The sequence below is a fragment of the Saccopteryx bilineata genome, chromosome 5 (genome assembly GCF_036850765.1).
Source record: "Saccopteryx bilineata isolate mSacBil1 chromosome 5, mSacBil1_pri_phased_curated, whole genome shotgun sequence".
Taxonomy (NCBI): Eukaryota; Metazoa; Chordata; class Mammalia; order Chiroptera; family Emballonuridae; genus Saccopteryx; species Saccopteryx bilineata.
In genome coordinates this window covers 31,674,978-31,743,704 of record NC_089494.1, presented here as the reverse complement: position 1 = coordinate 31,743,704, position 68,727 = coordinate 31,674,978, and the positions used below count along the sequence as shown (strand labels likewise).

At 41.4% G+C, this 68,727-nt stretch overlaps 1 long non-coding RNA gene across 1 annotated transcript; it reads left to right on the top strand.

Moving 5' to 3' along the window:
• The first annotated feature begins 32,090 nt into the window (after positions 1-32,090).
• Positions 32,091-63,041, top strand: LOC136306407 (uncharacterized). The gene is made up of 4 exons (XR_010725649.1): positions 32,091-32,207; positions 59,135-59,312; positions 61,618-61,800; positions 62,724-63,041. It is a non-coding gene; the product is annotated as an uncharacterized lncRNA (long non-coding RNA).
• The last annotated feature ends 5,686 nt before the right edge of the window (positions 63,042-68,727 follow it).

Below are 68,727 nucleotides of genomic sequence, written 5' to 3'. Positions count from 1 at the left end.
AAGATAATCTCTTTTTGCCTCAGTTTCCTTATCTGTAAAATAGGAATAATAATAGAACCTGCTTCATAGGGTTGCTGTGAGGAAGAATAAACTCAATATGTACAAGTGCTTAGAATGGTGCTTGGTATATAACATAATAAAAAGGGTGTGTTATTATGTAGCTATAGTATCAAATGAAAGACAGGGAGGGGCCAAAGAAAACTCTTGTGGGCCATGGTAAGAAGTTTGGACTTTAAAACCATTCACTGCATCCCTATTGCCTTCAGATTAAACAGGGAAATTATGTATCAGGTTGCTGCTTTGAACAGAATCCCCTTGCTGGAGTGTAGACATCTGCTCGGAGGGGTCAAGGTGGGAGGAAATTCTGCTCTGCCTACAGTCCTTGCTGGGAAGGTGACGAGCTTTTGGCTCCACCCCCTCCTCCACTGAGTGACTACTGGGAACGGTGATAACTAGGGGCGCAGGATGGGCTGGGTGGGAGAATGATCAGTTTATTAAAGGCCTTTGAATTGCTTTGTGGAAGCAAGTGTAAATGTATCTTAAAGAGCTGGATATTCAGTCCTGAAGACAAGATTTGAAAGTAGTCAGCATTAAGAGGATACTTGAAGATCTAGAATTAGAGTGGATGGAGAAAAAGAGAGGTTCCAAACCCTGAGAAAGACCATCATTGAAAAGATATGAAGAAAAAGAGCCCTTGAGGATACTGAGAAGTAGCTGGAGAGGCAGGAGAAAATCCAGGAGTCATAGTCTCACGGAAGCCCAAGGAAAATCACTTTAAAAGGCAGGAGTGATCAACAGTGTCAAATGCTGCTAAGAAAATGCATAAGGTAGCGATGGAAAACAGTCCATTTCTGATAGGGAGGACTTGGGCAGCAGAGTTTCTGTGGAATGCTTGCCAGAAACCATGTTGTAATAGGCTGCTGCATGAATGGGAGGTGAGGACTGAAGGAGTGTGAACAGAATTCAGGAGGGAAAGTTCAAGAAGACAGTGAGTTTGGGAGGCTAGTGAATTCAAGAAATTTAGAGGTGAAAAGGAAGAAATGGGGTGTGGTAGGTAGAGGCACCCGTGGAGTTCAAGTGCGAAGTGGTTAAATGCTGGTGGTAAAGAGTCAGTAGAGAAAGAAGACAAAAAGCGTGGTAACTGGAAAGAAAATGTCTCTAAAGTGGGTCAGGGAGAGAGGAAGGCTGTTAACCTTGAATAGGAGGAGGGACCCTTCTTGCATTGGATGGCAGAGAAAGAAACAGATGGGTATAAATTCAGGAAAATAGGGGGACTGAAGCTGAAGGAATTCTCTTCTGATGGTCACCGCTCTCGTCGGAGCCTCAGTCTTCTGTTCCAAGGGAGAGGACCAGGGACACAGCAGGAGGTTTGAGGAGAGTGGGGAAACGTGAGTGAGAGGGAGTCCTGGGAGACACTGTCGGCATGGTTGATGTCCCAGTTTTTATCTGTAGACCGAGTTATTTTCCCAGCAGTTTAACACAACAGAAATGTTTCTGAAGGGGTGAGCAGGTGGAGCCCGTCCATTTTAACAACACCCAGTAGGCATGGCCCTGTCTTCTCCTTTCCCTCCAGCAATCTTCAGTAACTTGAATAGGAGGAGAGAAACACAGGACTGGGGTTTTGTTACACAGGTGAAATGAAAAGGCAGCTGAGCGGGAGACTGGAGGGACTGGCTGAAGCGATGAAGGAGGGATGAGAGTATGAAGGAGTGACTGAAGAAGAGATTCACACAGGCAGGGAGGGGACGTGTAACCAAACAAAGATGCCAGGGTCCAATCTGCACAGCCTTCTGTGGCCACCCTGCCCTAGACGTGGGGAGGTCAGCTATTCGCAAGATCTCCAAAACAAGGGAAGGAGGCAAGAGGGGAAGAGGAACTTAGATTTATAGGAAGGGGCTAATCATGACCGAGACTGATTTTCTGTTATGGGACCCAAGCTCAGTTAATATAGATTAATTATTCAATAGTTCCCAAGTCTTTATTGCATGTTGGAAGTAGCAGTGGTTCTGGGCACCCTAGGCCATGGGAGTAGGGTGAGGTAAAGGTAAAGGTGAACCCTCCAAATTTTGTCCTAGCAGCAGGGCTGCCCCCTGGTTAATTGTGTTCTACTTATGGTATAATATCACCTAATATCATACATGATACTTATTGTCATTAGACCCCTGACTTGTTGCCTTTTGTCCAAGTTTTTTTTTTTTCTTTCATTTTTTCTGAAGCTGGAAATGGGGAGAGACAGTCAGACAGACTCCCGCATGCGCCCGACCAGGATCCACCCGGCACGCCCACCAGGGGCGACGCTCTGCCCACCAGGGGGCGATAATCTGCCCATCCTGGGCGTCGCCATGTTGCGACCAGAGCCACTCTAGCGCCTGGGGCAGAGGCCACAGAGCCATCCCCAGCGCCCGGGCCATCTTTGCTCCAATGGAGCCTTGGCTGCGGGAGGGGAAGAGACAGACAGAGAGGAAAGCGCGGCGGAGGGGTGGAGAAGCAAATGGGCGCTTCTCCTGTGTGCCCTGGCCGGGAATCGAACCCGGGTCCTCCGCACGCTAGGCCGACGCTCTACCGCTGAGCCAACCGGCCAGGGCCTTGTCCAAGTTTTTGACGTGGGACTTGACCTTGTCTGAGGTTAGAGTTCTACCTTACTCACTAGGGATTTCAGGCCTGAATTCTTGGCCCTCAACTCCAGCCACATAGCAGAGATTGGTATCCGCTGAGCCCTCTCTGACGGTCATCTACCTCCATCTCTGCTTCCAGCCAGCTCCTGAATTCCTCAGATACTTGGGTCCTTATTTTCTGACCCTCACCTGCACCTACATGGAACATTCCAGACATTGATCCTTTCCTTGCCTGGGCTTCCATCCAATGTGGATCAGTCTTTGAGCTCCTGGTCCAAAAGGATGTGTCTGATGGGTCATGCATTCTAGCTTCTCTGGCTCTTCTGGGTCTGGTCCGCCTCATACCAACGGACTGTCAGTTATATTGCTTTGCTCCTCTCTTTTCATTTTTTAAAAAGTATTGCCATTGTGCCAAGAGTACCTTTTTCCTCATTTGTGATATCTTTCTGCCACTATTCTTTTTTTATTTTTTATTTCTTTTATAAATTTTGTTTAGAAAATTAAATTTAATGGAGTGACATTGATCAATAACAGTACATAGGTTTCAGGTACACATTTCTCTATACTATTCCCTTTTAGGTTTTTATTTTAAAGGATTCTTTCTGAAGCCGTATTCCATGGAACACTGGATGTAAAAGGAAGTTTAAAAATTCTGTAAAAAGAAAGAAGGGTGATTTCTTTTTTTTTCTTTGTGCCCCTCCCCTTCCCCAACCCCCTCCTTCCCTCCCCCCCCCAACCACCACACTCTTGTCCATGTCTCTGAATCTCATTTTTATGTTCCACCTCTGTATGGAATCATATAGTTCTTAGTTTTTTCTGATTTACTTATTTCGCTCAGTATAATGTTATCAGGGTCCATCCATATTGTTGTAAATGATCTGATGTCATCATTTCTTCTGGCTGAGTAGTATTCCATAATATATATGTCCCAAAGCTTTTTAATCCACTCGTCCACTGACGGACACTTGGGCTGTTTCCAGATCTTCGCTATTGTGAATAATGCTGCCATAAACATGGGGGTGCATTTCTCCTTTTGAAACAGTGCCATGGTGTTCTTCGGGTATATTCCTAAAAGGAAGGGTGATTTCTGCAGATACATGTATGGTTAAATAAATGTAAACAATATCTTTACCATAGCACTTTTCGGAACATCTAGTAAGCCAATATGCATTGTAAATTCTCTAGAAGGGTCTATAATAAATAATAATTCCCAAATCTACTTACCAGTAAAACCTACTTTTATGGTATACTTCTTAATATTTTTTTTTAAATAAATTTTTATTAATGGTAATGGGATGACATTAATAAATCAGGGTACATATATTCAAAGAAAACATGTCTAGGTTATTTTGTCATCAAATTATGTTGCAAACCCCTCGCCCAAAGTCAGATTGTCCTCCGTCACCCTCTATCTAGTTCTCTGTGCCCCTCCCCCTCCCCCTAACTCTCTCCCTCCCTCCCTCCCATGTCCTCCCTCCCCCTCCACCCTTGCTAACCACCACACTCTTGTCCATGTCTCTTAGTCTCATTTTTATGTTCCACCAATGTATGGAATCATGTAGTTCTTGTTTTTTTCTGATTTACTTATTTCACTCCTTATAATGTTATCAAGATCCCACCATTTTGCTGTAAATGATCTGATGTCATCATTTCTTATGGCTGAGTAGTATTCCATAGTGTATATGTGCCACATCTTCTTTATCCAGTCTTCTATTGAAGGGCTTTTTGGTTGTTTCCATGTCTTGGCCACTGTGAACAGTGCTGCAATGAACATGGGGCTACATGTGTCTTCACGTATCAATGTTTCTGAGGTTTTGGGGTATATACCCAGTAGAGGGATTGCTGGGTCATAAGGTAGTTCTATTTGCAGTTTTTTGAGGAACCACCATACTTTCCTCCATAATGGTTGTACTACTTTACAGTCCCACCAACAGTGAATGAGGGTTCCTTTTTCTCCACAGCCTCTCCAACATTTGCTATTACCCGTCTTGTTGATAATAGCTAATCTAACAGGAGTGAGGTGGTATCTCATTGTAGTTTTGATTTGCATTTCTCTAATAACTAATGAAGCTGAGCATCTTTTCATATATCTGTTGGCCATTTGTATCTCTTCCTGGGAGAAGTGTCTGTTCATGTCCTCTTCCCATTTTTTTATTGGATTGTTTGTTTGTTTGTTGTTGAGTTTTATGAGTTCTTTGTAAATTTTGGATATTAGGCCCTTATCTGAGCTGTCGTTTGAAAATATCAGTTCCCATATAGTTGGCTGTCTGTTTATTTTGATATCAGTTTCTCTTGCTGAGCAAAAACTTTTAATTCTGATGTAGTCCCATTCATTTATCTTTGCCTTCACTTCTCTTGCCATTGGAGTCAAGTTCATAAAATGTTCTTTAAAACCCAGGTCCATGATTTTAGTACCTATGTCTTCTTCTATGTACTTTATTGTTTCAGGTCTTATATTTAGGTCTTTGATCCATTTTGAATTAATTTTAGTACACAGGGACAGGCTGTAGTCGAGTTTCATTCTTTTGCATGTGGCTTTCCAGTTTTCCCAACACCATTTGTTGAAGAGGCTTTCTTTTCTCCATTGTGTGTTGTTGGCCCCTTTATCAAAGATTATTTGACCATATATATGTGGTTTTATTTCTGGGCTTTCTATTCTGTTCCATTGGTCTGAGTGTCTATTTTTCTGCCAATACCATGGTGTTTTGATTATCGTGGCCCTATAATATAGTTTAAAGTCAGGTATTGTAATGCCCCCAGCTTCATTCTTTTTCCTTAGGATTGTTTTGGCTATTCGGGGTTTTTTATAGTTCCATATAAATCTGATGATTTTTTGTTCCATTTCTTTAAAAAATCTCATAGGGATTTTGATGGGAATTGCATTAAATTTGTATATTGCTTTGGGTAATATGGCCATTTTGATTATATTTATTCTTCCTATCCAAGAACAAGGAATATTTTTCCATCTCATTGTATCTTTTTCGATTTCCCTTAACAATGCTTTGTAATTTTCATTATATAGGTCCTTTACGTTCTTTGTTATGTTTATTCCTAGGTATTTTATTTTTTTTGTTGCAATCGTGAAGGGGATTATTTTTTTGAGTTCGTTTTCTAATATTTCATTGTTGGCATATAGAAAGGCTATGGACTTTTGTATGTTAATTTTGTATCCTGCGACCTTACTGTATTGGTTTATTGTTTCTAATAATCTTTTTGTGGAGTCCTTCGGGTTTTCGATGTATAGGATCATATCATCAGCAAAAAGTGATAGCTTTACTTCTTCTTTTCCGATATGGATGCCTTTTATTTCTTTGTCTTGTCTGATTGCTCTGGCCAGAAGTTCTAGCACCACGTTGAATAAGAGTGGAGAGAGTGGACAACCCTGTCTTGTTCCTGATTTAAGGTAGAAAGTCCTCAGTTTTATGCCGTTTAATAGGATGTTGGCTGATGGTTTATCATATATGGCCTTTATCATGTTGAGATATTTTCCTTCTATACCCATTTTGTTGAGAGTCTTAAACATAAAATTGTGTTGTATTTTATCAAAAGCCTTTTCTGCATCTATTGATAAGATCATGTGGTTTTTGTTCTTTGTTTTGTTGATATGGTGTATTACGTTAACCGTTTTGCGTATGTTGAACCATCCTTGAGATTCTGGGATGAATCCCACTTGATCATGATGTATTATTTTTTTAATATGTTGTTGTATTCGGTTTGCCAGTATTTTGTTTAGTATTTTAGCATCTGTATTCATTAGAGATATTGGTCTGTAGTTTTCTTTCTTTGTGCCATCCTTGCCAGGTTTTGGTATGAGGGTTATGTTGGCCTCATAAAATGTGTTTGGAAGTATTGCTTCTTGTTCAATTTTTTGGAAGACTTTGAGTAGAATAGGAACCAAGTCTTCTTTGAATGTTTGATAGAATTCACTAGTATAACCATCTGGGCCTGGACTTTTATTTTTGGGGAGATTTTTAATAGTTTTTTCTATTTCCTCCCTGCTGATTGGTCTGTTTAGGCTTTCTGCTTCTTCATGACTCAGTCTAGGAAGGTTGTATTGTTCTAGGAATTTATCCATTTCTTCTAGATTGTTGTATTTGGTGGCATATAATTTTTCATAGTATTCTACAATAATTCTTTGTATTTCTATGATGTCTGTGGTGATCTCTCCTTTTTCATTTTGAATTTTATTTATTTGAGTCCTGTGTCTTTTTTCCTTGGTGAGTCTTGCCAAGGGTTTGTCAATTTTGTTGATCTTTTCAAAGAACCAGCTCCTTGTTTTATTGATTTTTTCTATAGTTTTTCTGTTCTCTATTTCATTTATTTCTGCTCTGATTTTTATTATCTCCTTTCTTCGGCTGGTTTTGGGTTGTCTTTGTTCTTCTTTTTCTAGTTCCTTAAGGTGTGAAGTTAAGTGGTTTACTTCGGCTCTCTCTTGTTTGTTCATATAGGCCTGAAGTGATATGAACTTTCCTCTTATTACTGCTTTTGCTGCATCCCAGAGATTCTGATATGTCGTATTTTCATTTTCATTTGTCTGTATATATCTTTTGATTTCTGCGCTTATTTCTTCTTTGACCCATTCATTTTTTAGAAGTATGTTGTTTAGGTTCCACATTTTTGTGGGTTTTTCCCCCTCTTTTTTGCAGTTGAATTCTAGTTTCAAGGCTTTATGATCAGAAAATATGCTTGGTACAATTTCAATTTTTCTAAATTTGCTGATATTGTCTTTGTGGCCCAACATATGGTCAATTCTTGAGAATGTTCCATGTACACTAGAGAAAAATGTATACTCTGTCGCTTTGGGATGAAGTGTCCTGTAGATGTCTACCATATCCAGGTGTTCTAGTATTTCGTTTAAGGCCACTATATCTTTATTGATTCTCTGTTTGGATGACCGATCTAGAGCCGTCAGCGGTGTATTGAGGTCTCCAAGTATGATTGTATTTTTGTTAGTTTTTGTTTTAAGGTCAATAAGTAGCTGTCTTATATATTTTGGTGCTCCTTGGTTTGGTGCATATATATTAAGGATTGTTATGTCTTCTTGATTCAACTTCCCCTTAATCATTATGAAATGACCATTTTTGTCTCTGAGTACTTTTTCTGTCTTGTAGTCAGCATTATTAGATATGAGTATTGCTACGCCTGCTTTTTTTTGGGTGTTGTTTGCTTGGAGTATTGTTTTCCAGCCTTTCACTTTGAATTTGTTTTTATCCTTGTTGCTTAGATGTGTTTCTTGTAGGCAGCATATAGTTGGATTTTCTTTTTTAATCCATTCTGCTACTCTGTGTCTTTTTATTGGTAAGTTTAATCCATTTACATTTAGTGTAATTATTGACACTTGTGGGTTCCCTACTGCCATTTTATAAATTGCTTTCTGTTAGTTTTGTATCTAGTTTGATTCTTCTCTTTTGTTTTTCTATCATTTGTTTTTGTTTGTTTGTGTTCCATACTTCTTTCCTCTGTTGCTACCTTTTTTAAGTCAAGTGTTTTTGTGGTGGTTTTTTTAAGGGTGGTTACCATTAAGTAATGAAAAGGGTACCTACCATATTCATTGTAGTACCCTATCTTATAAGTATTTCTGCACTTCATCATCCTTTGCTACTGTTAATCTCCATCCTCTCCCCCCTTTTTTTCCTTTGTTGTCACAGTTTAAGTTTGGTTTTATTGCGTTCTTGGTGGAGCTGTTACTTGTGGTGGTGTTTTCTTTTGTTCTTTGAATCTGGTTGGAAAACCCCCTTTAGTATTTCCTGGAGTGGGGGCTTTCTGTTGATAAATTCTCTCATCTTTTCTGTATTTGTGAATGTTTTTATATCTCCTTCATACTTGAAGGATAGCTTTGATGGGTATAGTATTCTTGGCTGAAAGTTTCTCTCTTTCAGGGCTTTAAATATTGGGGTCCACTCTCTTCTAGCTTGTAGAGTTTCTGCTGAGAAATCTGATGATAATCTAATAGGCCTTCCTTTATATGTTGTACTCTTCTTTTCCCTGGCTGCCTTGAGAATTTTTTCTTTGTCATTGGTTTGTGTCATCTTTATTATGATGTGCCTTGGAGTGGGTTTGTTGGGGTTAAGAAAACTTGGTGTTCTGTTTGCTTCTTGAATTTGAGGCTTTAGTTCCTTCCACAGGCTTGGGAAGTTCTCGTCTATTATTTGTTTGAGTATATTCTCCATTCCATTTTCTTTCTCTTCTCCCTCTGATATACCTATTATTCTTATGTTATTCTTTCTGATGGAGTCAGACAATTCCTATAGGGCTTTCTCGTTTTTTATTATTTTTGAGTCTCTTTCTTCTTCTCTCTGTTGTGCCTCAAGTTGTTTGTCTTCTATTTCACTAATCCTATCTTCAATCTGGGCTGTTCTGTTAGCTAAGCTTGTTACTTCGTTTTTCAGCTCGTGAATTGAGTTTTTCATTTCTGTTTGATTTGTTTTTATAGTTTCAATTTCCTTGGTAATATATTCTTTGTGTTCATTGAGTTGTTTTCTGATCTCCCTATATTGCCTTTCTGTGTTTTCTTGTATCTCTCTGAGTATTTTTAAGATTTCTATTTTAAATTCTCTGTCATTTAGCTCCAAGGCTTCCAATATGTTAAGTCTTTTCTCCATAGATTTTTCCACATCTATTTGTGTTACCTCTCTTTCTTTTGTATCCATAATATTCGATTTCCTCTTTCTTATCGGCATCTGAGGGTGGTCTTATTGATAGCACTAATTAGAATTAATAAAGAGTAAAAAGTAAAAAAAAAAAAAAAAAAAAAAAAGGTAAAACATCCCACAAAAAAAACCCAGTAATAATTTATTATTTCCCCCTTTTTTTCTCTCTTCTCTTTCCCTCCTCTCCCCTCCTCAGGGAAATATCGTGCCTATAATGGAGGGCCTGATTTGGGGTGAAGAGTTCAAGGGGCAAAAAAAAGGAAGTAGGGGCCTACTAAATGCAAAAAAAAAAAAAAAAAAAAAGGAAGAAAATCTTAGACAAGCATAAGATGATTTGCTTGTAAGTGATAGTCAACTAAGAGATATAATGAGAGGGATAAGAGGGAACCAGAAAAAAGGACCAAAAAAGAATAATAAAGAAGAAAAAATAAAAATAATAAGTAAAAATCTGTTGTATTAAGTGGAGCGAAGACTAAATACAATGGAGACCTTGGGTTGGGAGGACCCAAAATGCCACAAAAATAAACAAACAAGAAAAAATAAAAAAAAATAAAAACAAAAGCAAAAAAGAGAAATAAAGCCAAAAAAAAGCCTTGAGTCCCAAATTAACTTATTTGTTCGTGATTGAGGATTATATGGGATGAAAGTAAAATGAGAAAAGAAAAAACGAATAGAAAGGAAAAAATAAGAAAAAGAGAACAACGAAGGAAGAAATAAAATAGGAAGAGAAAAAAACAAAATAAAGCAAGACAAAAAAAAAAACAAAAGAGGAGAGAGTGAGAGTTAAGTGTTTTGGAGTATAACCTTAAAGGAGGGTGAGGATGAAGAAGAAAAATAAAATGCAACACTCATGGGTAGTGTAGTTCAAGAAAGGGGAAGCATGAGATGGGCAGAGAATAGAAGGACCGAGGTGGAGGATATAAAGGCAAAAAGATAGAAGAAACAAACAACAACAACAACAACAAAAAATTAGTGGATCAAGTTGTAAAGTCTGTGGGTTTTTCTTGATTTTGAGAGGTTAACTTCTTCCTTTTTCTTTTCTCTCCCTCTTCCTGGTTGGTGACTCTGTACCCCAGGCTCTGCCCCTGTGTCACTCTTAGGTAGGGATTTGCAGTTGATGGGATTCTATGGCAATGTCATATAATTGGCTTTAGTCTTGCTGGAAGTAAAGGCTTGTTGGCGTTTGCAGGGTCCAACGATGAGAGAGTATGCTTTCCTGGATTCTCTCTCCTAGTCCCCCCTTTCTGAATTAGCAGCCTGGTGATCCAGCTATAAGGCTGCAACTGCTTCTGCCTGGGGAGTAAGAGGCTCAAAGAGCTGGGAAATCCCCACTCTATCCCCACTCAGTGCAAGGCTTTGGGAAAGGCTCTGAGAGTCAGGGCCTCCAGTGTAATCAGGCGGGGGTGGGAGTCAATTGTTGTCAAGGTGACTGTTCAGCGCCTAGCATTTAGTTGGACCTCTCAACCCAGGCTTTCCACACTTTGTAGCCTGTTTTTGCAGGGAAGAAGAGGCACTAGTCTCTGCTTACGACTAGTGTAGTATAGACCTTATTATCTGCCAAGTCCTTCTTGTTAGCGTTTATCCCTGAATATGGAGGCTCTATCAATCAGAAGTTGCCCCCGCCCCTTTAGCGAGAGGCACTAAAAAATATCATGCCTCTTGTCTTGGATCGCTGAACTGAGAGAGATCTTATCAAATAGAACCGAGGGTGCGCAGATTTCATGGGTTAAGCTAATTTCAGTGATTGGGACGCAGCTGTGCTTCCGAAGGTATTTTAGGCTGCCTGCGCGCGCCCCTCCCCCAACGCTTGATTGTTAGCTTGAATGGCTGGGTGAGGTGCCCCGCCCACGGAGAGAATCTCCCAAGCCTCTCCCGCTCGCCCCGCCGCTGGCGGCTGGACCGCACCAGGCGCAGGATAATGGAGCCCCCTGGGTGTGCGGGCCAGCAGGGCGCCCTGGGCGCGTGGAATGCCCCAGGCACGCGCGCGAATGGGGCGCTCCGGGCACCCGTGGCTGGCGACCCCCACTCGCAGTGTGCGGGCTGCTGGGAACGTCAGCGGTGCTCAACCGGACTGGGCGTGCACGCGGCTGCTCGCGGTGGCGGTTCGCGGGGGCTCGCGGCGGCGGCTCGCGGTTCCCAAGTATATGGGCTGACTCACCACAGGCGCACTTCCTTGCGGTTTGAAAGAACGTCCCTGTGGTCGATTCCTCCACACCCTCGTCTCTCAGATTCAAGTGATAACAGTCCTTTCGCTATCAGTTTGTGTGGAACTCCGGAATGCTCCGAGGATAAATTTTTCTGTTTCTAGTTGATAAATTTGTTGTGATTTAGGGGAGAGCTGTCGGACACGCTGCTCACGGCGCCATTTCCGTGACGTCTCTTAATATTTTTGAAGCAGCTTGGAAAACACTGTTTTAGAGGGATTTTTTTAAAAAGGCACTGTTTATAAATCATGTATTTATTAAATTGCATTTCATTAAATCCAATCAAAATTTATAAGGAGCCTTCTATCTCAGGCATGGTGTTACATAATAGAGACACTATGATGATTAACTTTTGAGGACCCTACAAGCAGATATAAGCATAGCCATGTCCTCAGGAGCTTATACCCCACATTGATAACTGACCTTAGACAGGTCTCACTGCTATCCAAAAAAGACAACCCAAAACGTAGTCACTTATGCTAAGCCCCAAATCACCAAACCAAGACAATTACAGTGGCGGCTGTCTGAGAAACAGAATCTTAGACTGGTCATTTAGGAATCTCCTGACCAAAACGACTTGGAAAATCTGTCTGATGGGCCCCTTTTATTCCCTTAGAAAAGAGCAAACCTGCAATGACCAATCTGCTTTTTTGTAACTATAATTGCCTTGCTTCTGATCCCTTCTGCCTATAAAAGTTTTCCATTTTGTACAGTTCCTTTCTATCTTCTAGATTGGATGATGCCTGATTTGAATTAATTTTTGCTCAAAGAGACTCTTAAAAAATTTTTAATATGCCCCAGTTTATCCTTTAATACTGACTGAACTCATGCAAAATTTGATATTTCTAGCTATTTGCAGCCGTTGGTGTAGTGGAAAGAACAATGAATTTAGAGTGAGAAGGTCTGCTTTAAGCAATACCCTCTTGGGTTTGGTTTTCTCATTTGTAAACTGGGGATAATCACCTATTTGGTGGCGATGTGGTTAGAATTAAATGAGATAATATATATGAAAGTTATTTCCAGATGTAATTTATTTTTCAGACAGGATAGTTTACTGAGTGGAGGAAAATCGTAATGGCATGATTAAATAAGTACTTGCATTATGTCAGAGGTCAGGTTTATTTTTCATTTTTTAGACAACACTCCTTCTTAGGCAAGAAGCAATAATGTTGATGTAAGTTCAGGTAATAAAGCAATCTCACATGTTTCAGACTTAACTTTTCAGGAAGCTGTAGAGTACTCTTGAGTTTCTGATCTCCCTCCAAAATAGAATTATAATTACATTTGCAATCCAGACTTTGGGGTGGTGGTAGTTAGTTTCACTCCGACTAAGATATGCATTTAGGCCCTGGCCAGTTGGCTCAGCGGTAGAGCGTCGGCCTAGCGTGCGGAGGACCCGGGTTCGATTCCCGGCCAGGGCACACAGGAGAAGCGCCCATTTGCTTCTCCACTCCTCTGCCGCGCTTTCCCTCTCTGTCTCTCTCTTCCCCTCCCGCAGCCGAGGCTCCATTGGAGCAAAGATGGCCCGGGCGCTGGGGATGGCTCTGTGGCCTCTGCCCCAGGCGCTGGAGTGGCTCTGGTCGCAACATGGTGACGCCCAGGATGGGCAGAGCATCGCCCCCTGGTGGGCAGAGCCTCGCCCCTGGTGGGCAGAGCCTCACCCCTGGTGGGCGTGCCGGGTGGATCCCGGTCGGGCGCATGCGGGAGTCTGTCTGACTGTCTCTCCCTATTTCCAGCTTCAGAAAAATGAAGAAAAAAAAAAAATTAAAAAAAAAAAAGATATGCATTTAATTGTGTAGGAAGTATATTAAAGAAGTGAAAAATCTTTAATGCTTATTTTGAGAAAATGCTATTTGTAAAAGCAGATCTTTTTTTTATATATGTATGGTACACTGAAATGTATACTAGAAGCAACTGCCCCATGATAATCCTAATTTGAAGCTCAAGTGTGATAGGAGGAGTAAGAGGAAAATGGTCAGAAGCATGTAAACCTCTGTATTGATGAACCTGTGTTTCATGGGAAGGGAGTTCACACTTTGCTCTAGGAAGGTAGTATTCTCAGTTGTTCTCTGTGTGGTTTTTTTGTTAGTCTGATTTTAAGTGAGAGAAGAGGAGATAGAGTGACAGACTCCCATATGCGCCCCGACTGAGATCTATCTGGCAACCCTTATCTGGAGCTGATGCTCGAATAAAGTGAGCTATCCTTAGCACCTGAGGCCTACGCTCTATCGAGCCACTGGCTGTGAGAGGGAAAGAAAGAGAGAAGGGGGAGGGGAAGAGAAGCTGATGGCTGCGTCTCATGTGTGCTTTGACTGGTGATCTAACTCAGGATGTCTGCACTCCTGACCAATGCTCTATCCACTAAACCAACCAGTCAGGGCCTATTCTGTGTTTCTTAAACCCAGGGGATCTAGCAGCGGTTGGAAAACTTATTAGTCAACAGAGCCAAATATCAACAGTACTGAAAAATTTTTTGAGAGCCAAAATTTTTAAACATAAACTATATAGGTAAGTACATTCCTTATTGAGGTAGTGCCTGCACGTGGTATTTTGTGGAAGAGCCACACTCAAGGGGCCAAAGAGCTGCATATGAGCTGCAGTTTGCTGACCAGGGTTAGGGGATCTACCCAGTGACAGTGCTCTATTTAAATCATTAGTAAACAAATTTCAACACAATGAAACTGTGAAAACAGTATAAAAAGACCTACAAAGGTTCTCAGCTATTCTGCCTTCTGAAGGAAATGGCTTGTTATAAGAAAAAAATATCTGTGTCCTATTTCTTAAGTTGCACATTAAACCATGTGGGTTTTCATTTAAGTCCAGAGACTTTATTAACATGGAGAGTCATGAAAGAGTTGTCCAAGGTAAAAGTCATATTGCCACTGATTTGTTGCAATTAATTAATTTGATGAACTCTTTCTTCATTGGCTCCCTGTGAACTGGAAAGGAGTTAGTCATTTTTTTTTTTTTTTGTATTTTTCTGAAGTTGGAAACGGGGAGGCAGTCAGACAGACTCCCGCGTGCGCCTGACTGGGATTCACCCAGCATGCCCACCAGGGGGAGATACTCTGCCCATCTGGGGCATTGCTCTGTTGCAACCAGAGCCATTCTAGTGCCTGAGGCAGAGGCCATGGAGCCATCCTCAGTGCCCGGGCCAACTTTGCTCCAATGGAGCCTCCACTGTGGGAAGGGAAGAGAGAGTCAGAGAGGAAGGAGAAGGGGAGGGGTGGAGAAGCAGATGGGCGCTTCTCCTGTGTGCCCTGGCTGGGAATTGAACCCGGGACTCCTGCACTCCAGGCCGATGCTCTACCACTGAGCCAACTGGCCAGGGTGCTAGTCATTTTTTTTTAACAGATGTAGAATCTTGAGTAATTGTTACTAATTCAGATGATGGTGATTGCATATTTATACTGCTCACAAAAATTAGGGGATCAGGGAATGTGCAGATACTCCAGTACAGTACTTTCAGCCTTTTGTATGGTGCATTTTCAACAAAGAAATAAAAGTTGGTTTTGCATCTCATTTGCATAACTGAACAACTTTCTTTGAATTGTCATTTGCTTTTCTGATGTTCTTGTTTAATAAAAAAAATAAAATGCTTTTTTTTATCGCTTCATATTCATTTTGAAACATTCCCTAATCTTTGTGAGCAGTATATAATACCTCACTTGGGGAATCATTACTTATTGTACACATGGAAAGAGAATTGCTTTAGGTATGCTTTTGTGTGACTTATTGAGAGTCAAACATATATATTTTTTTATTTAGAAAATTAAATTTAATAGGGTGACACTGATCGATAAGAGTACATAGCTTTCAGGTGAACATCTCTATAGCATTTGAACTGTTGATTGTGTTGGGTGCCCATCACCCAAAGTCAAATCACTCTCCGTCACTGCCTACTCGTCCCTCTTTGCTCCCCTCCCCCAGTATATCTTGTATATATAATTTTAATTACAGCAAAGAACAATGTCAATATTTAGTCATCTTTCCTATTTGCAAGTAAAAGAACTAATGATTTATTTGAAAAAAATTGCTTTTCTTGGCTCTGCTAAAAAATGCCAATATCCAATGCCTGTTTCTTTTTGGCAGTTCCTTCTTGCAACATTTTTCTAATCCTCTGAATATAAAATTCAATCTTTGGGGATAAAAATACTACTTTTATTTACTTTCCAAACAATCAAACTGATTCGGAAAAAAATAGCATTGGCACTGGCTGGAAACCCCACTAGTTATGAAATCCTACATAATTTTTACGACCTTGAAGATTGGAACTGCTTATGGAAACTCATGCCATCAAACCCTCCAGCTCAATTAAATATGGTTTGTTAACATCATGGCTGGCCATGTAACCTCAGTGTATGCAAGCAAAGAAATAAAGGAAACACTGGTAATAAGCAGCAGTGCTACTTATAATTTTCATTATTCGAGATTCACTCCTTTGAAGTAAAACATTTTATTCTGGGAGCAGAGGATTAAAACTCAAAAGACTCTGCTTGGCCTGTGGTGGCGCAGTGGATAGAGCATAGACCTGGAACACTGAGGTCGCTGTTTTGAAACCTTGGGCTTGCCTGGTCAAGACACATATGACAAATAATCAATGAACAATTAAAATGAAGCAACTATGAGTTGATACTTTTCATCCCCCCTCTCCCAAAAAATCAATTAATAAAATCTTACAAAAAAAATTCACAAGCCTCTGGGTGAAATGCAACATTGGACCATTGCTTGTGATTAGCACCTTGAGGATAAGCAATATATTCATTTTGGAAAGAGAAGCTGGGAGGAGGAGTGATTTGCTCAAAGTCACATAGGTAGTTATGAGCAGAGTGGTAGGTAAAGTTTTGATGCCCTTAGACCCCTGGCCAGTGTTCTACTGTAACAGTGGCCTCCTGTTTTTAGGTCTCTATTCACTTTGGTAGAATAAATAAATTGTTCAACTCTCCAATTTTTATCAGCTCTACAAATTTCTACAAACTTGCTACAACTCTACTAAGGAAGAGAAGGCAGAGTGAGGTTGAACTGGGAGAATGGAACAATTACGTTTCTGTCTCTGCCAAGCTAGACAACTTGAAGGCCAAGTTCCAAAGCAGCTTTCCAACTTTTGCTCAGCTCTGTGTTTCTATCTTGAGTTGTTGTCTCAGGTGAACAGTGGTTCCTACTTGGGGAACAAGGGCCTAGTGGTCAGGTTCATCCTACTTTGATCCCTACCTAGTCTGCCTTGTATTTGGCTTTTAAATTTTTTTTTTTTTGGCATAGCTGTGAGCCCACTACTTAATAAAAATCTGCTCCTCAGTTAGCCTAAAATACCTCAGTTTCTTCTGCTCTATTGAATTTTAAGTCCCTGATTTACTTGCACCTTTTCTTTAAGAGGGGGTCAAAGTTGCCCTTTAAAGGGAATGCATTGAGGCTGGTTCTGATCGACTCCTTTCACTGGTAGAGCCACTTTCTTCCATCTCCCCCTCCCCTTTAAAAAACCATGCCCCTTCTTACCAAATGCAGACACTGGGTTCTTTCTGATTTTTGGAAATCACTAAGTAAATGTGTGTTAAACATCTTTCCTCACACTCTATTTCCTGGTTAGAGCAGGCCAAGTCTGTCCCTCTTGTTTTCCTATGTGTCCCTCCACTGATGTGCTCCGAAGGAGGAGAGGAACACATTGAGAATCTGCATTGGAGTGGAGCCGTCGCTCTTGATCAAAGCAGCAATGGGATAACACCCATTTGCAGAGCTTGGAGAACTTGAGACCTAAGCTACTCTCGCCTCTTTTTTTTTTTTTAACTGAAAAGGTAATGTGAACAAGACAACTAATAAAGGGAAAAGGGAGGGAAAATGGGAAGTTCCTGATGAAAACCAGAAGAGAGGCTTTCTCGGTCTCTCACCAGAGCCTGTTTTTATTTATTTATATTTATTTTCCCAGATTTATTAAGATACAATTGACATGTAATATTATGTACGTTTAAAGTGTACAGCATGATGATTTGATGTGTGTATATATTGTGAAATGATTACCACAGTAAGATTGGTTAACACATCTATCATCTCCCGAAGTTTCAAAATTCTTTTGTGTGTGGTGATTTCTTTTAAAATCTCTTATTTCCTCTCTCTCTTTGTTTCTCTCTCACTTTTCCTCCCTCCCTGCCTTTCTCTCTCTCTTTCATTCTTTCTTTGTTTTTACATCAATGAGCTTATACTATTCATCTAGTTCTGCTTTTTTTTTCTATAGTCATATGATATGTCATTGTTTGGGTATGGTATAATTTATGGAATCTGTCCCTCCAATTGATGAAGATTTAAAATCTACTTTTCAATTTGTTAGATGGATAAGTTAGAGAGCATAAAGAGCCCTCACATTTTAGAAAGTCAGATTTATAAGATGAAGTTTGAGTGGAATGCATGTCTTGTTTCACAGCAGGGACCCCTTTTTGTGTTTCTTGCTAAGCAGTAGGAACAGTCTCTAAGCGAAGCTTCCCTCCGCTGTGAAGTTTATGTGATACCTGGTATGGTCGCTTGTATTACCGGTGCTTAGACTTTGTTAACTGGTGATAATTGCTGTGTTTCACTTTAGAGGAAAGAAGTGATCAAGCTGCAGGATGGTGGGAGTGGGCCAAGAGCCAACGCTTGGCTGTTAAACTAGCTCTTTACTCATGAACTGCTTCTCATTATTTCAAGGACAGTTACTACTGTCACCGTGAAGATAGCTGGTTTCAAGCTGGCAGGTTATACATGCAGATAAGAAGACAAATAAACCTCAAGACATAAAAGATAAAAAGAAATCTATGTCAGAAAGTAAAAAACGAACTGTTGTTATTATTGGTATAGTGATGATCCAACTGCAATGAAATAATAAAAATTACATTGTCATTAATTTACATACTGAACATAATTGAAAATAGTGCCTGGCAAGATTGGTCCTCAGGATGAACAAAACTACAATTTTATGCAAAATAAGTCTATTCTTAAGTGCCTCTTCTGTAACTCCAGGAAGATGTGATTTGCAGTGCAGTGAGCAATACCGATTGCCACGTTTCTCTTGTGGGTTACAGCTAATGCTCGTCTTCACCTTCCTTCTCACTGAGACGGGCAGCAGACATCAATCATCATTACTGAGCAGCCTGTCTGCATCCTTAATTAGGATGACACACAGTAGAGCATGCAATATTATGCATTTAAAAAAACTGTTTGTGGTAAGAAGCAATCCCAAATAAATTGCATGATACCTTGTGTTCTGTGAATCCAGGCCTTGACTGGGTCTTAAAGATCTAAAACCATTTTTTTCTGGTAAAATGTCAAGAATATAATTGAACATATCCTGCTTGTCTAAGCAATTTGCAATTATGTTTTTGAATACAAATGAGGATATTTCCAGTGTTATCACTCACATTTTTATGGAAGCTGTCCAGGTTAATTTACCTTGCCGCGGTTGCTTCATGCTGTCTCTTGGGCTGTTTATTTGGCATTTGTGCAACTTGGGGTTGATGGTTCCAGCACAATGAGAGATTATTACTGATTCATATCTTATCATTGGTTTGCTGCTCTGTTCTTGCATCCTATCATCATGATTCATCTTTGCTATCATTGGGCAAGAGAATGGGTGGAATTATTCTGATTTAAGGAAAATAAAGGCATTTAAAACTGCAGCCGGGAAGGGAAAGGGAGCTAGCATTTACTGAGTACCTACTGTGTTCCAGGCAGTACTTCAAAAGCATTTTCTTTTTTTATCCTCACAACTCACCTGTGAGGACTTTATTACTATCTCTACTTTGCAAAGGAAAAAACCCCACTTAAATTCAGATTATGTAATTGCTTGATGTCATGCAGCTCACAAGCAGTGGAGCCAGGATTGGAATGCAAGTTAGTCTAAATGCTATAATTCAGTTTCTTCAAACAATAATAATTCTTACATGTGTACAGAGCTCTATGGTTTACAAAACACTTCCCCATATGTTATCACCTTAATTTTCCCAACAGCTTTGTCAGGTACACACTATTACAAAGTTTTACATTTTACATTTACATTGCATAACAGAAAGAGTTTGTCCGCCCAGCACTAGCAGAGCCACACACTAAACACCAAGAATAGCAGTGGAGAAATATTGACTATTTTATTATGAATGGCGCCACCCAGGATAACAGGAGGTCAATTCTCAAAAGTTGGAACTCCCTAATGGAGTGTAGGTTACAGATTATATAGGGCAAAATCACAAGACTTGGTGAGCTAGGCATTCAGAGTCGTGCTGGGAGCTGATTGGTCGAAAGTGAGGTAAGGGTAATGAATCATTTCTTCAGGTCTTGAGGACAGCTCTGAAGGTCTTTCCCCAGCTTCCCTGTGTGGGGCTCATGGGAAAGTAGCTAGGAGGTTGATCTACCTTAGGGCTCAAGAACTGAAACATAACAGAGGTCAAGATGTTATCTTTAGCCTGCCAGAGGTGTGGACAGTGTGACCATAGTTAGCTCCAGGCTATTGTCTTCTGCCTCAGAAGTTGCTGATTATGGGGGAAAGTTTAGGTTTCTTGGGGATACACACACACACACACAGATAGGATTTCTAGAGCTAAGATTTAAAACTAAATTTAATCAAAGTCATAAGGACCCTCAGTTTTATTTGTATGTATGTATGTGTGTGTGTGTGTGTGTGTGTGTGTATATATATATATATATAATTATTAATGCATTTTACAGAGGAGGAAAATGAAGCTCAAAAAATCTGTGACTTGCCCAAAGACACATGCAAAATAAATAGCAGGACTAGGACTTGGATACTTATAAATAAATATAAGATCATCAGTTTTTCTATGACACTACTGAAAACTTGGAACAAACCAGTTCTTATTTAGAAAAAGGCAGATCATTTTTCACCATGTTGTGTGTTTATAATTCTATGTTTTTATAACTTATGCAATTGGAAAAATAATCTGTGCAAATCACAGCTTAATACATAGGTGTTTTTAAGCAGTTAAAGCCAAGGTAAAAAAACCAAGTAGTGAATTAGAATACACATTTGCAGTTGTGCATAAAACTAGAAGTTAGATCTGAAGTCATGAACAAACAGGAGCATCTTTTTATTGTAATATTAATGGTATAATTGGAAGCTTTTCAGTCTTGTTTAATAAAGGACTCTCTTGCCCAAGAAGACAACTCATTGTGAAGTTGGAGTTGAGTGGGGAAGAAGTTGGGGGAACATAAAGAATCTTTCTCTACTTTTTCTTAGTTACATTTTCTAACTCCCCACTCCCTTTTAGCTGACTCCCCTCCCCCTCCCAAAGACATTTACCTAATAAAATCATTGGCACCAAGATGTGAATGACTGCCATGGTTACCTCTTCAAAGAAAACACCTGAACTTCCAAGGGGTAAAATGGTAAAATGTCCCTGAGAGGTTCTTTTGAGTAAGGAAAGTTTCTGTTACTCTATGATTATTTCAGGCAGCCATATCCTCAAACTTGCTCATATTTCCCTCAAAACACTATTTCAACATGCTTTCAGCAGCAAATATTTATTGGGTATGATTTGTGACAGGCACTGTGCCAAGTGCTGGGAATATGTTAGTGAGAAACCAGACATACTCTCCAGAATATAAACTCCAGGAGGGCGGGGAGGATAAAGATCAGAATTAGCATTGTTTTGTACCAACCGCAAAGTTCTTTTCACTTTGGCAACTGACGGTGTACTCTGTTGGACTGAGTAAAACCAGAGAACTAAGAGCATGTTAGATGGGTCCTGGGTTCGCAGATGGAATTATTGAGACCATGAGGAGTAGTGATAATGGATATTGTATTGCAGAATCTGCCCTTCCTCCCTTGATACCTCCGTTTCTCTCCCTCCTTTCCTTCATCTCCCCACCCCCTTTTTCTCTTATTAGGACTCAAATTATTCTTGAAAACAGATGAATTTACAGAAATCAGGCTCCAAGGAAGACTTCATTTTGGGTCTACCACACAGCACAGGCTTTGCCCATTTACTAGCTGAGTTCCTCCAAGGTTCATTTGCTTCATCTGTTAGGTGAGGATAGTTAAAAGCTACCTTAGGCCCTGGCTGGTTGGCTCAGTGGTAGAGCATTGGCCTAGTGTGTGGAAATACCAAGTTCAATTCCCAGCCAGGGCACACAGGAGAAGCGCCCATCTGCTTCTCCACCTCTCCCCTTCTCACTTCTCTTTCTCTCTCTTGTCCTCCTGCAGCCATGGCTTGATTGGAGCAAGTTGGCCCTGGGTGCTGAGGATGGCTCATGGCCTCTGCCTCAGGTGCTACGAAGAGCTCAGTTGCTGAGCAACAGAGCAACACCCCAGATGGGCAGAGCATCGCCCCTAGTGGGCTTGCTGGGTGGATCCCAGTTGGGCACATATGGGAGTCTGTCCCTCTGCCTCCCTGCTTCTCACTTCAGAAAAATACCAAAAAAAAAAAAAAAAAAAAAAAAAAAGCTACCTTAAAGTATGCACTACATTGTCTGGCCTGTGGTGGTGCAGTGGATAGAGCATCGACCTGGAAAGCTGAGGTCATCTGTTTGAAACCCTGGGCTTGCCCAGTCAAGGCACATACAAAAAGATACCAATGAAAAGCTAGAATGAAGAAATTATTTCCCATCCTCCTCCTACCGTCCATAAAATCAATAAACAAAATCTAAAAAAAAAAAAAAAAAGGTATGCACTATATGTACATAATTTGTGCTCAATAAAGGGAGCTATTTAGATTTAGAACTCTTCATTAAATACTGTAATTCATTACCTTTATAATACTGAAGGTGTTTTTTCCTTAAGGCATTATTTGTGGAAAGATGGTGTTTCACATTTCCAATTGCAGTGTATTACCTGGAGAACTTTTATATAGCATATTCATAGCTTAGGTTATTTTGATCATTTTAAGAAGGTAGGTTCCTTATATAGCATTAAGTCAGCTAAGCAGTTGAAAAGTCAAAAGGTATTTGTAACCCATGTAATACTTGCAAAATATATAATACATTTACAGGACACAGGAAACTGGGTCTACTTCTCCACTTTTGGTCCTTAATCATTTTTTTCTCCTCATGACACAAGTTAATGTGATTAAATGGTGTGGCCCAGCTGTGCCCTCTCAAGGACTCTATGACGTCTATTGTGTTGTCTTAATGCCCCCAAGTTCAAGTGAAGGTTCCAGTGTTCATGTATCAGGTTTGGAGAGTGTTTGCCGAGCTGTGAAACATTCATGTTGCAGGCCCTAATTCAAGAAACTTTTGGCATGGTTTAGAAAAACAGAGAAATCCTATAGTACCAAAACCAAATTAAAATCTATACTAGGAAACAACAAAAATATGTGGACCATTCTCAAGCAACTACAGAGCTGTGAGGTGTGTTAAAGCTTGAGTCCAAATTGGCCCTTAGATCCAATGCTTTGGCTCCCATATAGGTATTTTTTTTTTATAGGAGCAGGGGGGCAGACAGACTCCCACATGCACCCAACTGGGATCCACCCAGCATGCCCACCAGGGGGCAATGCTCTGCCCATCTGGGGCATTGCTCCTTTGCAGCCGGAGCCATTCTAGCACCTGAGGCAGAGGCCACGGAGTTGCTCTCAGCGCCTGGGCCAACCCTGCTCCAATGGAGCCTTGGCTGCGGGAGGGAAGGAGAAAGATAGAGAGAAAGGAGAGAGGGAAGGGTGGAGAAGCAGATGGACACTTCTCGTGTGTTCCCTGACCGGGAATCGAACCCAGGACTTTCACACACACTGGGCTGATGCTCTACCACTGAGCCAACCGGCCAGGACCTGGTAATTTTTTTTAGAAGGAAGTATTAATTGAATACTTTCTTTAAGAGGCAGTATGCAGGCCCTGGCCGGTTGGCTCAGTGGTAGAGCATCGGCCTGGCATGCAGGAGTCCTGGGTTCGATTCCTGGCCAGGGAACACAGGAGAAGTGCCCATCTGCTTCTCCATCCCTCCCCCTCTCCTTCCTCTCTGTCTCTCTCTTCCCCTCCCACAGCCAAGGCTCCATTGGAGCAAAGTTGGCCCGGGGACTGAGGATGGCTCCATGGCCTCTGCCTCAGGCGCTAGAGTGGCTCTGGTTGCAACAGAGCAATGGCCCAGATGGGCAGAGTATCGCCCCCTGGTGGGCGTGCCGGGTGGATCCTGGTCAGGCGCATGTGGGAGTCTGTCTACCTCCCCATTTCCAGCTTCGGAAAAATGCAAAAAAAAATATAAATAAATAAAATAAAATAAATAAAATAAAATAAAATAAAAGGCAGTATGCATAAATGCAAGAAAAAAATTCCAAATAATTTTTCTATTTGCCTTTAATAGTTCTTTTGGGAAATATGCTTTGTGAGTATACAGTAAATATGTCTAAACACAAACATTCTAAGTTTTTTTTCCATTCCCAGTAAGATTATACATTTACTCTTATTATGCTGCTATTTTAAAGAATATGTTTAGAAGAACCTTATGGGCTTCACGCATATTCTTTACAGTTGTGGAAAATCTTCACTTTATTTTTAAAAATTTTTATTTATTGATTTTAGTGAGAGAGGGAGAGAGAGAGAGAGAGAGAGAGAGAGAGACAGAGAGACAGAGACAGGAACATTGATCTGTTCCCAGGGGTGGGATTCAGACAGTTTGCACCGGTTTGGCAAAACAGTTACCTAATTTTTTTTGTTGTGTTTGGTGAACTGGTTGTTAAAATGGCACTTGTAATCAGGGTTCTCTCTAAAGTGGGTGTCTGGGCAGCTGCCCAATGTGGAAATCAGAAACTGACATTCCTTACTCTTTTTCTAACGTTCATCTGTGCAACAGCATATTCTAAGGGCCTGTAGTAATGTTCATCTTGTCCATAGGTGAAAAAAATGACATGTGAGAACACCAACCAAGAAGCAATACAGAAATATTTTAAATAACAGTTTTATTGCTTTTTGTTAGGTATTATTTAATATTTTTTCATTAATATTTTAAAACTCATAACATAATCTAGTTTTGTGTACCTCTTTTATCTTTTTTTTTTTTTTTTACAGAGACAGAGAGTCAGACAGGAACGGAGAGAGAAGCATCAGTCATCAGTTTTTCGTTGCGTGTTGCAACACCTTAGTTGTTCATTGATTGCTTTTTCATATGTGCCTTGACTGTGGGCCCTCAGCAGACCAAGTAACTCCTTGCTGGAGCCAGCGACCTTGGATCCAAGCTGGTGAGCTTTTACTCAAACCAGATGAGCCCGCGCTCAAGCTGGCGACCTCGGGGTCTCGAACCTGGGTCCTTCTGCATCCCAGTCCGACGCTTCATCCACTGCGCCACCGCCTGGTCAGGCTACCTCTTTTATTCTTATTTAAACAATAATGCATGGAATATTGTAATAAACTATCTTTCAGTATATGGTATTTTTATACTTTAAATGGCCATTAGGACAGAGAAATGGTTGTTAAATTATTTAAATCTCATCATTGTCTGTTCCTGTATGTGCCCTGACTGGGGATTGAACTGGCAATGTCTACACTTTGGGACAGTGCTCCAACTAACTAAGCATCTGGCCGGGCAAAAATCTTCACCTTTCAAAGGTGATTGCGATTTTCAAATATTACCAATGTTCATTTGGAGCCAGGTCTGGGTAATTAAGCTAGATAATTCCACTTGAAGTAAAAACAAAACAAAATGTGATGAATCTGATAAAATGTTCTGAAAAATATGCCATGTAAATTGACTTTAATGGGGCTAGGGGGAAAAGGTGAAGTGATTAAGCAAAAACAGACAAAAACCGAGCCCTGGCCGATTGGCTCAGCGGTAGAGCGTCGGCCTAGCGTGCGGAGGACCCGGGTTCGATTCCCGGCCAGGGCACACAGGAGAAGCGCCCATTTGCTTCTCCACCCCTCCGCCGCACTTTCCTCTCTGTCTGTCTCTTCCCCTCCTGCAGCTAAGGCTCCATTGGAGCAAAGATGGCCCGGGCGCTGGGGATGGCTCTGTGGCCTCTGCCTCAGGCGCTAGAGTGGCTCTGGTCACAACATGGCGACGCCCCGGAGGGGCAAAGCATCGCCCCATGGTGGGCGTGCCAGGTGGATCCCGGTCGGGCGCATGCGGGAGTCTGTCTGACTGTCTCTCCCTGTTTCCAGCTTCAGAAAAAAAAAAAAAAAAAAAAAAAAAACAGACAAAAACCAACAACAACAAAATCTCTAGACCCAGGCAACAGTATCGTGATTACCAGAGGGAAAGGGGAGTGAGGGGAAGTGGAAGAAAGTATAAGGAGGATAAATGGTGAAAGAAAAAGTGAAATAAAAAAGAAGAAAAACAAATCAAAAGAAGAGTTCTGCAATAACTTTAGGCAATGTGAACATTGGAACTACATTCATTGCCTTTCAATGTGACTACTTGAAAAATCTAACTCTGGTTCTTTTATGAAAAGTTAGTTTTGTCACTTATTGGTAATACTTCATGCCAGTGCGCTCTGACTCAAAAGAAAATTCCAGGAACTCAGGGTCTGTGCTTTCAACAATTAAGATACATTTTTACTCAAGTGCTTCGTATGATGCCAAGCATTCTGTGGCAGCTGAAGAAATAGTGGATGATGATGACAACTGGTTTTGATATCAATGGACTTGATAACATAAGCTGACTTGACAAGACGTAAGTGACCACGTGCTGGCAGTTTCAGGATTGCTGGCATTGCCTTAGAATAGAAAGAGTAAAACAGCTACTTAAACTGATAGTTCTCTTGCTTTTTTCATGGCAGCTTATAAAACACGTGCCTCATGCTTGCTTCTAACGCAGCTTACAGATACTGTGTAGTGAAGAACAACCCCTAACAATGGAGAAGCTTGGCACAGAGCAGACATGGAGTGGTTTATTTTGAAGAAAGAAAGTCAGGAGAGGCCATGTTAATCACATCAATAATGTTAACCCCAAGGGAAGACTCAGAGATTGTCCTCCTACAAAGTACAGTCAAGCCACCGACTGTTTTCCATTCTCATTTATACCTTTGGAAACATTTGTTGTTGTATTCCATGGTATATAATGGATCTGTAGAAGCAAAAATTGCAATATCTGCTTTAAATGTACAAAAAAAAAAAAGAGAAAATTCTCTGTGGAGCTTTTTCTGAAGGAGTTTACATGTTAGCAGAGGAAATCAAGATAGGCAGAAATAGTTAAAAAAAAAAGGGCGAAGTAAGAAGTAAGGAAATTATTTGAGAGGTACAGATACGTACAATGAACTAATTGGTTGGAAGAAGGTGAGTCAAGAATGTTCTGTGGAGGAAGGAACATTTGAACTAGGATGTGAGTGTGAGATCAGAAAATAGCACATAAAACACATAGAGGCCCAAATCCAAGAGATAATGGGGGAAGAGTGAGCTGTTCATTTAGCTGGAATGTGAAAGTGTGAAGTAGGAAGGGTTGGAAACAGGTAGGAGGAGTAGATGAGACTTAGATTGCAGGCGGTGAGGAGGAGTAAACAGATGCTTGATACCATTCGAACTTAGCTTCTTTAAAAACAAACTGTCAGCTCTGTTTTCCAGTGAGATCTATTTCAGCTAATGTTAAAAAAAAGAGGCTCATGTCCAGACAAGAACTTGAGATGTTGTCAACCATTACTGGATGTGAACCAAACTTGAGTTCTAACTGCGTCTTTAATTGTGTGATTGCGGCATTCCTGATTGGCTTAGTAAATTAAACTTCACACATGAGTTGTTGGTGTATATGGGTTAGCTTTATACTGTCCCCTAGCTCAGTGGTTGGCAAGCCCCGGCCCTTTGGTCCCTTGAGTGTGGCTCTTCCACAAAATACCACCTGCAGGCCTGCAGGTATGCGCGGGTGTGTGTGGGGGTGCCCATCGGTCAGGCGATGGGAGACGCAGGGCAGGATAGGCAGCGCTGGGGAGGCGCGGGATTCATGCAGGAGTTGAGTGAGCATGTGGGTCCCCTCTCCCCTCCCCCCTTTTCTCTTCCTCCTTTCTCCCCTTCCCCTTCCCCCCTTTCTCCTTTTCCCCTTCCCCTCCCTCTTCCCCCCTCTCCTTCCCCTTCCTCTTACCCCCTCTCCTTCCCCCCTTTCTCCTTTTCTCCCCTCCCCCTTCCCCTTTCCCTCTTTCCCCCTCCCCCCTTCCCTTTCCTTTACCCCACTTCCCTCTCCTTTCCAAAGTATTCACAGCCTCAGCTTCCACATTCTTCATTTTTCAGGTGGGGAAAACAAGGCCCAGAGAGGTTGGGAACCGGCCAGTCTCAAGACTAGAGGGAACCACAAAATACCTCCTGTTTCTTTCCCTGGGCAGTGGCTGGCAAACCACGGCTCGCAAGGCTCTACCAGAAAATATTACGTGCAGGCGTGCAGGTAGGCGCAGGGCTGGCAGTAGGTCAGGCGACAGGAGATGCCGCACAGGATACGCAGGGGAGGCACCTGCTTCATACAGGAGTTCAGTGAGCATGTGGCTTGCCAGCCACAGTGTGCCGACCACTGCCTTAGCTGGACATTAAAAAAATTAACTGTCAAGCTGAACGAAGTGCTCTTAAAAATGCAGGTTCAGACATAAATTGCCTATTTTTTTATTCTTTCGAAAAAAGATGAATCTGGAAAAATCCTTACGGAAGAAGTAGAACTCTATTTAGCTACCTGTTTCTAGCTGTTTAGGTAAGAAGAGGCCAGTGGAATGATTTGTTCAAATTTTCTTAAACTTCTGTGTCAGAGTGCAGGTCTGGGCAAGCTTCTTCTCAGTTCCCCAGGCTACAATAAACCCAACATTGACTCTTCCTATTGGTGAATTGAAAGCCATACATTTGGCATTGGAATGTAGGCCAAGATATCAGAAAGCTTGATTATGTTACCTTCCATTATGCTGCTTATTGAATATCAGACAGAACAAAAACCAACCCCTAAAACTAAAACTTGTGATTGTGCTCGGTGAACACCACACCCTGGAGTCAGTGAAGAGATCAGCAAAAGTAGGAGTGTGGGCCTCATTACAACACTGAGTCACCCTCAGAGGTGCATACTGCCACCATTGAATTAAAGTTGCAATGTTTTGAGTGTAGCTTTGAACAATACAGCACTCTCATAACCAAGTGTGGGAGTGATAACAGAACAAGCAAATTATAGGGAACTGGAGAAGGGATTCCATTATCGAGGAAGCAAACCTACGGAATAGTTTTCACGTGAAATGTGAATTTGGTTCTGCACACATTTCAGTGTCCTTTCCGAATACAGATTTTTCTTTTTTTCGTAGAATCAATGACCAAAATTGTGGACTGCACACACAATAAATTCAATACAGCAAGAACTCTGCATGTTGTGGTTTTACATAGAATGTTTCTTTGACAGTTTTCCTCAGAGTACTGAGATTAAGTATGATATCAGGTCAGTGTTGTTGACTATAGATGACAAAGGACAGTAAGAGATGTGAATAACATGTACCAATGAATCCTCAATTTTACTTTTTCAATGGAATACATGTACTGTGTGCCAGACTCTGTGCTAGACTTCTCAGGGTATACACAGTTGAGGAAAGCACAGGCTCTTTCTCAAGGAGCTTATATCTAGTCGGGAACATGAGATAAATGTACATTTGGCTAAATTACAAGGGAGGACATGTTCAACGAATGCCATAAGAGAGCTTAAAAGCAATATGCCATGATGGTTTGGAGCAGAAGAATGTCCAAAAAAAGTTAAATAGAGGCAAAAGGTGTGACTCTACAAAACTCTGGGTGTCTGGGAAAATGGTGGCCCCAGTCATGGAAATAAGGAAGTCAGGAGAAAGAGTAGGTGTGTGTGTTGCCTGTGAGTGTGTTGAGTTTGAGAAAGCAATGGGAACATGGATATCCTGGAGGTAGTTAGAATACTGTCTAAGGAGAACTTGGCAGCAGAGATGTGAAGGGACATGCAGGGATAATAGTAGATGTTGTGGAGTGGATAAGATCACCAAGAGAAACCATAGGAAGAACAAGAAGAGTACCAGGAACTTCTAGAGAAAACCTGCTTTTAAAGGACAGGAGGAAGAAGAGGAAGTGTTAGTGAGATACTGAGGAAATGATTGGAACAGTAGGAGAACCAGGGGAATGCAGTGAAATGGAATTTAAGAGAGGATTTCAGGAAGAATTTGAGCAACACTAAGGATTACAGCTGAGGGCTCAAGAAGGATACAGATGGAGGAAGAAATGGTATTTAATGATTAGAAGGTGATTGATGCATTTTTAGAGAGAGTCTTCAGTAGAATGACAGGAGCAGAAGCCAGAGGAATCATTAAAATATGCTGAAATGTATAAAACAAATTGCAAAAATACAAATTTTCCTATTAAAACAAACAACTACTCTGCCTTTTAATGTCAAGGAAATAATGCAATATCTAGAGGAAATTATTTCACAGTGGATTAGCATTAAAAAATATCACCATTTGGTGAGGTTATCTGAGTCTTTCTCACACATGCCAATGTAAACCCTTTGTTGAGATAACTGAGTGGCTTGTCTTCCATAGTATTCACACTTGTTAATACTACCAAAGGAAAACTACATGTAGCTAGGCATTGAAGTGGGGGATGTCTGAAGTAGGTGATGGAGATGAGCAATAAGACTCCACTTTAAAGTGCTTAGCATGTGAAGTCACATTAGTCACTGATTTTTCTCTGTCTTGGAGTGCTGATTTCTCCTCTTGACTTCTGTGCTTCTCTTTGGACCGCAAGACTTTTTCTTTAATGATGCTTTGAGTAGTGGCAGACTGAGCAATGGGACTGTGTTTACACAATTATATGATGAATCTCCCTTTTGCCTTCTTCAGGAGGATAACCAGCTGATGATTATGGAAACAACAATAAGACTGCAACAACAGTATTTTTTATTTCTATACTTTTTTCTAACTCTCCAACCCTATTTGCATAAACCCTCCCATTTGACTTCAAATCAGTTCTACAGAGAAAAACAGAACTCACCGAAGTCTTTTGGATGGAAATAAAGGGAGAAAGGGAATATATATTTGTTTGTTTAATTGACTCTTTCTAGGACCATTGTAAACTTAATCTCCTTTATTTAAGGATATTTTTTCCTCTAGTTAAATTGATGATATGTAGATAGACAATATTTCTATACCATTATTTATAAATGTGCTCATAGAAATTAGTTAATTAGATATAAATAATGGAAACTGTTGAAATAAAATTAGGTAATAATTTTTATTTATTGAAATTAATACTGAAAGTGGAATGTCCCACAATTTGTCTTTATCTTATTCCTGAAGAATCTTGCTCCCCTTTCCATTTGACAGTCTTTCTATAAAAGCCATTATAGCCTGATCAGGTGGTGCTGCAGTGGACAGAGCGTTGGACTGGGACCCGGAGGACCCAGGTTCAAAACCCCGAGGTCGCCAGCTTGAGTGCGGGCTCACCTAGCTTGAGTGCGGGCTCACCTAGCTTGAGCGCGGGCTCACCAGTTTGATTGCAGGGTCACTGACTTGAGCGTGGGATCATAGATGTGACCCCGTGGTCGCTAGCTTGAGCCCAAAAGTCACTGGCTTGAATCCCAAAGTCACTGGCTTGAGCCCAAATATCCTGGTTTGAGCAAGGGGTCACTTGCTCTGGTGGAGCCCCCCTCCCCCTCTGTCAAGGCTCATATGAGAAAGCAATCAGTGAACAACTAAGGAGCTGCAACGAAGAATTGATGCTTCTCACCTCTCTCCCTTCCTATCTGTTCCTATCTGTCCCTCTCTCTGACTCTCTCTCTCTGTCTCTGTCAAAAAAATAAAATAAATAAAAAATGCCATTATAGTTAGCATGTAATCATAGCTGGAGTTATTTAGAGTTAAAGAAGGAGTATTTAGAGATATGGAGATAAAAGGGGGATGTTTCAAAGAAGGAGAATCATTCATTCATGAATTCTTTAATTCATATAACATCTATTGATATCACTAGGTGCCAGGTGTTATGCTAGGTCTGGGGTTCTTTTGAGATGAAACGTTTTCCCTGGAATCCCGGAAACCGCCCTGGTGTTGGAAAAAGGCTTGCGGGCAGTTGGTGGATGAAAGAATGGAGGAAGAAAGGGAAGACTGAGTGAAAGTCCTGGACAGCATGGGAAGTAGGCTGCCGCCGCCACATTTCCTTTCTGTCAGGTTCCTGCTGAACCTCAGGAAGAACCACTGGCTGCAGAAGGAGGGCTGGAGGACTGTCAGGGAGGACTTTGAGCTGAAACACTGCTGGGCTTCAGCAGACGATTGAGGAGCTGTTCTCGGGTTACTCTGCACCGCAAGACTTCACAATAGGTTTGAAGGGAAGTCAAGAGCAGCTTCTAATTTCAAACCATGAGAAACTTTAAGAATGAATCAAGGTACATTTTCTATTTTAATCCTTTAGTGAGCATTGGTGGATTTTCAAAAAATTAAACTATGTCAGGACCGAAGGGTCATGTTTCAACTAGTGTTTAATTTAATTTTACGCAGGAGAGAAAATTGCCACTTGGGTCAACCCTAGTTTGTGTGGAATTAGATTCTACCCCCGCCCCCTCTGAAAGCTCTTATCTAAGAACTGTCCAGAGTTAAATGAAGGGTGACAAGTTCATAGACCAGAAGGAACACTGTGTCTCTGGGCTATAAAAACATTGATGGTTCGCCCAGCTATTTAGCAGGGATTCCCTGGAAAATCTCTGGCTTCTAATAAACACTAAAAATATATGAATGGGAAACAGGATTTGGAAAGCTGTCTGTATGAGAAGAAAGTGCACTGATGACAGGCACACATGTGTGTACCCTGTGAGTTGGCAGAAGGATGTTGACCATGTTGACAGTTGACAGAGTCGAGGACATAATATCTTTGAGCAACTGCTTTGAAGTTGGGTATGTATTTTTTTTTTTTTATCATAGAGCAAAGGGTATTAGTAGTGGTGGTTGTCAATTCTCTACTGATAAGAAAGACATGACCTCTATAGAGCCTCTACTCTTCCACTTTGGCTGGCTCCACTCGCCCATGAAGCAAGCTAGAATGGCTAGTTCTACTGGCAGTTACCTGAGCCAGTCTGCACAGGTCCCTGATTGCCGTGAATCAACCCTTGTGAGGTTCCCCAGGCAGGAAGGAACCAGAAATACTGGTTTTGACCCACTATTGGACTCCTAAGGACTGGTGTGACTAACAGCAGCTTCAAACCCTTTCTAGAAGAAGGAGGCAGGGTTTATAAATAAATAGAAAACAAACACAACTAACTCAAACTGAAATATGTGACTTTGGTTTGATGTGGTAGATATAGTCAACCTAGCCAAAATGAGAAAGCTGGAGTCTATACATACATGTGATCAGTGTTCAACAATGTCTAAAAGAATCATTTATGCAGCTGAAAATAACCATGTAACGAATAGAATGATCATTATAGTGCTTTGCAAGTGAGACTATAAAATTATAGTGAATGAAGAAGAATATGAGGCATTTAATTAAAAAATAAGAACATTAGAATATTACTGCATGTGCTCCCAAATTGTTTTTAATTGTAAACAATGTAGCATTAACTATAAAATGCTTTCTTCATTTTTCCCCTTTGCTCAAAACTAAAAATTCCTTTAAAAAAATAGCAAAAGCTCTTTACAATTAATCTTCTCTACTTTAAAAAAGCATAGAAGCAGCAACAGCTGAGTAGAAGACATTTTTTACATGTCTCATGATCCTTATTTAGAAGATACATACAAAGGTGTACATATCTGTGTTTTTACCGCTGTCGACACCCCCTTCCCCCGAGTGCCTGAAGTTGGTGCTGTTTATTTCCCAGATTGATACAAGCAGAGCTTGCTGGGCCCCTGATTCCCTGGATTAGGAAGACAAAGGCTGACCTGTGGGGAGAGGGAGAGTTTTCTCGAGGCACGTGTAACTGCTGGTAGCATAGACAGTACATTACCCAATCTGACAGCAGTGCTGACATCCACCCCCTAGCCTCTCATTTCAGGGTAAATAGAGGCGGGTACTGCCACAGGGCATTCTCCTTCTAACTACACACACCTAACGGTAAAAAGCCAGAGGTTCCCACTGTCATTTTCATCCCAGAGGCCTTTCTCCTGAATTGCTAGATGTCAGAATCTGGGGTAATCACAAATTAACCTGTTTAAGGTACCTGGATCTTGCTTTATTTTAAACATAAACTAATAAGCCCCTGTGAATATTGTTGCTCTCTCAGCCCCAGATGGGGGTTGCCAGATGGATCCCAGTTGGGGTATATGCGGGAGTCTGTCTCTGCCTCCCTGCCTCTCAAAAAAAAAAAAAAAAAAAAAAAAAAAAAAGATTGCTGCTCTCTTTTTTCTGGTGTAGGAACATGGACACTTAAGTGGGTGATTTTTTTTTTTTTTACCATATTTTGTGCTGTATATAGTCTTTTCTTTTTTTTGTGTGTGTGTTTTTTTTCAATTTTTTATTTATTCATTTTAGAGAGGAGAGGGAGAGACAGAGAGAGAGAGAGAGAGAGAGAGAGAGAGAGAGAAGGAGGAAGGAGCTGGAAGCATCAACTCTCATATGTGCCTTGACCAGGCAAGCCCAGGGTTTTGAACTGGCGACCTCAGCATTTCCAGGTCGACGCTTTATCCACTGCGCCACCACAGGTCAGGCGTTTAGTCTTTTCTATTTCAAGAATAATCCATATAAACAAGAATTAGACATTGTCACACTGTTTTTGCGATTCCCAATACATTTAAGACTATTATTTCAGTTGGCCCAGTCGTTTCATAATTTAACATGGCAAATGCTCAGTTAAGCCTGCATAAGAAATGTCCAAGTGCTGGGAAACTAGAAAGAAAAGTTCAATTCCATGTAGAGTTATTCACGTCATCCGTATACTAGACTGTGCCATATTCCTTACACTGACCTTATTATCCCGTGTTCCAAAAAGCTGTCAACTACCCTGCATATCACACAGATGTCTTGTTTTGGCTCACTGAATTTCAGACTTGGTTGTGAATACTTGCAAACATTTTCTTTAAAATTTAGCATACGTTACTGGTTGCCTCAAAGTATTTCAGTAATAATGCTGTAGTCTTTGTTTACAACTAGAGAGTGAGAATAATCCATCAGGAGAAGCCGATGACTGGGAAGTCGCTCAACCAAGGTTCTTTCCTTGGTGTTACCAGGACTGAGGAACTCAGACAGGTTATGAATTTCCTCTGGGTGGTGTCACTGAAAAGCAGGGAGAATTTGCAAGCTGGGTCAGCAGGGGCTATTTAAGTGGAGCTATTAAACATAGTCACTGTTTAAGTAAGTCTGAAAAAAAAATGTGCTTTTACAAAAACAATTAAATGTTTATAGACTCCAGCAGAGCATTCAGTGTGTGTTTCCCAAGTAGTGCATTCCCCGTTTGGATAGGTCTGGATGGCCTCCCTGCATTTCAGAAGTGCTAGAATAACAAGCAATGTCTGCCTGGGTGATTTTCCACATTTGCCCTGTTTAAAGGAAGAAGCCTGTTCTACTGTAAACAGTTATGGGAACTGTTTGCTTTGGATGGACTTGGTCCTCATGGGCCGAGGAGGGCCTTCTTTCTCTGGTTTCTTGCCAAGGTGGAAATGTGATGCCAAGGCTTCCTGGTCATGTAAGGGCATCCTCTAATTTGAATAAGTTGTGTCTGAAGAAAGTGTGGTGGGGAACTCAGGGGTACTAGTAGTGGCCTGCCAAAACAGTCGCTTGAAGTAGTAGCTTGTGCTAACCTAGCATGGAGCAGAATTTATCATCAGACCTTGGATTAAATGTTTTTTGGATCTGTTTTTGCCCCACCAATGATGAGGGAGAGCTCTATCCTAAGACTAGACTGTACCTCTATGGAATCCTTTGGGATTCTTATACTCCCTACAGCTATTAAATGTAGAGGATAAGCTTTCTGGGTGATCTAGCACAGTCTAACCTCCAAATGGGAATACAGAGGTGAATTGGGGGTGGTTACTAGAAGTCAGTTTTACATTCTAGTCATTCTATTACTTGCTCTATTCAGTGGATGATCCCTGTGGAGTTGTGGTTCTAAGGCTCTAGAGACACACTGCCTTCAGTGTGAACCCTGCTTCTACCAATATTTAACACGTGACCTTGGACAAATCGAGCTGTGCTTCTTTCTTTGCCTCTGTAAACAGGGCATATCATAAGGTCTCAATAAGCACTTAGAATAAAGCCCAGCACCAAGTATGTGCTCAACAAATGTTCACTACTTTTATTTTCTCCTTCTTTTGAAATGACAAGTGATGTCAAATGATTACTGACTCACTGTCTAGCTCGATGGTTCTGGTTGGAGAGGGAATTATAGAAGAGTGAGAAATAATGTGGGTGTGCCATCTGCCCACCGCAACTCCTATGTGTACCCATATCTGTGCACAAAAGCATAATTGAGCCCATTGAATGCTTAAATATTTATCAAGCCTTCTCTCACAAGAACCTTTTTCTGGCTTTTATACAGTTAGGTAGATCGTCAGGTTTATTTTTAATATTGCTCTGTCCTTTCACTGATTGAATTCAAGCTGTGCTTATTATTAGCTGACTCTTACCCAAAGGCTGCTGTGTCCAATCCTGTAAGGCTACTGACAATGGTCTATGGTAATAGTCATTTCCACACACAAATTGTGGTTGACCAAATCCATATATTCTCTCAGGTGTGGGCAGAACCTCTAATGTACCACATAGCAACTGGGATGTGGGGCATTTAGAGGTAGCAGATTATTGTACAACCATTTCCTATGCCTCAGCCTCTTCTGACCTCAGCTGCTTTTTTAAGCGACTGATCCACAGCTCCTGGTATGAGCCATATCCCCACACCTCCCCCATGCAGCTCCACTAACCACCCCCTGTCTTGGATCCTGGCTGCCTTCTGTCAGTCTTGCAGATCACATTCACCAAATCCAATATCTTGTTCTCTGGTGTTTGTGTGTTTGATATGCCAGGTCCACAATTATCTGTTCATTTATTCAGCCACCCATCAGGCATTTATTGAGGCTTACGGTATACTAGGCATTGCATTAGGCATTGGAGATGCAAAGATGACACAAGTTCGCTGTAGCACAGACCATATCTTAGACTTTAGAGCAGGGGTAGTCAACCTTTTTATACCTACCGCCCACTTTTGTATCTCTGTTAGTAGTAAAATTTTCTAACCGCCCACCGTTTCCATAGTAATGGTGATTTATAAAGTAGGGAAGTAACTTTATAAAATTTATAAAGCAGAGTTACAGCAAGTTAAAGCATATAATAATAATTACTTACCAAGTACTTTATGTCAGATTTTTGCTAAGTTTGGCAGAATAAATCTTTATAAAACAACTTAGTATAGTTAAATCTATCTTTTTTTTTATACTTTGGTTGCTCCGCTACCACCCACCATGAAAACTGGAATGCTCACTAGTGAGTGGTAGGGATCAGGTTGCTTTAGAGGAAAGAGAAACACAGATGAGTCATGTCAAAGGTAGCAAATGGTGTGGAGTGATCGTTAGAAACATGGACTTTGAGCCTGAGTGTTTGGGTTCAAATTCTTGCCCTGACACCTCCTATCTGTGTGAACTTGGACACGGTTCTTCTCTCTGTCTAGTTCTCTTATTTGTGAAATGGGGAGCAACTTTGTACCCACCTCACAGAGTTGTTATAGGGGTTAATATTTATGAAATATGTAGGAGAATGCATGAAATATAGTGAGTGTTATGTAAGTGTTTTTAAATAAGTGCAACAATAGAGATATACACTGGGTATTGTAAGAGTACCTAGTCCCATTAACAACATCTTAATGTTTTCATTCAGCCCTGTCCCAGGTTTGAGGACCTCTTTCCACTCAGGAGAACAGAAAATACCCCCCACAAACATAATATACAAACGAGGCCAGATTTGGGTTATTGAGCATCAGGGTGACTCTTAGTGCAGGCCAGCTTGACCTGATCTTGTCCTTTATTAGAAATAAGTCTTTTGCCCTGTTCCTTGTACCAAACTTTTATCTCCTATCTTTGGTGTAGTGCAGGGGTCTGGAACCTATGGCTCGCGAGCCAGATGTGGCTCTTTTGATGGCTGCATCTGGCTTGCAGACAAATCTTTAATAAAAAAAAATAACGTTAAAAATATAAAACATTCTCATGTATTACAATCCATTCATTTCCTACCGCTCATGTTCATGGTTGCGGGTGGCTGGAGCCAATCACAGCTGTCCTCCAGGACAACAGCAAATTTTTATTGGATAATGCATATCGTACACGAGTCGTTGTATGGCTCTCACGGAATTACATTTTAAAATATGTGGCGTTCATGGCTCTCTCAGCCAAAAAGGATCCTGACCCCTGGTGTAGTGACTGGGTCTTTGTCTTATGTTTCTGCATCTCTGTTTTCTGCCCTACCTTTTGGTCAAGGCTTCAGTTTTTCTGGAGCAGAGGTTCTGCCCTGACCTTGTCAGTCTGCCCTTGAATGCCATTCTCCCAGCAGGGCTGGCTGCCAGGCCATGCTGCCTACATCTCTGAATATTACCTCCCCTAGGATTCTCCATTGCTGTGTTGCTTCCACTTGTTCTGCCACCCAGCTACCTATTCTACTGTCTGGACACTATGCCTGCCCACATGGCTGGTCCCTCCTAAGTGCCTGTTTCCCAAGCATCTGCCTAGCCTGCCGAGGCATGTGTTTAATCTCTGGTCTTTTCATCCTACTTAAGGGCTGTTCTGCCACCACTTAATCTTCCTACTGACAGAAAGAAGGATGGCAAGGAAAGAGCTGAGTCATGCATTCTCTGTGTTGCTCATGAAGTGACCTCTGTAGTTTAGTTGTTGGTTCAAAGGGATTTTTTTTGGGGGGGAGGGTGTATTTGAATTAGCTATAATCAATAACTGTGCACAGGCAAAGCTGTACTTAGGAGGGTGTTGCTGTGCATAGTGTTTGTTATTTGGGGACTTTCTCCTCTTAATGGAAATTTCTTTACTGATATATCTCCTTGAATAAGCAGCCTTGTTCAGTACCAGTCATGCATGTTGCCCCAGTACTCCTAAATTAATGTAATCACAGTATTGCAGTTCTGTTTTTTGACTTCAGTTCTTTTTACGTATTTTTCATTCTTAGTGTTTACATGTAGGTTAAATGTTTCAGGACAGCATGGGCTTCTCCTCTGTTTTCTCTCCCATTCCCATTTTTGCTTCCTCAGAGTTTTCTAAAACTTGAGTATAGTTTAAATGTCAGCCCAAAGAATTTCTCTTTCTATGGACTCCCTTCTATTGACCATGGTCACTTTCTCTTTGAATGAGAACATCCAATCACATCCATTAAGATAACAACCTCAAAGCTCCATTACTGACTAGGTTGTTGTGAAAATGAGTCAATAGTGGAAAGGAAACAAAAGGGTCTGGGATAATTCCCTAAAAGCGACATAACCTAATTTTCATTAGGTCCCATGTAGCTATCTTAATTTCCATTAGACACCTGCTGATTTCTTTAGCCCTATGCACAGAAGACAATTTTATTTTCTCTTCAGTCCTATTTGGCACTTAGATTTAATTGAAAACTTAATTATAAGTGCTAGAACTCAATCGCACAGTATGTCTCATTTGTGAATTATTTTATTATCCGTTTTTTTATCGTATGCCTTTATTTTTTTGATCGAAATGATTTTTATTTAAAATAGCATCTGACATTTTCAAGAGTTTTAAATCACGTTCACATATGTTAGCTCATTAATTCCTACAACCGCCATGTGAAGTAGGCAAAACTGTTACTATTCTTATTCCACAGATGAGGGGATAACGGCACAGAGAAAGATGGAAGGACGATAAGAGCTCATGGGGGCGGGGTGGAGGGAGTGCACTGGAGGGGCAGCCTGAAGACCCAGCAGTGCTGGCAGCTCGGGCACCGAGTGTGTGCTACCAGGCCTCAGTTTCTTCATCTGAAAAGCGAGGAACTTAGATGTGATGCTCCACAGGCTTTCTTCCATTCTAAGTCTGGATGCTCTTCTTGTTCACCTCCTCTATACAACTACTGACAAGTGAAGAATACACACACACACACACACACACACACACACACACACTGCAAGTACTTCTTTGGACCGAGAGTTGTGAGGAGCGTTGGCTGGGAGAACAAGGGAAATGGGTATGTAGAAAGAGATGACTTATTCTTTTTTTTTTTTTTTTCATTTTTCTGAAGCTGGAAACAGGGAGAGACAGTCAGACAGACAGACTCCCGCATGCGCCCGACCGGGATCCACCCAGCACGCCCACCAGGGGTGAAGCTCTGCCCACCAGGGGGCGATGCTCTGCCCATCCTGGGCGTTGCCATGTTGCGACCAGAGCCACTCTAGTGCCTGAGGCAGAGGCCACAGAGCCATCCCCAGCGCCCGGGCCATCTTTGCTCCAATGGAGCCTTGGCTGCGGGAGGGGAAGAGAGAGACAGAGAGGAAGGAGAGGGGGAGGGGTGGAGAAGCAAATGGGCGCTTCTCCTGTGTGCCCTGGCCGAGAATCGAACCCGGGAGATGACTTATTCTTGAAAAGGCATAATGCACATTTTAGGTAGAGTGAGGTGGCAAGCCCTGGCTGTGTTTGATCCAGTTGGATGCAAACCTGGAGGAATTAGAGAGTGGGAGAAGTTTGGAAAGTATGTCCTTTTAGGAGAGAAACAAACTAGAAATCAAATACAAAACTTCACTGCATGATGGTTAATAGAAATGTGGTAACCGTTAGAATTTTTAAAAAGACATTTTTTTTAAAGAGCAGTTTTAGATACACAGTAAAATTGAGGGAAGGTACAGAGATATACCAGGCATCTCTGCCCCACACACGCATAACCTCACTCAATATCAACGTAACTATTAGAATTTTGAAAACAAACAAAAAAGAAACACCAAACCTCAAAGGATAACTACTTCTATAAATGCAAAACTGTGAAAGGCCTTTTGAAAAATCAATGGGTTTATTAATCTTTACACAAGAATTTTGTGGTAACATTTTGGGAAGGGGAACCTTTCTCTTCCTCTCGTTGTGTTCGTCACAATGTTATGGCACTAACACTTAGTCAAAAGGGTGTGACAAAAGTATCTGTTTCGTAACACATAATCTTATAGGAATTCAATTCTAGAGTGCTTACATGGTGGTGGTGGTGGAGTGTGCATATCTGTCTATGTGTTATATTTTTACTAGCTTAGATGCTTCTTCTGATTATATAGTGCAACTTATTGGTATCTCCTAGAGCCGTGATTGTCTTGATCACCAGTAACTGCTGTCATAAGCATGGCAGTGTCATTAGAACATCTCTTAACTGAATTTGAGGTAAGGAAAGCTCAGTGTGGGCAAGGAGCCTGCCCGCCTATGTTATTCATCCTCGCAACCCGAGTGCTCACCAGTCGTAGCCCCTCAGTTAAGTTGTGGTTAAACAGAACAATTTCTTTTAACACTCTGATAACAATGTTTATAATCATCAACAGTGGAAAGAGTTACATAATGGAATAAGGTGAGCAAAACAAAAAAACCCTTCTTTGTGTGAAGTTAAGCTACCAGGGCTTCATGCAATATATTCCTTCACGATATTTAGTGACTATCATTCCTTTATTTCCGAGATCTCAAAGTAGTGAACTTGTCCTTGATTTTAAATAAAACAGTGATAGTTTCTACAGCTATGTAAGCAGGGATTTCTGTCTCCTGAAAAGTTTGAAAAGTGAATAGCCCATGTGAAGTTTGGTGGGGACACTAGTATATGCATTTTTCTTACTCTAAGAACATGGAAATATAATCCAGGGTAGAATTACTAGATGGGACTTTCTTGTGGTCTCATGTGGAAATGTCAAGACAGAACACAATAGGGAACAATTACCTCCACATTCGATGGAGAGGAGTTAGACCAACACCAGAGCTTGCTAGGTAGTGCCCTAAACTGTTTTTGTGACCTGTTTTCCATCACCCACTCCAACAAGAGTTTTTTGGAGAACTTATTTAAATAGCAACTTTACTGAGATATAATATACATACCATCAAATCCACCTTTCTAAAATACACAATTCAGTGGTGTTTAGTGTACCTGTAGAGTTGTATGACCATCACAGCTATCTCATTTTAGAACATTTTTATCACCCTCTCCATAAGAAATTTCTATTCATGAGTCATCACTTCCCATCTCTCCTTCTTTTGGCTCCTGGCCAATCATTAGTCTGCTTTTTGTGTCTTTGGATTTGCCTATGCTGACCATTTTTGTTTAAATTGATTCACACAATATGTGGCTCTGTGTCTGGTTTTTTATTTTTATTTTTGTGACAGAGACAGAAACAGAGAGCCAGAGAGAGGGACAGATAGGGACAGACAGACAGGAAGAGAGAGAGATGAGAAGCATCAATTCTTCATTGCGGCTCCTTAGTTGTTCATTGATTGCTTTCTCATATGTGCCTTGACTGAGGGGCTACAGCAGAGTGAGTGATTCCTTGTTCAAGCCAGTGACCTTGGGCTCAAGCCAATGATCATGAGGTCATGTCTATGATGCCATGCTCAAGCCAGTGACCCTATGCTCAAGCTAGTGAGCCTACATTCAAACTGGATGAGCCTGTGATCAAGCCAATGACCCTAGGGTTTCAAACCTGGGTCCTCTGAATCCCAGTCTGACACTCTATCTACTGTGCCACTGCCTGGTCAGATGTGTCTGGCTTCTTTCACCTAACATAATGGTTTAAAGGTTATCCATATTGTAGCATGTTTCAGAACTTTACTTCTTTTTTATGGCTGAATAATATTCCACTGTATGTATGTATCATGTTTTCTTTATTTTTTAAAAAAAATATTTTATTTATTCACCTTAAAGAAGAGAGGGGCGGGGGGGAGGTAAGGGCAGCATCAACTCCCATATGTGCCTTTACCAGGTGAGCCCAGGGTTTTTGAACCAGCAACCTCAGTGTTCCAGGTAGATGCTTTATCTGCTGCACTACCATATGTCAGGCCATGTCACAGTTTCTTTATCCATTCATTTGTTGATGACTGTTGGGTTGTTTCTTCTTTTGAGCTATTATGAATAATGCCACATAAACAGTCATGCTCATGTTTTAGTGAGGTCTTAAGAGAATTTGGCCTCTGTTTCCTGGAGCTTGTGAACACAGGGTATGAAGTCTGCTCCTGCCTATGCACGAGACTGGCTGGAGATGTGGCTCATGGCAAAGAGAAGAGAGGAGGCTATAGTGAGAGCAAGCTATAATTCCACGGCAAGCAAGGTAAGGATCATGCTTTATGAAGACTAAGTGGATACTGTGGGAGCTGTAACCATCTTGAAAAGACCCTGAATAATACTAGTCTCTCTTTGACGTCTGTCTGAGCAAGAGCTAAGGGAGAATCGTTAGTGGTCAACAGGAGAAGATGTTGTCCACTGATGGAACAGGAAAGTGTTGGAAATCCCCAGTAAGGGTTAAGGGTTTTTCTAAAGAACACACGTAAGTTTCCGAAAGGAGGGAGTCAGCTGAAATTTGAACATCTGCTTCATAAAGGACACCACCAGCTAAATGACAAAGACCTTCTTTACTTCTCCTTTCTCCTCCACCCCTGGACTGGAGAGGAACAGCCAACAAGATTAGGTGTGGCTGGAGTAAGACCGTGCGTGACCTACTTCCTTGCGGCCAGTTACTGGGAACTATTAAGATCTGACTAGGAATTAGGGGAGGAAGATGTGAAGATGAGAAAAGAACTAAGTTTGGCTGTTTGAGAAAACTGAACTTGTGTAATACCTTGAGATAAAATTGTTACAAAAGTGAAAAGCACCTGGAGAAGTCATACAGTTTGTCCAAGATATTATCTGAGGTCAGGGAAAAGAGCTCTGACAGGGCAGCAGGTTTGAAGCACCAGAATGAAGGAAAAATAAAAATCATTTCCTGATTGTACTCTACATAGTCCAGCCTGATAAGTAAACATGTTTTTGTCAGAATAAAGTTATCTCTGAATCTAGACTGCTTAAGACATTTTATTTTGAATTATGGGAGAGGTGTTTTGCTGTAGGGGGTGGTAGCCTCCCTAGTGGAGCTGGCAATCCCAGGGCTTGTCTCTCCCATCCACAGGCAGATGACCAGCCTGACCAGTTAAGAATAACCTGTTTCCTGGTGACAGTAATGGACACAGTGGCAAGCAGAGTCCTGTTGGAATGTTGTGAATCTTTCTCCTTAAGATCGCTAACTGTAAACATCACACAAACCTGTTTTTTTATTTTTTCTAGTATCATCTTCCCTTCATGTGAATAGAGCTCACTGGGAATGAAGCTAGAGAATCAGAGACCATCTGATTAGTAATTACATTGTTCGATGAAATAATTCTTTAAAAATTATTGGACCATTAGTATAGGAAGTTGAGTTAATCATACTTCTCAGTTCTTAGCATACATTACTCATGGTCTGTGAAAGATGCCTCTCATTTTATTATTATTATTATTATCATTATTATTAAGTGAGAAAGAGAGAGACAAACAGACAGAAAGTGAGAGAGATGAGAAGCATCAACTCACAGTTGTATCATTTTAGTTGTTTATTGATTACTTCTTATACATGTCTCAACTAGGAGGGGCTCAAGCTGAGCCAGTGACCCCTTGCTCAAGCCAAAGGCCTTTGGGCTCAAGCCCGAGACCATGGGGTCACGTCAATGATACCACTCTCAAGCCAACAACCCCATGGTCAAGCTGGCGACACTGTGCACAAGCTGGATGAGCCCGACCTCAAGCTAGAGACCTTGTGGTTTTGAATTTGGGACCTCAGCATCCCAGAGAAAAATGTCTCTTACTGTAAAAATTATTGTTCACTCTCATCTCCCATCCCTTTTCCTATACTCTTTCCACTACAGGCATCTACTTAAATGTATTTTTACATTTTCAAATGTGCACACATATCAAAGAACAATATTGGCAGGATTTTGTGTGTTTGTTTTAACTATAAATAAATGGCATTGTATCATAGACTTCACTAATTTTTTTCCTTTTACTGTATTTAACCCAATACTGTGCTTTTAAGTTCTAATGACCTTACTGCCTATAACTCATTGACCTGAGTAGGCTAGGGCTTCTGAGTTGACAAAAGCTCCCTGTTTCTATAAACAATGCTGTCATTAACATTTTCATATACGTTTGGGAGTATACCGGGTAGTAGAATCTCTGAAACGAACTTCTGGACGTTTCAGTTACTACATATGTCAATAAATTATCTTTTTTGCTTAATCTACTTGGCAGTGGGTTTGTGTCACTTGCATTCAAAGGACTCTTATCTAATCCTTGCCCATTAGAGGTGAGGGGCATCTTGCCCCCTTCTACCTGGGCTTCTCTAATTCCCTTTGGAATAAGGTTAAGGATAATGTAGCAACTTTTTTATTGATTGATTTTAGATAGATGAAGAGAGAGAGAGAGAGAGAGGCATTCATTTGTTGTTCTAATTATCTGTGCATTCATTAGTTGCTTCCTGTTGTGTCCTGACAAGGGATGGAACCTGCAAATTTGGCATTTCGGGATGACACTCTAACCAACTGAGTTAGTGGCCAAAGATAATGTAGCATTTTTGAAGTACCTTCAACTCTCTCTATCCATACTTTCAGACTCAGTAATTGGCCTCTCCTTTGAAAACTGTCTTATCTTTCCTGTTTCACCTAATGGATAATATAAATCTGTGGGTGTTACTTTATTGAAAAAGTATTTTAGTTTTAAATATCCATGTTAAATGCTTAGACCATATAAAAATGTTTCCAAACTGAAACCACAGTTATGTTTTTGACTCACTCTCTAGAAACAGAAATATCTGTCAATCTTAAAAATACTTAACTAGATCAATCATTTTAATACTAACATCATATGAAAACATTTTTTTCTCACCACAGGAATGTTGTTTATGAGACCTTGATTAGGGAGATTTCCTTCTGTGGTCTACAGATATTTCTTTTTCCTGAAGCGTTTTTGTTTACTGAACATTTTGGGACTTCTCAGAAGTCTTCTTATCACACCCTGTTGCAGAAAGCTTCATTCAAGACACAAAAGTCAGTTGAAGCAGCTGAAGAATAATGGAATAGTATTTTATTCCTTGACAATGAGCTGATACCAATAAGATGAAATTCAATAGAAATCCATTCAATGGAAATATCTATAAAATCATTGCTATTCCATCCTAACATTAAAAGAATTCAGGAAAGGGTAGACCTGGTTTGACAGTAGTTCATGTGAAAAAGACATCGAGGTGTTAGGTGGCCTTAACTTAACGTATGGTGACAGTCTGAAGAGGCTGTCAGAAGCACCAATGCAATGAGAAGCAGAAATAATTGATCTCCTGTGTTGTATTCAGTTTAGGAGGCAGGGGAGAAATCACTCCCTTCTCCTTTGCTGGTTTTACCATCTCTGGGGTATTATTCTGAACACCAAGCTTAAAAGAGACAATGACAAATTAGAAGCTTCTAGAGGATGACAATTGGCATGAAAAAGTAATCTGGAAACTATCGTGTCAGCAGACACCATGGTAATACCATCTTCTTCAAATCCTTGGGGCAGAAGTAGGTTTACAACAGTTTGTATGGAAAATAATATAGTATTTCATAAATAATAATACAAGAATAAACTTGTGTTTCATGGGCTCACAACTGTAAGCCTACTTTTGCTCCACCATGTATTTGAAGGGCTTGCATGTTAGTAATGGTAGCACCTTATGTTACATATTGCACCCCATGATTTTCATAGCTTTTTCATTTTTATTATTTAACTTGCTTCTTACATTGGCCTTATGAGATAGAATAGGCAAAAACTGCTCTCATTTTATAAATGAGGAAACTGAGGCTCAAAGAGGTTAACTTGATTTCATTCAACGTAGCATGGAAGTTGAATGGAGAGGCTGGGACAACAAATCAGGTTTCTTGACTCTGTTTAATGCTCTTCCAGTTACCGTAAGTAACTGAAAACTTAAGTCTTTCACATCCATGCTCTTGTGGAAGGCAAACCTAGGACCAGTGGGTGTCAGTGAACCACAAAGAAATAAGTGCAACATAAAGAAGACTTTTAGAAAACCGCGAAGAACTTTCCAATAATGGAAGGGGTGGCCCCCTCAAAGATATGAACTCCATCACTGGCATTCTTCCAGTGGAGGTGAAATGATAGTCCTCCAGGGATAATGTAGAAGAGATTTCTGTATGAAAAAAGACATCTGACCATCTCCTTTGTTCCCATGACTCTTAGTTTATTTGTATAGAATTGGGAAAAATATAAACATATAAATATTCTGGGAACCCGCTATGTTTTCATCTGTCAGTTTGCTAACTAGAGCTGAGGTCTGAAAATAAAATTCCATTTGAAAAAATATTGTTTAGGCTGGTGGCAGATAAATAAATGAGTCATTGATATATTTATGTCAGTTTTATTTCTGTGTATCTGCTGATGTCTACATTGGTGTTGATGTCTCTTACACTTCAGCCATTTCCCTTAACACCAGTTACACGTGGGGAGGAAAGAATAAGGATAATCATGAAAAATCGGGCTTTGGAAACTGAATTGCCTGGGCTGAAGGATAGCGCCAAGTCACCTCAGAGCCTCGCAAAGTATTATATATATTTCTGCAGCCTCAAGTATCGTTATTTTTACTGTGTGTCTAAAGCTTATGACATGATCGAGGTTAGTAACTATGGAGACCGGAGTGATTTATTTACCACTGAGGAGGTTTAGCACTGACAGAATCATAACAGGCTTCCTCCTGCAAGCACAGTGTCTGCCCACCCTTTACGAAGGGGATCTGTGGGAAAAGATGGATTAATAGAATTGAGGAATCTGAGGAATGATTTTAAATGCAGGCATGTAAGAGCAAAAGGGAGGAAGGCCTCGAAGAAGGACGGTACTGACGTCCCCTCACCTCCATGTCTCTGCCTGTCTGATTTTCTTCTTTTGGAATGCCCTTCTCCATCCAGATGGTGACCTTCTCTACCCAGAACAGTGACCTTCGCCGAGCTTACTCCACTGGCCCAAGACCCAGCTTCTATACACAGCCTTCCCAGTAAAACTAACCAACGTTTATTTCTCCCTTTTCTGACTGGCTGTGTCAGATAGTTTCCGTATCATACCTGTTTGCAGTGGATTACACTGGACTGAAAGGTTTTATTATTGTTCCAGGGTTATCCCACATGTCCCACATGCATTCACGGTCTGAGCAAGAGCATCTGGACCACAGGTGGCCTGGGGGCTGAACTCCAGCCCATGATCCTTTCTCCATGTCAACAGCCCATCCAGAGGACGGAGGTGCTTTTTAGATTCTCACAAGACCTCAAACAGACTAGTGGCTCTGATGGTCCCCTAAGTAATACCCTTGCGTTTGCCATGTCTTCCCAGTACATTTGTATCCCCTGGAGGGCAGGGGGTCTGTGAGATATTTTGATGGATTCCCCATAAGGCTTCGCCTTAGCTACATGCTCTTTTACTTGAACAGAGGCCATATCCGAGGAAGTGAAGTGCAGAAAATATGGTCTACAAAGAAGGGAGAAGGGGAAGAAAGAGGAAGCAAGTAGATGGCAAATGCAGGGGCCACTTCTGGTTTTTTATACAATACTTGTGTTATGCTGATGCTATACAATAGCAACATTGATACTAGAGAAAATCCGTAAACATGGCAATAATTTAAGTGTTAATTAGGGACCAGCTCCTAGTCTCTAGGGCTGCCTAATGGCTATGAACGCGTGAGCGAGGCTCTCCACAAGTGAAGATGCTGAGTTTGTCGGAGCTCTGTTAGCCTTCTCTGGGTCCTGCTGGTTGCTGAGGCTGGGCTGGTGGGGGTGGAAGGATGGAGTGAGGGAAGGTAGAAGTGAGGATGTGGTGGTTGGTGGTAGGGTCTGAGTGATGAGGCCAAGACTCAGTGTATATTTGGGGTTACAAAAAGGAAGCAACAGAGATCTGCAGATGACCTGATATATTTTACTGGATCCTGTGGGAAAAATCCTAAGAAAATCCTTCCCATCACAAACATCTCTATTCATTTTGTAAAATGAAATTGCCCCTTGTCATCCTCAGGCACAGTTGCGTCTTCTGCAAACCAAATTTTCCTGGGGGACTGATGTCAGACTCCCATGGCAGAGCCAGGCCTGGCTGACCTCCTTACAATTCATTTTGCTCTGTTCAAAGTCAAAATGAGTTGTGTGTGTGACTTAAGAAGAAGTCACAGATGGCTTTATTGTTTCTTCTCCAAAACTTCCCCTACCTCAAACCCCAAACCCAAAATACCATCAACTCACCACTCTTGAGGAAGCCACTGGCAGAGCCAGGGTGTGCCTGAGGATAGGCTGCAGCCAACACCGGTTGCAAAAAGAAAGAAAGAAAAAATCTTATTAAAGGTATGGAAATCTAAAATTCAGTCTATTTTTTTAGGTAGCAAGAACACTAGATTTATTTACTACAGGCAAGATTCCTTAGTTGGGATGGGTTTCAGATGATCAGAGGAAGCAAAAAAAGCTGCTGTCATTCCGAAGAAGAATAATGAAGTTCCTCCCTCTCTGACACAAGCACAGATCTCATTAGCTAATGTCTTTTGCATCTGGGTAGAAGTAACACAAATAAAACTGTGACATGATGCAGGATGAGCAGGATGGGTTTTTACTAAACTATACAGCATAGCATGAAACCTCTGCATCTTCAAGTAGACCCTTTTTGTTTAACTATGCCCTGCTGTTCATAAACCACAAAAATGAAGATAGTAGGAAGTAGATGTTGCAAAAACTGTCCAATGTTTATTCATTAGCATCGACCCCAAACTGTTGCTCTGTGGTATAGAATGGCAAAGGGGTTTCTTCCAGACTAGTAGCTTTCCTTTCTGTAGGGCTGGACAAAGCAGACCCCTGGCACCTTACACAAACCACTCAATGTCTCCAAACTCCATTAACTCATCTGTGACATGGAGATTAAAGTGATATCATATGGGATTATGATGAGGATTCAATGAGGTAACCCATGTGAAACTGGCACTTAGTGCAGTGCCTGAAAAGGAGGGCTCGATTAACGTTTGCTGTCATTATGGTTTAGCACATTAATTAAGCACATGGACTCCAGTGCCAGCATATCTGTCTGGGGATCCTGCCTTCACAACTTACTGGCTGTGCACCCTTCAGCAAGTTACTCGATCTTTCAGTTCTCTGTTTCCCCAACTGTATAATGGGGGGGGGGGAACTTCCAATGAGTTCATAGGGTTATTGTTAGGATTAAATGCAGTAAGTCCTTGGAACACTGCCAGGGTCAATGAGCACAATATAAAGTGTTACTTCTTTTCATTCTGTAAAGAGAACTTGCCTTCTCTCTACTCCCTATCCCCAGTCTTGGAATTCTTAAAGTGTATAGCTCATCATCTCTTTTTAAAGTTGAGCTACTAGAAAAGCTTCAATTAAAAAACTCCATTTCCTCTCTCCTGGGGGACCTGAGCAGGAACACATCCAATGATGAGATAGTGGTAGCAGCAGAAACCTTAGCTGTGCCAGAGCCCTGAGATGTCCCGCCTGCCCTCCCTTTCCCTGGCCTGGCCCTGGGGGCTCAGGAATGGCTCCAAGGATCTCGAGGGGGCCTGTTGAAATGCCAACGCCTTAGTTTAGCCCAGGTTTTGAGGAAGACCCAAAGGCTCAGGGAGGACTCCAGACTGTAAGTAGAGCAGAGCTGAGCTCCCAGCTCCATTTGCTAACCAGACTGACATTAGGTGAATTCCATAGTCTGGGGAAATTCAAGGCTTGGGAGGGTCACCTAGGGTTGGATGAACTGAAGAAGATTGCAGCCTGGAATTTCTTATAGAGGTAGAGAGATTTTAGCCATTCCCTCATGCTGGTATTAGGAGGATAGTGTCTAGATTTTCTCAGCTAAATTGTATCATCAGCTTTTATTTGCTATTTCTTTCATACAAAAACTCAATCTTAAAAACCTCTGGATCTTTCTGTTCATGACCTGTAGGAAAGCCAGCACTAACCAGGAGGGAGAATCGAGTGTGAGAAAACGAGTGGGTTCCAGGCAGCTCTGTAAATGCTTAGGAAGGGAATTCAACTCTTAATGAGAGCCTGCTATATGTCAGTGAGTGTGCTTCACAGGCTGTCTCTGAGTGAACCCTTACAAGAGCCTTAGGAGGTAGATACTACAAATTATCCCCATTTTATGAATGAGGATCTCATTGAGGTTCCAAAGGGTCACACAAACAGTGGTGTGAAGAATCTGGAATTAAATCCTCTACAGTTTGATTTCAAAGCCCAGGTGAAAAGATTTTCATCTACCCTTTCTGACCTTCTTCTCCTTTTATAGGTACCTTCTGTTCCTCATTCACCCTCTCTGAAACCTCCACCAGAAAAGGAATTAACCACTGACATTTAAGTCTTCATATGAATTTAAATTGACATGCTACAGTTCTAAGGAGATTTCCTCATTTCAAGATTCTTTACCAATTCTAAAATAAAAGGCTTTATTTCATTGAGGCATTTGGGGCATTATCTCATAGGTAGGGATGCATTTTGGGAACACTTTTAAAACAATATAATCCTTACTCTAAAGTTGGCCTTGCTAATTCTAATAGCAGTAACAACAATTATAATAACATTGAATGCAACAATCATTGAAATGGCATGTATGAAGATATAGTGTAAATTATTTATTTAAATCAGTTATGTAAATTATTTCATTCAATCCTCACCATAACTGTTATAGGTGGTTATTATAATTGATATAATTATCAATTTATGAATAAAGAAACTGAAGATCAGAGAGGTTAAATTACTTGCTTAGGATCATCCAAAGAGTAAGTGTTAAAGAGTTGGGATTTGACTCTAGGATATTTCTCCAGAGATTGAACATAAACTCCCCTCTGTGCCATACTTTAGAGAGAGCTAAACTTTGGGGGGACCCTTATGAAATAGGTCAGAGGTCCTCTTTATCTTTATTTATTTCTGAGGATTTTGTGCACTTCTTGCATAGATGGCCATATCTAGAAGATTAGGTGGTAGCTAATGTCTTGACTGAGTCTCCATCTCATACAAGCAGCAATCCCAGTATAAAGACTGCCAAGTCTGTGATTACCAGATCTACTTAGCCAGATTCTACACTGTTAATTTTGTACCTTATCTCAATGGGGTGATTGTCCCAGGCAGTTTTAATTTTTATTTATTTATTTATTTATTTATTTATTTATTTATTTATTTATTATCTTTATGGGTGATTTATACTAAGTGACTTTTCCAAGGAGAATTAATAAGGCAAAGGTTGGATTTTGAACATGCTCAACTAAATGATCCCAAATTGAAGTCGAAATAGTTTTTGGTCCCAAAGATTTCATAGGATAATTATTATTCTCTGTTTCAGGTCAAGTCCCCAAGACTAATACTTAAAATATACTTACTTATTCAGGCTCTCTTGGAAGGAGTCAAAGTTCGTAAAAATATAAACGAAAACTTGAATACCATGCTGAGTGTTCCACTGCTCTTGTGATGTCCTCTGTAGTTTCTGTTGACAGGTCCAGAGAAGGTCCAGATGTAATATATATTTGCTGCAGCACTGCTTGTACACTCTAGGTTCAATTCTGTATTTTCAATTCTGCTGTAGCAGGCAAGAAAACAAATGAATGGCAAGGATAAAGCTCACAAGAAATGGTGAGTGTACACAGAAAGCAAGTTCTCATTTTATGAGGTACTGGTGAAACTTCTAGAATGTTAGGTATAGATGAGTAAGGAAATAGCTTATGAGACAGGCAGATTCATAAGATGTGTTATATATAAATAATTAGCTAGCAATTTATAAAATATGTTAAAGAAAGATAGAATAAATGAACTACATGGTGGGCAAAGAATAAGAATGTTACTTATAGATAGAAAGAGATGGGGAGATCAAGTCATGATCATGCTACCTCTGGGCTGACAGCTATGTAATCCTTAAACTGGCCACCCATTGGTAACACCCATTCTGATCCCACTGTGTCCAAGAACTAAACATAAAACCAGAGCTACTTAGCATGCTAATTGGGAAGCTACAGCTGTGGTTAGGTGAACTTGCCCCTGTGTCTCTTATCAAGGTGTGACATTAGCCCAGGGTACCTTCTGTCTGGGAGCCCTCTTGTTGCAACCTCATTTGTGGTCTTTCTAATCACATAATCAGTGGGAAGGAAGGCTGATACGGGGGACAGAGGTGGGGGGAGAGGCTCTGTGGGTCATCTTTCCACCCACTTGCACCTTTTTTTTAAGTGTGTTCACTTACCCCATCTCATTTCCTTTGTGTCTGTAATGTATTTTAAATTAGTTTATTAAACCATACAATTTGAACATGTTGAATTTCAAGACTTTTTTGAGCCTGTCTGTGCTGTGGCCTCAGGGATAGTTTGCCTGGTAGTGTTCTAGAGGCTACTTTCACATCAAGGTAAATTCTCACCCTACATTCGTATTAGGTTGTTTCCACTTGGATCTTTTCAATCACATCATCTGTTTCCTTGGAGGAGACTCCCAACTGCGGATTCTTTCACTCCATCAGAGGACCTGGGAAAGAGCTGTGCCAACAGAGTTTGGAATGGAGGCTAAACTAACTTTGGAGGGCTCCAATGTGTGTTGAAAGAGAAAGCAATCAAATGAATGTGTTGTATCTCATCCTGAATATGGTCTTAGGCCCTCTGCCAGGTAGTCAGTGAACACTCTTTATGAATTTGATTTTTTTTTTCCATTAGGAAAATTACCAAACCTCTGAATTAAGCAGAGTAGCACAAAAGGGACAGCATGTCTGTCATTCATTCAGAACACATTTGGGAGGAAGGAAGGACAATGGTTTGTAAAAACAGGTCCATAAGTAACAAATGATTTTAATAACTCTGAGTGACTTAGTTGTTCACATTGAGTGACCTCCTCAATATATTATTCATGCCTTTTGTGTTTTTTTCCTAATATCTTTTTTCCCCATTTCTGGTCACAGTACTCTATTGCCCATTTACTGTGTTTTAACCACAAACTTCTTGCCACTATCAGTTACATGGCTCTAAAATGAAATATAGATTATAGAAGGAAACACTTCCCACGCACTTATGAAATGGTTTCCAGCTGGTCTTAAAAGTGCCTCCAATTCCCTCTGGATGAAAGTGTTTATCTGCTAATTCTCAGCATTCGGGGCTTTCCCTCCTCATTTTTGAAAGTGGGAACATGGAGATAAAGACAATGTTTTAAGAGATTAATATGTGAGAAATGCAAAATTGGATGAAATACACATCACACATGTATAAGAAGAAAGTTTTAATCACTATATAGTGAAATTACACCTCCCCCCAAACAAACAAATCTAAAATGACCCCAGCAAAAACTTCTTCTGTGTCAGAGAATACAAGGCTTTTAAGTGTGTTCACTTAAAAACGACCACTTCTAAATGTGGTCATTTCATGATCAGGAGGCATGATGTTGTGTATTCAGAAGGGTGAAGGTTATCGGTGGATGTGATGAAATCCTGAGCCATATGTCAATTCTTGCAGAGGACCTAGGTCACTGGGTGCAATCCCTGTGGTACATTGTCTGTTTGTCAAAGAGGAAAGGGTCTATCAGGCCCTCTAGACACACTTCAGATGTGCTGCTGTGTTAGAGACTCTGAAGGCTTCTCATGCTGCTGCAGGTATTCTGGCCTCAGAGATGACTCCGTGGGGGCTTGCTAATAGGACAAGAGCCAGGGAGTCATTACTTCAAAGAACGGAGATCCTTGTGCCTGAATTGATAGGGTTAAATAAACACTCATTTTCCTTCCTCTGACCCCATGTGCTCTTTTTGCCTGTAGCTGTAGGCACATATGTCACAAGGTTCACTTAAAGCAATCCAATTTTGGACTTCAACAAGAAAATGATAACATCTACCAGAGACATCATGGGGAAATAATTCTCAAAAGGCTAAAGCATTGAGGTGTAAAGTAATGAAGTACAGAAAAACTCTCCAAGCTATAACTTTGCTTCAAAAAGTCCTCCGACTTGGACGCACCCATCAATCAAGGACCACTTTAAGCTTCATTTTAGCTGTATCTAAAATGGGTGGGGTGGGGTTCTCTTGTTTCTATTAAAGGGCAAAGCAGTATGATTTATGTCAGGAAGACTTGCTGAAAAGGACGGAGGCTCCTGCCAGAGCTGCCAACTTTCTTAGCAATAACCTTCCAACTGAAATCAGGGTGGCACTTCCCAGATAGGATTCCCTAGAACACTAGTTGCTTAAACTGCTAATATTTTTGTTTGATTTTTTTTTTTAATGGGACCATTGTGTTTGGTCCAAAAAAAAAAAAAAAAAAAGTGTGAAAAATTCTGGGTTGTACAAATTTGATGGAATAAATTTCTGCAGGGCATTAAAAATATTGAATGTGCTAATATGAATCACATGTCTTGGAATTAATGGCTTTCAGAACATAATCTGCAAACATCAAACAAGGGTGAGCTCCCGCAGAGAAGTGGCCCATGCCAGGCTGCCTGACCGTGAGCATCCTTTACGTCTGGACTGCCAATGGTTAGGCAGTGCCACTGGATGTCCCCAGGTCTGACTGGGGTAGAGCTGTGAAGACGGAAGAAAAGAAGCATAAAACAGGGAGAGTGAGGTGGTAAGGTGATCCTGATTGACTTAGTTTTCCAATCCCAGCCGCTTTTGGGTAAGACCCATGCCCACTACTCTTGCAATGGAGTGAAATTTATTCAGGGAAAAGAACTACTTCTTTGACCCTGAATGAAAAAACTTGGGTAGCCCTATGACTTTCCTGGTTACAATGTCTTACAATTGCTTTAGGTCTCATGGTCTCCATTCATAAATTAAAATATCCAGTTTGAAATAAGAAGCTACATTCTAATCTTCATTTAAACATAAGATGCCTCTCATCCCCAGGTAGGCCAGTGGCAGGTTATGGTCAGTGTTTTTGTTTTTACCTTCTCCCCTTCTCAATAGCTACTGTTTCTGACCACGGGGCGGGGGATGAGAGATCAGGGGAATGGGATGGGAAAGTTCTTTCTCACCTGGTGATCTCATAAGATGGATGGGCTGGCAGCTCACAGCTTAGAGAGGTACAGCGTGAAAGGAAGAGAAGGATTAATCAACAAGCAGAAACAACCACTCCCCCCAAAGGAGATTTTTTTTATTTTATTTTCTTAGGGTTAATGGCTTAAAACAAACACTCAGTGTTATGTCACAGTTTCTGTGGTCAGAAACCCAGGCTGAGCTGAATGTCTCTGATTCAGGGACCTCACAAGGCTGCAGTCAAGGTGCTGTCCAGGCTCCTTCTCAAGGCTCACGGGGGCTGATCTGCTCCCGAGTGCACTCACGTGGCTGGCGGCCAGCTCAGGCCCTCTCTGGCTCTTCTGGGCACTTGGGCATCTCCACAGGGCTTATTATAATTTGGAAGTTGGGCTTAATTCTCCAAGGGTTCCTTAGGCCTAAGTGGCAGGTCCAAATCAAGCTCTGGCCTAGCCTCATGACTTCTGAGGTTTCGATGCCTGTGGGCAGTGGAGAGCAGCTCTCCCTGGGACCCTTCGTTGTCCGCAGTCCATTCCACACACTCTTTTTGTGCCGTGCCGTCTATCACTGCACATGGAGGTCATGCATGGCCTCTGTTCTCACGTGCCTCGGGAGCGCTGCGTCTGGCCCCTGAGATGCACACGTTTAATCTATTGCATCACCTCCCAGACTAAACCCTCTGTCCTGCTGCCAGTCACTGCAGCCTTCTCAAATGTGAGTTAGGGGCCAGTGCCGTGTGCCCAGAACTCCAGGGAGCACATCACAAGCATTTGTAAATGGTCCCTTTGAATTTCCGTCCTGGGACTTGAAGTGAAGGGGAAGCACCAATTCCTCCTTCGGTGGGGAAGAGGGACCCACCACAGTTTCCTCTTTTTTTTTTTTTCATTTTTCCGAAGCTGGAAACAGGTAGGCAATCAGACAGACTCCCGCATGTGCCCAACCGGGATCCACCCGACCGGGATCCACCCGGCATGCCCACCAGGAGTCGATGCTCTGCCCATCTGGGGCGTCGCTCTGTTGCATCCAGAGACATTCTAGCACCTGAGGCAGAGGCCACAGAGCCATCCTCAGTGCCCGGGCCATCTTTGCTCCAATGGAGCCTTGGCTGTGGGAGGGGAAGAGAGAGACAGAGAGGACGGAGAGGGGGAGGGGTGGAGAAGCAGATGGGCGCTTCTCCTGTGTGCCCTGGCTGGGAATCGAACCTGGGTCTCCTGCACGCCAGGCCGACGATCTACCGCTAAGCCAACCGGCCAGGGCCCACAGTTTCCTCTTGAGCCACTGTCTGAAAACCCTCCTTCTCCCCACTCTTTCTCTCATTTTTTTTATATTGCCAAAGTGAGTCAGGAATTGAAAAGTTACATAACCAATTTTCAGCTAAATCTTTATAAAGTTTTGCATTTGAACTTCCACCTCCTTTAAAATGTAGCAACTATTATATCTCTGTGCTTCAGTTGACACTTCTGTTTAATTTTCTGTTAAAAAATGTTTGTACATATATCTGAATTTCTCTTTGAATGGCAATTTATCTTAGGTTGGTTTTCTAGAAAAATAATCGTCGGTGCCTGACCAGACAGTGGTGCAGTAGATAGAGCGTCGGACTGGGATGTGGAGGACACAGGCTTGAGACCCTGAGGTCGCCAGCTTGAGCGCAGGCTCATCTGGTTTGAGCAAAGCTCACCAGCTTGAGCCCAAGGTCACTAGCTCGAGCAAGGGGTCACTCGGTCTGCTGTAGCCATGCCCTCCCCCCCAAGGTGCATATGAGAAATCAATCAATGAACAACTAAGGAACCGCAATGAAGAATTGATGTTTCTCATCTCCCTCTCTTCCTGTCTGTCTGTCCCTCTCTTTGACTCTCTCTGTCTCTGCCACAAAAAAAAAAAAAAGAAAAAAAAGAATAAATGAAGCACTAAAAAAAAAAAAAGAATCGTTGACTTAAAGGACTTGGAAAGAATATTTTCATCTGGGCTTGTGGTTGTTTTTCTCAACCTTGAGACTGAAGGGGAATGACTGGGCTCACTCAGGGCGAAACAGATTGTTATGGGAAGCTAGACCTTGTGTTAAGTGGTGCCAGGGTGGGTACTGGAATGTTTCTAGGTACCTATAATTTGCTTACCTGGTTAGTGCCAATAGTTTGAGGTTCTCCATGTGCTAGTTCTTCCATGCAACTCCCTGTGCAGGAGCAGTTGCAGAGGGACAAGGCTCATGTCTGCAATGGGAATAAGAGTCTCTTAGATGCCAATGACTAGTGGACACTTAAATAATGGTAGTTAATATTTATATAACACTGAGCCTGTGCCAGGCCCTGTCTTAGCTGCATCAATATATGTTAATTCATTTAGACCTCCCAATACTATGAAGAGGCATTTTTATTATTTCCATTTTACAGATGAAAAAGGCTGAGGCACAGAGAAGTTAAGTAACTGACTCAGCTAGTATAAGCAGCTTAGCTGAAAATTATTAAACCCACGCCTTCAGGCTGCAGAGTGTGATTCTAACCATTGCCTGAACTGCCTCTGACACCACACAAAGCACCAGCTGCTGTGACTGCCTGCAGGGGATCTGTCGCCTCCCCAGAAAGAAGCCGGGAAACATTGTGAGAACTAACCTGATTTCCAAGCTGGATGGGCAAAAAAAGGAGTGTAGTCTAGCTGGGTGGGTACTGTCTCCACCTTGGTAGTATCTGTCTTTGTTTCTTTTCCCCTTGGTGGGGAAGTGGGCCACACACTTACTTGGTGAAGGTTAGTCTATGACTAAATGAATGATACAGTCTACATAGATAACAACACAAATGTATGCTTTCTGCATGTGTAATCTCTGCCTCACATTATCTTTAATCCTCATAGCAACAGGATAAGCTAGATTTTCTTTTCCTAGCATTACAAATGAGGAAGCTGAAGTTTAGGGTCATTAAGGGCTTTGTCCTATTTGAGGCTAATTCAGCTAGTCAGCCGCAGAGGCCGATCTCAGGCCCTATCAGTCATGATTTCTGTTCAGCTGAGGTCTGACATGTATGCCCTATGACCTGTTATAATAGTAACATTAGCTTATGTAGGTCCCCTTAACATGGTCTACTTAGAAGACCTAGCTAATTTATCCCTATTTAGAGCCCTCACACTCCAATCTTGTTATTAGAATATTTTCTTGGATCTCCAAACTGATTGTTCATATCCCTTTCATAACATTAAGCCAGAATAATTTCTAGGTAGTTCAGAACACTATTGGCTTTGTCAGAAAATCCTGTAATTTTTCTTAGATGACATCTTTTTGAATTAATCATTCCATTCTGTTACATCCTCTCTCTCAGCACATGCCCAGCAGTGCCGTGGGGAGGCTGGGAAGGGCTTTCTTCCTCCGGCCTTCCAAAGGTAAAGACGGCCTGCCTGCAATAGTGCAAGAACAAATGTCTTGACCTGGAGTCAGAGCACTCAAGTCTGCATGCTCTCCTGCCCCTCTCTCGAGAGGGAAAGTATTCTAACTGATTTTGAAGTAGATTTCATACTACATGAAATCAAGAGATGTGACTAGGACACAGAAGGTGATAGATGTGCCCAGGCCAGACATCACTATTCACTCCAGGAAGTCCTCCTGTTCACTCTCATGCAGTTCTTCTGTCAGATGCTCTGGGTGCCCTGCAAGAAGCACTAAGGTGAAAGGTGAAAGGTGAAAGGTGAAAGCTAGTCACTGCCTTTGGTAAATATGAACGCTCAGCTCTCACATGGGCCTACTCCTAATGTTTGTGGTCTGGGACAAGAGTACAAATGGAGACCATATATTATATATCTAAATACCTTCAAGTTATAAATCAAACTAATAAACTGTTCAATAATATATGTTTTACTCTCATAATGTAAAAAATATAGCTTCATTATAACCCCCAAATTCTCCTACTCCTTAGAGTTCTATGTCGGCAAGTGGCAGCATGGAGAGAAAGTCACAGGCCATGGCTGACTGTGGATCTTCTAATGCCTGCAGATTATGAAGGACCTTACATGCAAGTGTGAGGTCGCCCTCAACCTGCATACCGAAGCTCTGCTTACAATGCTGTGAATAGCTGGCCTCCTGTGACCCCTCAGGTGATGCAGTCCACCTTAAGGATTTGGGCAGAGGATGGTACAAGCCCTGGAAGTCTATTTGGTTAGGATATGTGGGGATCTTGGTCCAGATTACAAATTCAAGTTGATTCATTCCATAGGCCTTGCAGACTCCTCACCCCATGAAAAGGGGTATCATTGAATGAGGGCCAGAGAAAGTTCTCTAAAGTGCAAGGTTCCTCTGGCCTGAGTGTTTGTCTCTTCTAGACACCATGGCATGAGCTCATCCTCCCCACCACTGGTCATGTCTGACCACCTAAATGTTCATAGCTCCCAAATTCATATTTCCACAGAAGTCAAGAGAGTAGAAAGTTTCTCAAAGGCAGAGTGATCAACTGCTTCAAATGCCCCATTGAACTCTAGTAAGCTAAGGGCTGGGATGTGTCCACTGAGACTGGATATATGAAGGTCATTGGTGGCACTAGATAGAACAGATTGAAATTCAAGAGAGTTGAAAGGTGATGAGAAGTGAGGAGGTGGAGGTAGAGAGTGAAGGGCTAAAAGGGAGAGAGAGGGAAAGGAAGGAGGGAAATGACTTTTTCAAGAAAGTGAGCTGAGAAGGGAAAGCAAGATAAAAGGCAGTAACTAGAATCGGATTCAGGGTCGAATATTTGTACAGACATGCTTAATGGAAAGCACCAGAGAATGTTTACGGGCTGAAAGAAGGAGCTATTACAGAAGGAAAGATGGGAAGTCTAAGAGAGAAGGGATAAGTGACGGTGCAAGCAAGGACTGGGGTCAAGAGCACAGGTGGAGGGATTGACCTTGAACCAGTAGTGAGATGACTTCTTTCCCAAAGCTGGAGATAGAAACAAGTTTGTAATTGGAATGTTGAGGCAGAACATGATTGCTTCAGTTCTTTTCTTCTTCAATGAGGAGATCGAGCCTCATGAAAGGGAATGGAGAATAATGTGGGTTTGGGATTTAAGGAGTATTGAGAATGTTCTAGAGAGAATTCTTTTACCATGCAGGTAAAAGAATTGTCCAGTGGCATAAGGGAAAAGCTGAATTTGTTAATCATAAATGCAAATTGGCAAAAATGCAAGGTTGTGTGCTTTTTTTCCCCCTAGAAGAATTCATCAGCTCAATTAGTGGGCAGAGAAGATAGTCTGTGGAAATGACCTGGGGTCAGAGTTTCAGTGCTCTGTAAGGTGCAAAGGAAGTAGAAGAAACAAGTGTGCCTGGGACTGAGGGGTGCAGCAATAGAGTAGGTGATCTTCTGTAAACTGTAGTCTTGGAGGTTGGATCAGGAAAGATGTGAATGCCAGCAAGGGATTGGCCAGTGCTGACAAGTTGAGATCATGAGAAAGCATATGGAACTGGAGTGCAGGTATGAGAGGTCTGGATGATAGGGAGAGTCTTGGATGTGCGTGCTCACGATTTCAGAGGGGAAGCAGTTACAGCTTGATGCCAAGGCCCTGGATTAGGCCAGTGGGAGGAGTGATTTAGTTGGAGTAGAAGTACAGATTAGAGGTCATGGAAATTTGATGCCAAGGTTGATTAGATTTTACACATTGTTAATACAGGGCTTGAAGAAAAGAAAAAAAGTAAATAACATATAAATAAAATAAAATTCTCTTATTTGAGACACAAGCTTCCGGGGCATGCTAGTCACTCTAACTTTTCGTTTCTATCATTTACAGAAGAAGTGGAACACCATGGGGGTATGAGGATGAGAGTCCGAGGCTGAGGGGGGTGAATTGAGAAGATGACACGTTGGCTCCTGCCCCAGGCTGGCAGGGATTTGTGCAGCTTCCAATGCAATGGTGTGCTCGGTGGTACTGTCAGGACTTGATCCTACTGGGGAAGCAGGCTGGAAGTTTCCACACAGGCTCAGCAGACTGGGAGTTGGGAATGTTGAGGAGGGCAGTCTCTGAAAATGCAGTTTCTGGGGCTAGTTCCTAGAACTGAGATTAACAGGGAGAGAGAGGGAAAAGAAGGAGGGAAAGGAATTCATGTTTATTAAGGCTCCATGCTAGACACTTTACAGACTTCCATTTAATTCTCATAGTAATTCTGCACAGGAAGCATGATTATCCTCACTTTAAAAAAATGTCAGCTTGCTGTAACGTGATGTAAATTTCTATGTGAATGCAGAATTTTCTTCTTGAATTCCAAAACTTACCAATGCAGAAATAGAAAGTTAAATAATACACAGAAATAAAAAGGCATGCCAATAAGCAGTATAGCCTTCAGAGCTGCCTTCGGGGCCTAGACAATATTTTCTTGTATCTTTCCTGCCTCCTTTGTTTAATCTCGGCTCAGGGTCTGTTTTATCATTTGACAGAATTCAAATTGCTGTTTCTAACCTTCACCAACATAAATATTCCAAATGCATACTCTGAAGAATAATTCACTTCAGACTCTCTGTCTGAGGAGGTAGTTGTGATGAATTGAAAATATTGGATTGAGAATTAGAACCATGGATTCTGATTCAGGTCCTTGCTACTGACAAATTCTGCGACCCTTGGTAAGACATTCAGCCCTTTGTGTCCTTATCTTTAAAACAGGGATAATGATACCTGCATTGCTTACCTTATAAGATTGATTGTAGGTTAACTGAGACAGTGTATGTGAAATGGTTATATGGTTATGATATGCTAGGCAGATGGCATGGACTAGTGTTCCTGAGCCAGGGCATTTCAGAACCACTTACTATTTTATTTTATTTTATTTTTATTTTAGTAAGAGGAGGGGAGATAGAGAGACAAACTCTCTCACATTCACCCCAACCGGGGTTGACCCAGCAACTCCCATCTGGGGCCGCTGACAATCAAGCTATGTTAAGTGCCTGGGGCTTCACAGAGCCATCCTCAGGGCCTGAATCAATTCAGCCATGGCAGCAGGAGGAGAGGGGAGAGAGAAAGAGAGAGAGGAGGTGGAGGAGAAACAGTTGGTTGCCTCTCCTATATGCCCTGACCAGGAATCAAACCCAGAACTTTCACACGCCGGTTCGACGCTGTTCCGCTGAGCCAAAGAACCACTTACTTTATTTTATGTCATGCCTCAGACAGTGTACAACACTGTGAAACAGGTCCACAAACTTTTTCTGAAACCTTTGTGGCCAAATGTCATTCAGAATGAAGAGAGTTTTTTATGATTTTAGATAGAAAATGTAGTTCCCATCTTGAATATTACTTAACACCCCTATGGAGGTCTAAGGCCAGCGCTTTATAATCTCACACATAAATACTTCTTTAGCAACATTCATATTAAAAGGGATAAACAAAGATCATAAATAGCTTTGTTTTCATTTGATTCAGTATAAGAGGTTGAACACAACGGCCATCTAAAGATATCAAGTCCTAATCCTTAGAACCTGTAAAGGTTACCTTATAAGGAAAAAGGAACTTTGCAGGCATGATGGAATTAAAGATTTTGATATTTTTGCAGATTTGATGGGTAAAGTGTGATTATCCTGGATTACCTGAGTGAGCCTTAAATGCCATCAGATGTGTCCTTATAAGAGGAAGACACAGGGAGATTCGAAAAGCACATGGAAGAGGAGAAGGCAATGTGACCATGGAAACAGAGACTGGAGTGGTGCAGTCACAGCCACAGTCACAGTCACAGTCACAGTCAAGGTCAAGGTCAAGCCACCAGGAGCTGGAAGAGGCAAGAAACGAAGCCTGTGCTGGTCCCTGGGGAGTGCCACCTTGCCAACACCTCAGTTGTGGCTCCATGAAACTGACTCTGAAAACTGATTCTCTGCGAAATGGGGAGAGAATAAATTTCTATTGTTCCAGTCACCAAGTTTGTGGTCATCTGTTAGAGCAGCCATAGGAAACCAATAGTCAGGCTTTGCTGCCAAATGGCATGAAAAGAACGCCAAGAGTTTATTTTTTTTTGACTTTGGAAATTGCAAATAAGACTGTGGACCTGTGTCTAGGACTGGTACTCAAGGATCTTTCAACATGGTTGTTGTGCTGTCTTGTTCATTCACAGCCAGTCAGAATTATTGGAGATATGCCCTGACCAGTTGGCTCAGCCCAGTTTATGGACATCCTGGGTTCGATGCCTGGTCAGGGCCCACAAGAGAAGCAACCATCTACGTCTCTCCCCTCCTCTCTCCTCCTTCTCTCTTTCTTCTCCTCCTGCAGCCAGTGGTTCAGTTGGTTCAAGTGTCAGCCCTAGGCACTGAGGATAGCTCTGTTGATTCAAGCATTGACCCCAGATAGAGGTTGCTGGGTAGATTCGGTCAGGGGCATACTGGAGTCTATCTCTTCTCCTCTCACTTAAAAAATAAAAAGAATTACTGGGAAATTGGGGACCAGGGTGGGGGGGCAGATAGGGCAGGAATGGCTGCTAGTATTGCCCAGTGACTGTGAGGTATGTTGAGGAAGAGTATAGGATGGGCTTATCCAAAAGCAAAGTTTGAGCTAGCACAGCAAGGTGTTTCACCTAAGGAGCACAGCAGTCTCACTATAACTCAAAATAAATCAGGCAAATGGCTGTCTTCAGGGACCCAAGTAATAGCAGGGTGTATCCAGAGGTAGGTGATTCTCAAGAATGCAGGTAAATAAACACAGGTTTAGAGAATCTGGGAAAGCGAATCTGAGTATCAAGTGGCAGCTGAGAGTCAGAGGAAAGGCTAGGACATCAAGGGACATAGGTTACTATAATAGAAACTAAAACAATATAGACTGATACAGAAGCTCAGTTGTATCGTGTGTGTGTGTGTGTACATGATACTGGCTGGGATACTTGGGTGAGAGAGGTTCTTTATTAGAGGACATCTTGAAATGGGTTGGGAATGATGATTTAGGAAGGTGCCAGTGTCCTGAGCCAAACTAGCAGCAAGAAGAACTTGAGTGAACACCACGGAAGTCTGACTTGGGTGCGAAGCAGGAGCCTGGGTTAGCACTGAAGCACTGTCATGGGCCAGAACAAGAGACTTGACTCGTAATACTCAGCCCAAGGAAAATGGTTCCGAGGCCCCAAAGTACTCACACCAAGCTGGGCCAGAAAACCGGGCTCAGTAGAATCTGAAGGGGTAAAATGATTGGGCCCAGCAAGAGAGAGCCACAGGCCAGGGAAGGGAAAATCTGTGGTGCTGAGGGTGGGGCTGGGGCGGGTCAGGGGGCAGAACAGCAGCCGAGCTTGTTTTTGTCTTTTGTTTGTTTTAAAATCAACTTCCTGATGATAAGATAGTCCTTGTATCATGACACAACTGTCAGTGTGTGATGAAATTACTTAAAAATCTCCATTTTGAAGCTCATTTAGTTTCTCTACAGGCTATTAAAAAAGTAATGATCTAACGTAGAGGGCCAGGTTAAGTAAACCATGGGCATCTGTGCAGCCAACATTTTACAGCCATTAAAGCCGTGTTTACAAAGAGCTCCTCAAGGCCTGGAGAAATGTTTACGCTATCATGGTGTGTGAACAGGGCAGGATACAAGCTTGTTTAGAGATTCTGAAAAAAAACAACAAACACAAAATAAAAACCATGCATGAAAAACAACCTAGTAGGAAATCCATCGAAATGTTAATACAATGATAGCTTCTGGATAGTGGGGCTCAGAATATTTTTTAAAAAAATCATCTTTCTAGTTTTCTATTTTCCAAATTATCTGTGCTTCATTTTTTCTCTTAGTTGTTTTTTGTGTTCTTTTTTTTTTTTTACTGTTTTTATATACTGTACTTTCGTCATAAGGATTCAATATGGTCTACTTTCTGAAAGAGCTACTTATCTGTCTTTAACTTAAAATAAAAAATTTTATGTTTCAAAGGGTAATAACTACCAAAAAAAAAGATATTGCATTAACATTTCTAATTATATAAAGTCAAGATACAAAACACAAAACAACTAAACGGATATGGCTCTCCCTCTCCCCAAATCAAACTTAAGTAGAAGCGGCCTTCTTCTTCTTCTTATCTTCTTTTCATCTTCCATAAAACAAAACTGGCAAGAAACTTCAGACTATGAAAAAGTACTTGGACAAGATCACAGTGTGGTTCAGGATGGCTTTCATTTTGCCATTTAAACCATTTGCTTCAGGAAGAGGCTGCTTTTAGAGGTGGGTGTGGTGAAGGAGCTGTCCTCCACACCAGCCTTCAGATTTCTCCTAGGGTGGGGATTCTTCAAAACTCTTCTCAGGCATTATCTCTTCCAGGATGCCCTCTCATAACCCTGAGCTGGAGGAAGTGTCCTTCCTGCTCTCTCAAAACCCTGTGCGTGGCCCTGTCAATGTGCTTATCATGTGACATCATTTTATGGATGAGGTTTTGTAAGAGTCTCAGAGTGGCACAGACTGGTTTTCGCTTCTGACAGTCTCAATAACATTTAGCAGAGACCCTAGCAGATAGTAGGAGCTGAATAAGTGTTTGTTAAATGAACTGAGCAATTCTTTATAAGTGTGAGAAATGGTATTAGCTTCCCAGGGCTGCCATGACAAAATACAACAAACTGGGAGGTTAAAAAAGATGCAGATTTATTTTTCTCACAATTCTAGAAGCCAGAAATCTAAAATGAAGTTGTCGGCAAGGTTGGTTTTTCTGGTTTTGACAGAGGGTCTGTTCCATGCCTCTCTCCTACACATTGGGGTTTGCTGGCAAGCCTGGGTGTTCCTTTGTTGGGGGCAGTGAGAACAAGAACAGCACCAGGTGATAGATCGGTAGGGTTGTCTGAATCTTGGTTCCGCAAGCTTGGCACTTGACTTCTGGCTAGGAAAGAATTCGGAGCCAAGACTCAAAATACAAGAAGTGGTTTATTTAGAAGGTCACAGAGGCAGAAGGAGTGAGTGGTAGAAGACATGGGCTTTAGGAAACAGGTTATAGAGGCAAAAGAAGGGGAGCTTAGGAGAAAGAGAGGAACGTGCCTGTGGAAAGGAAAGGGGAAAGGCGTGGGCATGCTCCCGGGAGGGAGAGCCTGCTGGGATCCACCAACCTAAGGGCCTTTAAGGGTGGAGATATTAGGGATGATCTCAACATAATACAATACCATGTTATAATAATTAAGTTAAATATTATAGAAAAAAAAAAAAAGTCCAAGCGTGCTTTTTTGGTAATTAAATGAAATAAATGACAAAATTAAATTTATTCTGACATTAAAAAACATTTTTATGTTACATTTTTTGTTATGCTTTTTAAAATTCATAAAAAAGAGGGGTTAAAAAATAAAAAAATGACAAAAAAGTTATCTTTATATATATATATATAGATAGATAGATAGATACATTCTTAGTAAGATTTAGTAAATTTGGGAGGTCCTGGTGCAAATGTGTTAAGTTTTTTCATTCTTGTGTTTATGAGAAACATGGGCCTGATGTGTCCTAGCGATTTCTTCAATGTTTGGGCATATATTTGAAAGGCAAACTCTCATTTCCTCATCAATACATTGAAGAATTCCTCTCTTTTTACCCTTAATTGTGTTGAGTGCAGAAAACCCCCACCATACATATCATCTTAACTTTACACCAAACACAGGATAGAAGAAACTTGCCTCCGGTCTTTCCAGGGAACATGGAGGGGGGGGGGGTAGTGTAAACAATCCAGTACCACAGCTTAACAGCCTTTTGCAACCTAATCAGGCAAGTGAGGTGGGGGGTTGGATAGACTGTCAGTTTACAGCCAACTCCCCACACCTCTGTCCCCCCAAAATCTAAACTCCAAAAACCCTGTTGGTTTTTTGGTCCCCAACAGGCGCATATTTCTCTGGAATACCATAGGGCACACCTGGAAATCTTCTAGAGCACCTGGAAATCACCAGTGTGCCCTGGTGCACACTTTGAGAACCACTGTCCTAGACGCACAGAAACAACAAACAGGATTTACTTAAGGCAAAGATAACCCCTTTATTAAAGAAGTTATTGACCCTGGCTTGTAGGCTCAGTAGATAGAGCGTCATCCCAGCATATGGATATCCCGGGTTCAATTCCCAGTCAGGACACACAATGACATTTACTTCTCTTCCCCTCCCTCTACCTCTTCTCTTCTTCTTCTCCTGCAGCCAGTGGCTTGATTGCTTCGAGTGTCAGCTTTGGGGGCTGAGGATAGCTCGTTGATTTGAGCATTGGTTCCAGAAGAAGGTTCCTGTGTGGATCCCAGTCAGGGGTCATGTAGGAGTTTAGGAGTTTGTCTCACTATCTCCCCTCCCTTCACTTAAAAAAAAAATAAGTTATATGCCTGGGGCTTGACCACCCAGCATAACCTGCCCATTTAGGAATTTACAATCAGATCACCCTGTGAGGTTACTTTCTATAGAACCCCTTTTTCATCCACAGGAATCTGGGGTTAGTGGAGTAGATGAGCAATTTGTTAACAAAATGACTTCTATTTCACCCTAGACTACCAGCATACTTGGTAATCTTTGATTCTAGTATCTATCTCACATCTGACCCCAGGTACACATTAGAGATTCTGGCACCAAGTGAAGTAGGTAAGGAAAAAGTCAAGCATTTTTCTCCTAGGAATCATGAAGGAAGAGAATGTGTTGGCTCTGTGTATCGCAACAAAATCTGAGGGAAACACTCTACTGAAGAACACTCTACAGTTGTCTTAATCACGTATTTTCTGACAAAGAGAGCCCAGAAGAATGGTAACATATTTGGCAGAGATTACATTCTTGTAAGTGGCTCTGTGGTAAATTTTATATGCAACGTGTAGCTCTGGGGTTTGAGGAGCCAAGGGAGATAACACTGTTGTTTCTCGTTGAAACCAAAATTTAAAGCATGTTTATTATTCATTGTAAAAGAGCAATTAATAAAAACAAAACTGGAAATTATCTCAGTAAGTGCATATCCCCAAGTGAAATGGTTCCCATAAGCTACTTCTTTGTGAGAGTCCTTTTTCCTGAAACTTCAACTGAACTGTTTATTGTCTAACCTGAGGAAGATGTAGGACAGGCCTTAACACTTCCATGACGAGAGACTGCAATTCTTATGTGTGTGAGCCCTTGCGATATATATACATTTGTGGTCCAAGAATATCTAAACTTAACGGCGAGTTTCAGACTTGAATATCAGACAGTGAAAGGAAAAATTAGAGATGAAATGTTCTTGCTTTGAGTAGGACCAGGTCATTTAAATTGAGTTGAGTTGACACAAATATATTACAAATGGAAGAGAAAGACAAGGAGGTGGCATGAAGGAATGCTGAACTAAAGCAAGGGGTGACCCAGGATGGACATCTATCAAAGTTCCAGGAAAGACTGTTTACTCCCCAGACTCCTGAACAGGCGACTGGGATTTGCAAAGGCAAAAAAAAAAAAAAAAAAAAAAAAAAAGACAAGAGCTGGATCTTGTCAAGGGCAACCAGGGTTTTCAGTAGCTTCATACATGCTCTGGGTCATTTTTGATAACCAAGTGCCTCTTTTGTAACCCCGGCAAAAAGGAAATATTTGTCCTGCAAATGGCACTGGACTGGACTGTGACATGGGCTCTGAGCATTCCAGCCTCAG